Raw genomic sequence first — 72,089 nt, 5'->3', positions numbered from 1 at the left:
AGTACACCAGCTCCCCACTTTTCTCTGCAGGGACAAAGGGGCTCAGGTCCTGCAAGCACCTTTGTCAGACTATAACACACAGGGCAAAAGGCAGCTCAGGGCAGGGCAGGGCCTGTGGCAGGAGGGAGTAGTCCGAGTGAGGATGACCTCTGGAAGCAGAAGGAAATGCGGTGTTTTTACCAGTTGGACTCTGTAAATTCAGATGCCTCTCATCTAGGCATTGATTCTGAGTTCAAGAGCGAGAGCCTACCTCAGTGAATAAGGTGGAGAGGGATCAAGAAAGACGTGGAACATCAACTTCAGGTTGTCTCCATGCACACGCATGTGCTCCAGCACACACACATGCTTATGCACACACACTCTTGCATACGTATGCAAACGCACGTGCAAGTACATAACCCAAACACAAGACAGCCTGAAAATGGGGGCAGCAGGGACAGCCGTCCACACAGATGCAATGTTCACAAGGGCACAGCCCAGTCACATCTGCAAACCTGGGAAGCAGATTCATCACTCTGGTACAGCCACAATGATGGGAGGAGACAGTCCTCTCTCTCTCTCTCTCTCTCTCTCTCTCTCTCACACACACACACACACACACACACACACACACACACACACACACACACACACACAGTGTTCTGAGAGCCCACGTAGTGCCTTTTAAGGGCACAATTGTGTATTGTCAACTGATAGAAGGAAGACTTAAGCTTCACACAATAAACCGAAATGTCCATCTGCCTGTCCCCTCAGCCCCACAGTCCCCTATACCCTAGCAGCCACCGCGCCACTCCCTGCTTATGTGTGTTTGATGATCTCATATGCCTCCCTGGATAGAATCTGCCCATCTCACTTCTGAGGGTTTGTGGGAAAGAGTGGAAAGTCAGGATCTAGAGGAGACGTTTATACTCCTGGTTGCATCGTAGCCTGGTCCACAGGAGCGATGGAGATAAAGTGCTCACCAAGAGTCAGTGTGGGGAGAAAGTGTACGGTGTACACGTGGGGTGCTATTTGTTGAAAAGGGGACTCACACCTGCTTGGGAACATGATGAGAGTTTTAGGGAGGCTGGGGTGGGGAAGGTAGATGTTCTGGTATAAAAACATTAGTCACATCCCAAGACACTTTGGTACCAGGGAGTCTGCTCAGACTTTAGATACCCAGAACCCTTAAGTACTAAGCAAGCTGGCTACCTGCCTATAATTCTAGGTCCTGGAAGGCTCAGAGGGCTTTGCCACAGCAAGCTGGCAGGTAAGGATAGACCAATCAGCAAGTTTTGGGGTCAACTGAGAGACCATACACAATAAATAAGTGGAGAAGGACCCAAAAAGACATTCAAAGACTTCAGTCCTGCAAACTCTCTCTCTCTCTCTCTCTCTCTCTCTCTCTCTCTCTCTCTCTCTCTCTCTCTCTCTCTCTCTCACACACACACACACACACACACACATATGTACATTAGTAAGTATATGTACGTGTAAGCCCATCACACAAAAATCCACCAAAAGGAGAACTGGTGCTCAGTGAATCAAAGCACTTGTGGCCAATCCTGACAACCTGAGTTTGATCCCTGAGACCCACATGATGATAGGAGAGAATCTACCCTGCAAATTGTCCTCTGTCCTCTATGTGCTGGCACACATACGCTCACACACATGTGCACACTCACACATACTCACGCACACAAACATATACACATATACATACACACTCACTCATACACACATAATCACATACACATACACACTCACACTCACACATATACACATAAAAATACACTCACACATACACACTCACACATATATACACACACGTACACACATACATACTCATATACACACTCATAGACATACATACATACTCACGCACACACACACACATAATGTGATTTTTTTTAACCCACCATACTTTTACCTAAGGGACACTAAATCCAGACTCACCAAGAAGAAAGGCATGAGACAGAGCTCAGATCTTCAGACGTCTACATTCTTTGGTCATCACACTGTGCTGGTGGCCTTGCTGTCCCTTTTCTTGTTCGTCTCACAACAGTGTCCCCAAAACAGTGACCTTTTATTCCCTTGTTAGAGACAAACCCTGCATGGATGGGTGGCAGCCAAGCCAGGATGGTTCCTGGTGTTCTGGTCAGGAGAGTCTTAGCTTCAGTTTGTTCCTTACTTCCATCCAAGGCTTTCTGGCTTCTTGGGAGCCCAGAGCGTATTGCCTGAGTCTACGGAAGAGATCCACCACGGAGAGGACAAGCTTGTGAGACGTGTTGGCACCTTCTAGCAAGGAGTCTTGTATGTACCCTGGCCTGGATCGATAATTTAGGCCTGGGCTCTGCCATCCAGCACAGGAAGACAGAAATGCCTCCCATGAAAACAGTGATCTTGAAGATCTCCAGCCAAAGAGAACTCTCCAAGTGCCCAACAACATGATGGCTCTGAAGCAGGCCATGACCCCAAGCCTCTGCTCCATGAAGACTTCCTAGGAACCTCTGGGCAAACAGATACACACCTCTGTGTACGGGCTGCTGGGAGTTTACAGAGAACACTACTTTAGTAGATCAAATTTTATTTTCTCTATACACTGATTCATTAAAGAAGACCTTCTATAAATCCTTTTTTAAAATCTCTCTCTCTCTCTCTCTCTCTCTCTCTCTCTGTGTGTGTGTGTGTGTGTGTGTGTGTGTGTGTGTGTATGTGTGTATCAATATTCCATTTCAGACATTCAACATATGGGATTCCTGTCTATCTTTGCGTGTGTTATTTAATTCATTAAAAGCTTTTTATTTTTCTTCTCTCCCGTTGTCTCTCCTGGGCTTTGTTCTGTTGTGTTGCTGGGCAAAGACACCTAACTCAGAGCTAAGACAAAGAACAGGTCTGAGTCTCTCCGATCTCTATCTGAGCAATCTTTACAGTTTCACTATCACCACCACCACCACCATGCTGCCTTGAGGCCCCCTCCAGCTGCTTGGGATAAATAGAGAATCTACCTGCCATTGGATCCAGACAGGGGAAGAGAGGCAGATAGGGGGTGCAGAGGGGCCTGGCTGGGAATTTGGGAAGCAGGTTTAGAGATTGGGTTCTGCAATCAATTATGTATCAGTGAACTCCGAGAACCAGCACTGTTTGTTTTCTGCTTGCCTGGAGGATAAGGACTTTGTCCCTAAGAACTAAATATTTAAAAACTGGCTAGAATTCCCTAGAAAATTCACAGCCCTTCCCTGGGCCATGTCTCTTACCGTACCACCCACACCTCTGAACTCTGCACAGAGATGGGTCATCTGTATCCCCAAGCCTTCTAGCCAGTACAGAGAGGCCAGCCAAGAAACCTCTGGAAAGATTATTTTTCATCTTTTATTAATGCTCCTTGGCCTTGTCCCCCAATAATTAGGACCAGGAAAATTTTTACAGCACACAGTTAATTACCATCTGGGCTGTTTAACAAGCCAAGGCTCTGGACGGGATCCGAGGGCCTCTGAGAATCGTGGGGATACATATGCGTCATGGTGTTGGCTGCCACATCCCCATGGGGAGATAGGATCCTTCATGGTGTGTGGGAGGTGCCAGCTCCCCATAAGCACCAGTCCTCCTGTGCCCAGGAGAGTGCTAAGTGTGCCTTCTCCCCTGGGAGGAAGGAAGGGCTCAGGTCCTGGCTGGAAGCCAGTTTCTCAGCATGCAGACACCCACGAGACACTAGGAACCTTCTCTAAAGCATGCAGATTTGGGACGCGATTCTAGCCCTTTGGTCTTAGCTAGGGTTCTCTTGGGCTTTGTTGAGAAGTGCTCAGAGAAGCTAAGATGGCAGGCTAGAGGGTCAGGGCGAGGCAGAGAACCCGGGTGAAGATGCTGCTGTAAGAGATGTCCAGGAGATGCTGAGCACAAGAGGGATCAAGGACCTGGTTCTATTGTCTCCTCAAGACCCTTGCTGTGTCCGTGCACCCACAGAAGGTATCAGGCCAGGTTATTTAGAGAATAGCCACCATGAGGAGGTTTGGGGGCGTTTGGTACACAACTTTGAGCAGCTTGGGGTGGTACCCAGCTATGAAGCCTCGGATGGGAGATAGTCATTGACATCCCTTCTGTCAAGCCTTGCTACCACTCCAAGACTCTATGAAGTACTTCCTTCCACCCTGGGCGGGGCAGGAGCATGTGCAGTCCAGACGATGTGATGGACACCTTTCAACTGTTTCCACGTGTATCACTGTACTTATCTCCATGGTATATGAGATATGCCCAGACATGATGCCATATGTGAACTGAGCGTAACCCAGGCTGGCTGCCGGGTTCACAAGGTGCCCTCCTCCAGCTGTTCTGCTGGCCTGGGATCCTGCCATCAGGCAAGCCCTCCTTTGGGTGGTACTCTTCTCAGGAATGGCCTCAGAAGAAAATGTGGGCTAACCTACTAGGTACCCTAATGACAGCTGTTATCATGCAGGGACTCAGGGTTTTCCCAGGGCTACAGGAAGGGCTTCTTCCTGTCCGTGTCATTTTCATGCCACTGTGACAGAGGCCTGAAGCAGTCTTGAGGGAGGAAGTGATGATTTGGGCTCCTGGTTTCAGAGCTTTGGGTACAAGGAGGGCTGGCCCCGTACCTATAGACCTGAGGGGAGGCAGAACATGATGATAGAAACGTGAGGCAGACAAAGCTGCTCACCTCGTGGAGTAAGAAAGAGGCCTCCTTTCTCCAGTAGAGTCTCACCTCCTACAGCTTCACCAATGGCACATTCATCTGGAGCCAAACAACTCTCACATGATCTGTAGGGATATTTCACATAAAAGCAGAGCTAGACCCGTCCATTTGTGGTCGGGCTGACCTGGAAGTGGCAAAGGTCTCAGGACTCAACCGTGGGGTGGTGTATGTATGTTTGCCTGTGCAATTGTATGTGTGCATCTACATGTAAGTTTGCATATATGTGTGTGTGGTTTGCATGTATATGTTTACATGTAGTTGTATGTATGTATGTATACATTTGTGCTGGCGTGTATGCATGCATCTGTTCATATATACAAAAATTTTATATGTACTTGTGTGAAGGTGAATTCTTTTGTACGTTGGTATGCATATATGCATGTGTGTACATGAATTGTGTGTCATGTGTATTTGTATGACTAATGCACATATATGTTTATGTATGTGCATCAATACATGTGTGTATACATGTTAACATGTCCTGTCATGTGCACAAATGCGTGCACATGTATAATTAATTTGTGCACATATGTGTCTGTGTACATGTGAATGCATGAATGGTGCTCATGTGTGTGCATTTGTTCATAGGTATATATACATATGTCTGTGTGCTTGTGTGCACATCTGTGAATGGCCAATCTGTGTGCTTGTGTGCACATCTGTGAATAGCCAAGTCCTCTCATTCTGCCCTCCCCCCACCCTGTTGCTGAATTGGGGAAGTGAACTCTGGCAAAGCCAGAACTGACCCAAGAAACTTCACCCTGGCAAAGAAGGAAGGGGTGCGGTCTGGGTCCTACCTTCCTACTGCATCCACAACCTTCATTTCCTCATATTGGTGGTCAAGAATAAGGGCACTTGAAAAAGGGGACAGTGAGCCCAAAATGACCAGGGAAGACTGCACAGGAGAAGCAGGGCACAAGAAGGGAAAAAGAAAGAGGGGCAACTAGGAAGGCCAGTGTGAGGACAGGCAGCCTGGCTGGGAGGGACTTTCTAGATTCACCATCAAAGTTAACACAGACCAGACGTCTGCTGTGTGCCAGGATGCCTCCCAGAGTGCAGTTATCAATCTCTTTAATCTACAACAATTCCACAGTGTAGGCACTAATACTGTTCCTCAGTCGTAGGAGACAACTCTGAGGCCCAGAGAGGTTAAATAAAAGGAAGAGGATCCCACAGCAAGGGTTTGAACGGGCGCTCTTGCTCTGGGCTCCTTGTTGGTCACCTTTAGTCCTTGTGGTTCAAGTCAGCACCCACTAAGAATGTCTATTATACTAAATACTGTTCTGAGCCTTTTATTCATGGATCTCAGTACTAACCACACTGAACAGCTAGATAACGAAACTGAGACAAAGAAAGAGCAAGGGCTATCACCTGGAGAGCCATGGCACCTGCCCCTGGCAGATGAGGGCCTTGGATGTTAGTTGCTGAGATGCTGTCCTTCAGGTCCTGGCACTCTCCATGGGCATCAGTGGCCTAGGACCCAGCAGAGTGGGGAGCTGCTTACATCTTGGTGTATTGCAGAGACTGCTCTGGATCAACCCAGGCTGGGACAGGGCAGGGGGGGCAGGGCTGCCTCCTGCAGGGCTCCTGTGGCCTAGTTTCTAGGAGACTGCTAGGTAGTGGGGCCTGGCAGGCAAGTTATAAATATCCCTCAGTGACAGCCAGGCCTTCGCCCTGACACTGATGTGGATTAGGCTGGATGCATTGCCTCAAGGCCACTGCTATGGCTGTGGCTTCCAGGGCTCCGGGGGGAGTCTAGAAGAGAAGGGAGCAGCGGAGGGCTGCTGGGGTCCCAATTCTAAAGTCCAGACCAGATCAGAGGGTAGCTTTTCCTCTTAGGGAGGCCAAGTGCAGGTTCCTGCCCTTGTCTTTCTGAGCCTTCTCTGTCTCCCACATCTGCCTTAGCAGATTTTCTCCACTGGTGTGGGTCCTGGGACCTCCAGGGCTGTATGTCTCTGGAAAGGGCAGTCCTTGGCCTGGCTTCTTTCTTTGTTGGCCCCACCTCATCTTTTTAATACTTGTCTCTGCCCTTTCTTCCTGAGTGACAGAGTTGGTCTGTGACTTTGGGTTGACTTAGTAAAGCTGTACCAAGTGCCCTTGAGATGCCCTCCTTTTTATGAAAAAACTCCATCTGTGTGTGTGTGTGTGTGTGTGTGTGTACATGCGCACACATGTGAATGTATGTGAGCATGCATTATGTCCATTTTGTGTACAAGACATTTTGAAACCTCAGCACTCAGTCTAAGAATGTATCTCAGTCCATTGACGCCGTGGATTCAATCCCAAGAACTGTGTAAACCAGGCATGAAGAGGCATAGTTTGTAAGTCTTGGGAGGTGGGTGGAGGCAGGAGGATCAGAAATTTAAGGTCATTCTTGGTTACATAACTAGTTCAAAGCCATGAGACCCTGTCTGAGACAAAGTTCTGTGGGATCACCCACAAGTCAGCTAAAGTCCAGCCTTTTCAAGGCAGCGGCATCCCAGGCAGACCCCCTCCAGGGACAGTCCTTTGTCTTCAGATCAGGTTCATGCCAAGGGATGCTGGGAACTCTGGGGAGCTGCCTTTGGGCTGGGAAGACCATAGCTGTGTGCGCTGGTTAAGGGGGCAATGCTCTCTTAGAGCAGGAGTCATTCCCCTACACTGACTGAAAGCAGATGGTCACGGGGCCCAGGAAGCCTGGCAGAGGCTGTGCCCTGCAACACTGCTTGCAGGCTCAGTGGGACTTGCCTTGGCTGGGAGAACTCAGGCCTGGCAGGACTGAGCTGGCTAGGACTGTGCCTTGCATTGTCTACCAACTGTAGGTATCTGCTTTCACACCTTCTGTGTACACATGTAGTCACAAGAGCTTGAAGGGAAAAATCAGCATTTCCCAGAGTCCCTTGCTACTTGAATTTCTGTGATTGCTAACCAGAGGCACTCCAGAGAGCATGGGAAGGTGATATGGAAGCTATCACTTTGTAAAAGAATTGCTTTGGCTCGTGGGGGGGAGGGGTGATTTCCAGCTACTGGTGTAGCCATGGCCTGCTGGTACATGGAAGCTAGGGGTGGTGGTACATGTAGAACTAGCAGGGATAGTGCTTGTCACTTAGCCTCAGGCTCAGCTGTGGAAATGTGACTGAAGCCCGAACCCAGCACCCGTTTGTTTGGTCCTCTGCTCACAGAGGAATACCCATTGCTCTGCAGCTCCTTCTGACTGAGATGCCACAGGACACACATCTGCTCTGTACACAGAAATTCCGATTGACACAGCAGGGACAGGTGGATGCCAGCCAGGACGCAGAAGTCAAGAGAGTTGCTGAGGCTGATGTGGTTTGAGTCAGGAGTGTCAAGTATGTGCAGTCAGAGAACACTGGTGGTCATGGATTAACAACCAGGCCTCAGTGACCCAACAGTGCATGCTGACATCACAGCAGGGATGGTGGCAGGCATTACAGCAAGTCCCTTCAGGGGTCACACACACTGGCCCTGCTCAGAAGCCTCGGGCTGAGGTCCTGTTGAAGGTGAAGGGACATACGAAACAGAAGCAGGGTCATCCCTGGGAACCCATTCAGAGAGGGCACGTGGAGAGGGCAGTGGGAACACATTGAGACTGCCAAGATGGGGAACTTTCAAAGAAAATTGCCTCTGGCTGCTTGGAATCCACAAGACCACCTCGACCACTCCATACCCGTCACCTTGGAAGGCCAGGAGCTGTGACCGCCCACCAACTCCAACCAAGAAGTCTCAGAGGAAATTGACCAAGCATAAACCTGGCTTATAGGCATACCAAGGTCTGGGTACAAGGTAAACAGCTGAGGCTGCCTGACCAGACACCCACAAGAGAACCCTACTCCCCTACAGAAGATAACAATGTTAGGGGATTTGGGAGATGGCTCAGTGGATAAGGTGCTTGCTGTGTAATCATGAGGACCTGAGTTCAAATCCCAGCACCTCCATAAAAGCAGGGTATAATAGAGCATCTGCCACCCTAGATTTGAGGGAAGTAGGGCAGATTCTCAGGGAACGCTGACTAGCCAGTCTGGAAGGTCCCGATTCAGTATGATCCTGTCTTTAAAGGAAAAACAAGATGATGTGGGATACAGGAAGACTCTTGGTGTTGAACTCCACTCAGGTGCACTAGGACACTCGTACAGATGTGCACATATGCACACACATGTATACAATATGCATACGCATGTGTACATGCATGCATACAGACATACTTGATTTATTTATCTATTTACCTGTCTGTTTGTTTGCCTGTTACATAAAACCCCATGGGGAAGGAGAAAGACTGTAGAATCCTGAAAGGAGGACATAGGAGAAACATAGCCCAGCCAGTCACCTAAGGAGAGACCACATGGGCTCACAGAGCCTGAAAAACATAATTAAAGGGAGGGAGGGAGGGAGGGAGGGAGAGAGAGAGAGAGAGAGAGAGAGAGAGAGAGAGAGAGAGAGAGAAAGAAAGGAATGATGGATGGAATGAAGAAAAGGAAGGAAGAAGGAGGGAAGGAAGGAAGAAGGGAGGAAGGAGAGAGGGAGGGAGGGGAGGAAGAAAGGAAGGAAGGAGGAAAGGAAGGAAGGAAGGAGGGAGGGAGAGAAGGGAGGAAGGAAGGAGGAAGAGGAGAGGGAGGGAGGGAACAAAGGGAGGAAGGAAGGAAGGAGGGAGGGAGGGAAGGAAGGAAGGAAGGAAGGAAGGAAGGAAGGAGGGAGGGAGGGAAGGAAGGAGGGAGGGAAGGAAGGAAGGAGGGAAGGAGGGAAGGAAGGAGGAAAGAAGGAGGGAAGGAAGGAAGGATGGAGGGAGGGAGAGAAGGGAGGAAGGAAGGAGGGAGGGAGGGAAGGAAGGAAGGAGGGAAGGAAAGAAGGAGGGAAGGAAGGAAGGATGGAGGGAGGGAGGGAGGGAGAGAAGGAAGGAAGGAGGAAGAGAGGGAGGGAGGGAGGGAGGGAAGGAAGGAAGGAAGGAAGGAGGGAGGGAGGGAGAGAAGGAAGGAAGGAGGAAGAGAGGGAGGGAGGGAGGGAAGGAAGGAAGGAAGGAAGGAAGGAAGGAAGGAAGGAAGGAAGGAAGGAAGGAAGGAAGCCACTGAGCTGGTTCAGAGCTGGAGATGGTATGAGATGTGCTGGCCTGGCCCTTGGCCACTGGCAGCAGCATCTGGTTGGCAGAGGTGTATATGGCCGGTGAGGGCTAGGGCACTACCCAGGTCAGACCCTCTCAAGGGTTATCATCACCCTAATGTCATATGGTGACTGTGTTACAGATGAAGATCTGAGCTCCCCCCTCTAAGAAGGGTTGGGAGGCAGCCTTGTCTCCCCAGGATGGAGTGGAATTGCTGGGACTTGAACCTCATCTGCATCTCTTGAAGCCAGGGGTATAAGCTTTTCTTCTGCTAGCCCAAACATGGTGCCTTCTGGGCCAGCCTAGAGCAAGTGCACCACTGGAGTTCTGCTTTGAGCTTGCTGCAGATCCTCAAGGCCCACCACCCTGCCCCAGTTCTGATGCAGGCAAGGCAGGTAAAGAGTTAAGGCAGAAAAGCACAGCGCAGCAGGTTCTGACTGTATTGCCTTTTTTTTTTTAAATCTTTTTTTCCCTCTTTGCTTTTAGTTTAAGCTGTAACTGTCAGGCTGCTCTGACACCATCCACTGACATTTAAGTCCTAATGCTTTCTAAACTCAGAAAGGAAATTGGCCACAGCTGGTGCTGTGGGGAGGCCAAGTAGTGGGTGCCATGCAGGCTCCCTGAGAGAAACAGATAAGATAGGGAAGGCCTGGAACTATGGGAAGGGGAGAAGAGGGTTAATGTCCCAAGCACACTCAACCCCTCGCCTGCCTGCCGTTCCTCTGTCTGAGAACCTTTGCCATTGTGATGACATTCAAGGTTCCATAACCACAGGTTATATTTGCCAGTAAGGGTTTTGACCTTGTGAATCTGTTCCCCATTCTTCCGGTCTTGTAGCAAGTGCAGTTCCCACACTATACCCTTGTGGATGCAAGCAGGTGATTCAGATCCCATCAGGCTGATAAGGGGATTTATTTGTGCATTCTTGTTTTTTTTATTTTCTATATTCTTTGTTTACATTCTTTCCCCTTTACCGGTTCCCCCCTCCCCATTGGTCTTATAAGCCCTCTTCCCAATCACCCCTCCCATTTCCCTGTCCTGGTATTCCCCTACAATGCTGGATCAACTCTTTTCAGAACCAGGGCCCTCTCTTTCCCTCTTCTTAGATATCATTTGATATGCTATTTGTGTCTTGAGAATTCAGAGCTTCTGGGCTAATCAATATCCACTTATCAGAGATTGCATTCCATGTGTATTCTTTTGTGATTGGGTTACCTCACTTAGGATGATATTTTCCAGTTCCAACCGTTTGCTTAAGAATTTCATGAATTCATTGTTTTTCATTGCTGAGTAGTATTCCATTGTGTAAATATACCACACTTTCGGTATCCATTCCTCCATCGAGGGATGTCTGGGTTCTTTCCAGCTTCTGGCTATTATAAATAAGGCTGCTATGAACATAGTGAAGCATATGTCCTTATTTCTTTAACAACCTCCAGTAACTCCTGGTGTCCTTGATTCTCAGTGCAGGCTTTTGTGGGCCGCTGTGAATAGGACCTGGGCCCGAGTAGGGCAGCAGAAGGAAAGTGAGTTCCAAGCGGAAAAAAGTGATAGCTTTTTTTTTTATTCGATAAATTTTTTATTTATATTTCAAATGATTTCCCCTTTTCTAGACCCCCACTCCCTGAAAGTCCCATCAGCCCCCTTCCCTCCCCCTGTTTTCCCACCCAACCCTTCCCACTTCCCTATTCTGGTTTTGCCCTATACTGCTCCACTGAGTCTTTCCAGAACAAGGGGCCACTCCTCCTTTCTTCTTGTACCTCATTTGATGTGTGGATTATGTTTTTGGTATTCCAGTTTTCTAGGTTAATATCCACTTATTAGTGAGTGCATACCATGATTCATCTTTTGAATCTGGGTTACCTCACTTAGTATGATGTTCTCCAGCTCCATCCACCATTTGCCTAAGAATTTCATGAATTCATTGTTTCTAATGGCTGAATAGTACTCCATTGTGTATATATGCCACATTTTTTGCATCCACTCTTCTGTTGAGGGATATCTGGGTTCCACTATGTTCATAGCAGCCCTATTTATAATTGCCAGAAGCTGGAAAGAACCCAAGTGATGGCTTTTGATGGCTGGCACCATTGCTCTGGGGTAGGCCTGTGTGAGATGTTATGGGCCAGGGGTTCAAGCCTTGGTGACACCATCTGACTTGACCTCCATCAGGGAAAACTACCCTAGTGAGGAGGGACAGCCTGCTCCTTTTCCTATTCTGGCTGGAGGGACAGCACTGCTTTCTCTGTCCCCCAAATAATGTGTTGGCCACCAGATGTGTAAGCTGTTTATCCCACACCAACCAACCTCCATTTCTCAGTGGGCAGCTCCTCATGTCTTACAACTTAGTTCTATGCCCAAAGCTAGCAGAAACCCTACAGGTTAAGGGCTTGGCATCCCAACACTAAATCCTTCACTGTGCTGCCAAGCAGCAGGCTAAGCATTGGAGTCCTTGAGTCTTCTCTTCAGGTTAAATTACTGCAACAGCTCTCAGAACTCAGGGTGCCAGCTTGCTTACTGTGTTAGGTCCTTTCCTCACAGATGCTTACCAAATGCCTGGAAAAAGCAACTTAACGAGGATAGGACTTATTTTTGAGGTCATAATCCACCATGGTGGGAAGGCATTGCAGTCAGAGCGTGAGATGTTACATTGAATTCTCAGCCGGGAAGAGAGGAGTGTGGTGGTTATTCTTGGTTGTCAACTTGACTACATTTAGAATGAACTAAAACTCTGAAATGGAAGGTCATACCTGTGAGGGATTTGTGCTTAATACACGGTGGGAAAAATCCGCTTCTAATCTGTGTCTTTGAGGTAAGAAAACCCACCTCTAATGTGGACCATGTCTTCTGCCTATTACATGATTCAGGTGATAGAGCAGCCTGCACCCGGTAAAGAGTCTTTTCCTGTTCCAGGTCCCACAGAAAGCTAGCAGATCTCTGATTTACCTGGTACATCAATAGAGTAACACACCCAAGTAAGAAATGCGCTATACCCACAATCCAAATAGGCCCACTAGACATTGTGCTTCATTCCTGTTGGTGGGAGAGGGGCAGGGATACAATAATTTGTCCTTCGCCTTCAAAATAATATCTTTGTATGCCCCACCCTGCTGAACTCCTAAGAATTTTACTGAGGTTGAAGGTCCTGGAATTTTGGTTGTATTTATTTCCCATCTTCTGATGCACATATGTTATCAATGAGTTCAAAGCGGTTGCTACCTCCTGCTCACTTGGTTGAATCAGCACACAATCAGTATAATGCACCAATGTGATATTTTGTGGAAGAGACAGACAATCAAGATCCTGTCTAACAAAGTTATGACACAGGACTGGAGAGTTAATATATCCTTTAAGGTAAAACTGTAAAGATATACTGCTGACCTTAATGAAAACAAATTGTATTTGATGGTCCTAATGGACAAGTACCAAGAAAAAGGCATTTACTAAATCAATAGCTACATACCATGTACCAAGAGACATGTTAATCTGCTCAAGTAAGGACTCACATCTGGTACAGCAGCTGCAATTGGAGTTATTACCTGATTTAGTTTTCGATAGTCAACTGTCGTTCTCCATGATCCATCTGTTGTCTGCCCTGACCACATAGGAGAGTTAAAGGGAGATGTGGTGGGAACCACCACCCCTGTATCTTTCAAGACCTTGATGGTGGCACTAATTTCTGCATTTCCTTCAGAGATTTGATTCTGTTTGTATTCACTATTTTCTTTGGCAGAGGCAACTCTAAGGGCTTCCATTTAGACTTTCCAACCATAACAGCCCCCACTCCACAGATTAGGGAATAAATGTGAGAATTCTACCAACATCTAAGTATATCTATCCCAATTATACATTTCAGGTCTTGGGAAATAACCATAGAGGGAATTCAGGGACCCCCTGGACCTATTATAGTAGGACTTCAGCCAAACTTCATAAGCCCCTACTCTAACTGGAAAGCCACAATGTTACTTGGAATCTCCCAAATTCAGTGTCAATTCAAAGCCAGTATCCAACAGACCCTGGAAAGTCTGATTATTCCTTTCCCCCAGTATACAGTTACCCTTGTAAAAGGCCAAAGGTTCCTCTGGGGGAAGGTCTGGAGAAAGATTAGCAGTGCAATTCGAGAACCTCGCCACCTCTTCATCCAAGGGATTCTGGGTCTGAAAACTGACTCAAGTCTGGAGATTAATCCACAAGTAGATATTGACTTTTGCCACCATCCACTGTAGCCTTTCTTTCACTTGTTCGAGAATTTTTCCACTTATACAAATCGTGCAAAAATCCAATCAGTTTCTTGTCTGTTTCAAGCCTGAAGACACCTTAATTGGTTGATTAGCCAGTACCAAAGGTCCATAGGAGTTTTGAAACCATGAAATGTGCTTTGCCTGTGCTGACCATTGCAGGTTAGGCCGTCAAGGACATTGCTTTGTCTGTGCTGCCCCATCAAGGTAACTATGATCGCCCTGTCTTCCATGATTCAGTGATGTTATCTGGCCCCCCGCTACCTCATGGCCCAATTAAACTCATTGCATTTAATTCATTCAACTGAGCAGCTGCATCTCCAACCCTAAGGTCTGCCACAAGGAAAGGGGGACAACAAAGCTCTTTAAGTGTGCTGCTGCCCCTCCCACCATTTTTCCTCTTGTAGGATTAGTGAGGAGCATGTTTTCTGGGCCTTCACATTGCAGAGGATTAGGATTTATACACAGGACCCACTCCAGCATTGCAATTTCTCTGAGCCTTAAACCTCCTTCATCAATGCTAAGTCAAGGCATCTCCAGCTCCTTTTCAGTAGGCCATCTTTTGACAAATGCCTCAGCCAACCATTCAAACATTTAATACCTTATTTAACTGTGCGGAGCTTCCATATTAAACCTAGAATCTCCACTCAGTAGGCCCATATCGGTAAACTCAGCTTGATCCAATTTTGTGTTTCTTCCACCATTTTTCCACACTCTTCAAATCCATTCCCACACGTATGCCCTCAGACTTCTGTTTGAATGGATTAGGAAACTCTTTACCCTCTTTGTTAGCATTTTGTCTAAGCTCCACCACACAGTTACCTGGCAACAGCCAGGTGTGCCTGACTCACTATAAAATGGAAGCTTGGCCCGTCTGCTCTCTTGCCTTCTTGCTCTTGCTCTGTCCTCTCATCCCTTCCCCCTCTCTTCCCATTCCTCTCCCTGCTCTCTCTCCATGTGCTCATGGTCAGTCTATCCTCTCTCTCTCTCTCTCTCTCTCTCTCTCTCTCTCTCTCTCTCTCTCTGCCTTTCTCTGTCTCTACTACCCTTTTAACGCCCCTCCTCATGACCTGAATAAACTCTATTCTATACTATACCATCGTGTGTCTGGTCTCTCAGCGGGAAGGGATGCCTCAGCAAGGGCCCACGGAAGCACCCCCTTCCCCCACACCTGACTACACATCCACCAAACATGTTTCTTCTTTCCTTATTTTTATAAACCCTACACTCTTTAGTAGTGTAGCTGACCTCCACACCTCCTTAAGAACTACACTTTCTGCTTCCTCTCTAGGAAGCCTCTTTGCCTCTCTCTAGGCACCTCCTCTTTAGGAGTCTAGTTATAGGTTTAGAAGCAAAAATTGATGGACTCTGGGGAACACCAGTATTGTCTTGTCTGACTGTTCCTTCAGAGAAAGTCACTTTATCAGACAATGGAATATTAATTGCCTCAGTCAAATCTGGAGAAGAATAGAACTTCAGGAGATGGTGCTGAGGGTAGAATCACTCCTTCAGATGAAAAACCCCTTGGGAATCTGAGGGCACAAGATTCTCAGTTTCAAGGGTGCCCGACCACCCATCCCCATACCAGCTTACAGGATCCCATTCGTGGTTGATTGAATATGCTTGACCCAGGGAATGGCACTATTTGGAGTTGCAGCCTTTTGGAGTGGGTGTGGCCACGTTGGAGGAAGCATGTCACCATGTGAGTGGTCTACTTTTTATTGGATATTTTTTTTATTTACATTTCAAATGTTATCCCCTTTCCTGATTTCTCTTCCACAAACACCCTATTTCCATCTCCCCTCCCTCTGCTCACCCACCTACCCACTCCAACTTCCCTGTCCTGGTATTCTAAACTGGGGTATCGAGCCTTCTCAGGATCAAGGGCCTCTCCTCCCTTTGATGACCAACAAGGCCATCCTCTGCTACATATGCAGCTGGAACCATGGGTTCCTCCACGTGTACTCTTTGGTTGGTAGTTTAGTCCCTGGGTGCTCTGGGGGTACTGGTTCGTTCATATTGTTGTTCCTCCTATGGGGCTGCAAGCTCCTTCAGCTCCTTGGATCCTTTCTCTAGCTCCTCCATTGGGGACCTGTGCTCAGTGCAATGATTGGCTGACAGCACCCACCTCTATATTTGTCAGGTACCGGCAGAGTCTCTCAGGAGACAGCTATATCAGGCTCCTGTTAGCAAGTGCCTGTTAGCATCCACAATAGTGTCTGAGTTTGGTGACTTTATAGGAGATAGAACCCCAGGTGGGACAGTCTCTGCATGGTCTGTCCTTCAGTCTCTTCTGCACACTTTGTCTCTGTATTTCCTCCCATGGGTATTTTGTTCCCCCTTCTAAGAAGGACCAAAGTATCCATACTTTGGTGTTCCTTCTTCTTGAACTTCTTTTGGTCTGTGAATTGTATCATGGGTATTCTAAGCTTCTGGGCTAATATGCACTTATCAGTGAGTGCATACCATGTGTGTTCTTTTGTGATTGGGTCACCTTTCTCAGGATGATATTTTCTAGTTCCATCCATTTGCCTAGGAGTTTCATGAATTCATTGTTTTTAATAGCTGAGTAGTATTCCATTTTGTAAATACACCATATTTTCTGTATCCATTCCTCTGTTGAGGGACATCTGAGTTCTTTCCAGCTTCTTGGTATTATAAATAAGGCTTCCATGAACATAGTGGAGCATGTGTCCATATTACATGTTGGAGCATCTTCTGGGTATATGCCCAGGAGTGGTATAGCTGAGTCCTCTGGTAATACTATGTCCAATTTTCTGATATACTGCCAAACTGATTTCCAGAGTAGTTGTACCAGCTTGTAATCCCACCAGCATTGGAGGAGTGTTCCTCTTTCTCTGCATCCTCGCCAGCATCTGCTGTTCCCTGAGTATTTGATCTTAGCTATTCTGACTGGTGTGAGGTGCAATCTCAAGGTTGTTTTGATTTGCATTTTCCTGATGACTAAGGATGTTGAACATTTCTTTAGGTGCTTCTCAGTTGAGAATTCTTTGTTTAGTTCTGTACCCCATTTTGAATACAGTTATTTGTTTCTCTGGAGTCTAACTTCTTGAGTTCTTTGTATATATTGGATATGAGCCCTCTATTGGATGTAGGATTGGTACATCTGTTAGGGGAGTGGTCTTTAAGATCCTCATCCAAGCTGCCTGGAAGCCAGTCTTATCCTGTTTGCTTTGAGAACAAGATGTAGAACTCTCAGCTCCTTCTCTAGCACCATGCCTGCCTGGATGCTGCCATGCTCCTGCCTTGGTGATAATGGTCTGAACCTCTGATCCTGTAAGCCAGCCCCAATTAAATGTTGTCCTTATAAAGGTTGCCTTGGTTATGGTTTCTGTTCACAGCAGTAAACCCTGAGACACCATTCTTAACCAATTAATGGCCTTATTTTAGCCACCAACACCCTCAAAGGCTGGAGCTTGGACTTTAGCTATAATTCAGCAAATAGTATAATGAGGACACTGATTTTATTTTCTACAACTTGAGCTCTGTGGCTGCTGGAGAGAAGATTCTCTTTCAGGGCACACTTACAAAACTTTCGACTGTTTTACAAAACTTACAAAACTCTTTCAACTCTGTGTCTTTCAGAGGCCCAGTGTAATGACCGCAGTGACTGAAACAGCCTTCCCAGGGATGGATTCTAGGGTGCCTTCATTTCCTCTATAGCCACAGTTAATGGTTTTTAACTAGAATTCTCTCTCCTGGTGCTGGAATGACTGTCTCTAAATGAGTCTGGTCCAGTTTCAGCCTGTCTCCACATTCAACCATCTTATGCTCTTTTTGTTGTGGTATTTCCAAGGTTTTGGTTGTAATTTTCACGACAGTCCCAGGCTGTAGCCAGAAGTCTATTTGTAAAGCCCTTTTCTTTCCTACGCCAGTCTCCATAATTTTGTCCAGTGCAGACTTCTGCCCAGGCAGAGCTAAGCCCTGTGAATGTTCTTCTTTCTTCACTTAGGCTGTGTTCCCCCAAATCTTTCAGGGCACTTGGATCCAGACGCTTGATGTAGACGCTGGGGCTCCAGCTGAGCTGCCTGCTCTTCCATTCAGTCAATCCAATCGTAACCTTCTCTGCATCATTTTCTCACCTAATTCCTTTATGGAAAAGTTGTCTCTGAGAGTCAAACACACAGTGACACTAAAAGCCGTTCTCTTCCCAACACTGCTTCTGGCCCATCTGGCAGGACCAGCGAAACTTCTGGGGCCCTTTGGACTTGATCCTGTTGGGAATGGGCTTGAGACTCAGAAAATCCATCTTACCCATGGTGACCCAGAGCACAGCTGGAGAACTGTTTAAAGTGTGGAGACTAAGGCCCACCCCTGCTCACAAAGCATTCTGAGTTCCTATTAACTCTCTTCTCTCCATCCCACCCTCTGGAAAACATTTCCTGGTAAACTACCAATAGCAACAAAGGAAACTGAGAATTTTGTTTCCACAGCCTGGTGAAGTGTAACCCGCCCTTAATCCTAGCACTCAGGAGGCAGAGAGAGGCAGGGGGATCTTTGAGTTTGAGACTAGCCTTCTCTACATAGTGAGTTCCAAGATAGCTGCAGCTACTAGAGAAACCCTGTCTCAGATTAAAAAAAAAACAGAAACAAACAAACAAACAAGCAAACAAAAAACTTGTAGGGCTATACTTAATCCAGGAGTTAATAGATTGCCCCTATACCTGTTTTCTGGATCTATGTAGGTGTGTAGCTAGAAGCCACGGCAGCCTGTTTAAGAGTTTGCACCTGGGAAGTGATCTTTCAGTGTCCCTGACAAATGTCAACCTTGGCCTTCAAGTCTAGTTCATCAGGGTTTTCCTCTGCTGATTTTGACATGGCCTTTGGCAAAGATCAGGGTATACCATCTACAAACTGTTTTTCACTAAAGAATTTGTTAAGCTCCTTGGGTGATCAGTATTGTCCATTCTTCTTGAGATACAGTTCCTCAGTCCCCCAATAAAGATCTGTGGATAGGTTTCATCAACTCGATACAAATAGGAGCCACAGGGAAAAGGAAGCATCAATTGAGGAAATGCCTGCATCCCATGGGCTCATGGGTGTATCAGCAGGGCGGTTCATGATTGATGTGGGAGGAGCCAATCGCAGGGCGGTTCATGATTGATTGATGTGGGAGGAGCCAATCGTGTAGTAGTGGGCTGCCTCCTTGTTCTTATTGTCCTGGGATCTACACATAAGCAAAGTGAGCAAGCATAGCTAAACAAGCCAGGGACACTGGGAATGTCTTTAACTTATAATGAGCTTGTGTACAACCTTTGAAAACCGCATCTTCATCTTGTCAGGTCACATTTCTTTGTGAGATCTGTAGAAGTTTATCTGACTATTTAGTCTTTCTGTGGAAAGGTGAGTGGCACTCCTGGACATTCACCCCATTCATAAGGACCCTTTACTCAAAAGGACCCAGGGAGCCCCCAAAGAGGGCTTTCTGTTTCTGAATGCTGTCCTAAAGGGCAGACCAGCACAGCTCATGTATTTTAGCTACTTTACTGGTTCCCCACATAATGTACCTGCAGAGCAGCTTCAGGGGTTTGTGTGAGCTTAAGGTTGGAGGTGTCAGTCGCAGCAAGAGAGGGCATGGGGACAGGGTGCTTTCGTTGCTCTCATAGCTGAGTAGCACAGAATGTAATGAATGCATCTCTACTCAGTAGATCTTCTAGTCTGGAGTTCTGGAGTGCAATCAGACAAAGCCCATCTTGCCAGTGACACCCTCAGGAGGCTGAAGGGGGATATCAGCGGAGGACTTCATGGTATACAGATGTATGTTCGGACTTTATTTAGAAGGAGGAATCTGTGGGTCCATGCTGCCAATAGCAGGCTGGTTCAGTGTGCTGTGGCCAGGAGACCTACCCCCAGGAGAGCTGAAGCCCCAAGCCCTCACAGGCATGGATGGGTAATCCTGAGTGCTGTATGGTCCCCTGAGTGAGATCATGCTCACATGTCCCAGAAGACCTTCCTGCATGCAGAAGCCTCCATCTGCACATGCAGTAGATTCCAGATCTTGGCTGCTAAGAAGATCTGCTTTTGAGTTCTAACTCAAAGTATTAAGTCTTCCTTTCCCCCTTTCTGACTCTCTTCTGTGGGTAGGTAACTGAAATCCCATTTCAAATAAGAGTGGGTGGGCATGCTTAAGTGTCTAGATAGAGCAGGCAGGAAGAGAATGTAAGGTTAATACCTCCTTCATAACCACCAGCTTTGATACCACCTCTACCTTCAACTTTCTGGATCACACTCCTAAGGGAGAAGCAACACAGTTTGTCACACTGGAATAAAATGCCACGTGACAGGGTCTCTGTTTACTTATGCATTTATTCTTTCGATGAAGATTGGAAGGGGAAAGTCTCCGTTATTGTCAGGTTGGGGTGTAGACACTCCCATATCCCAAAGAGGTTAACAGGATTGTGTGCAGATCTGGAGCACAGGAGCTCCTTTAGGGCTTCCATTGGTGTTATCATGACCTGTGATTCAAGTCAAGGAGGAAACTGCAGCCTAATCCAGGCAGGATAACAAAGGATACAGACCCATCGGAAATGAAGATATGGATCAGTCCTTTAGGAAAAGACTTAAGACCTACTGAGGTGACTGCCAAGGGTGGAGGAAATACAGAACAGGTAGCAGAGGAAGGTAGGTATAAATGCCAGCTAAGACCAAGTGACCAGTTGCAGAGATGGGGATTATAATTGACAGGAGTGTTTTTTAGGTAATTTGTTACTGTATTTGCACAGATATATGTGGGATTTTTCCCTTCCCTGGTGTTCAGCTTGCTTTCTTCTTTTTATTCAGCTTGGTACTCTAGACCATGAGATGCTGTGGCTTACATACAACACAGGTTTTCCATTCTCAGTACTCCCCAGAAATCCCTTTATGGACACACCTAGAGGTGTGTCTCCTAGGTGACTCAGAATTACATCAAGTAGACAATGGAGATAAACCAATACACTTATTTCTCTTGTTGCCAATTTACCACAAAAGGATGCAACTCTGGAGTCCCCAGATGGAAGAGATATATGTTGGGTAAAAGATGTGGTGGAGGGGAGTTCATGGCTTCCATGTCCTCCCATCCTGGGCACAAAACATTCCCAGGACCTGAATACGTTCACCAAACTTGGAAGCTCTCCAAAAATATCTATTTTTTTATATTTACCAAGGCCACTTGCAATAACAAGAGGAAAGTATAGAACAGCACTAGCCATCAAATGACAAGAATTCACTCCACTGTGTCTGATGAAGTCACTGGTCATTGGCGATAACTTTGGTCTCTATGCCATCTCTTCTCTGCAGAGAATGGGGTGCAGAGGGTGGGGTTTTATTCTTCTGAGCTCATGGTTGACTCCCTGGCAACTAAATCATATTTTGAGGCCATTCTAGAGCACCAGCCACCAGTTATTAACAGACAAAAGGGGATTCCTTCAGATACTCCAAGAGTTTTAAGAGCTAAATGTCAGGAAAGAAGGTATAAGAATAAAATATCTCTATGTCTGTATCCCCTGTCACAGCTGGTAAAACAAAGGCTTAGGGCCAAAGGATCTCTTGGCTTGAGTTCGCACTATGAACAAGTCTGCTGATGTGGCGTCCCACATAGCTCTGCAGTGGCACCTGCCATTTGTAGATTTGTGGAATGGGCCTTCCTTGTCAGAATCCTGGCTGGACTCAGAACTTCCTCTTGCCCACTCCCTGATTGACAGAATAGAGAAACTATAAGAATGCTTCTAACTCAAGCATGTAGAAGCTGGAGTCTCCCAACCATCATATCCTACCAAAAAACAAAAACAAACAAAAAAAACAAAACCAAAACCAAAAAACAAAAAACCCTTCCCAGAAACTCACCAAAGGCTAGTCTTCAGAGGCACTAACCCTCTAAGGGACAAGACTTCATCAGTACCTCAAGCATCTACGTCATGGGTGAATACTGGCTCACTTTCAGTGATGTCTGTGAGTGTGGTGGCTGCTCATCATCATCATCATCATCATCATCATCATCATCATCAAGTTGATGGAGCTCTGAGTCTCCTGGGAGACACGCTTCTGGGTGTGTCGGTCAGGAGGATGTTTCTGGGAGGATTAACAGAGAATGGAAGACCCTTCACTTCATGCGGTACAACTAACAAGTGCTAGGTCTCTCTCTCTCTCTCTCTCTCTCTCTCTCTCTCTCTCTCTCTCTCTCTCTCTCTCTGTCACACACACACACACACACACACACATAAAGGAAAACTTTTAATTAGGGGTGGCTTACAGTTTCAGAGGTTTAGTCCATCATTGTCATAACAAGAATCATGGCAGTGTGCAGGCAGACATGGTACTGGAGAAGGAGCTCAGAATTCTATATATTGATCCACAGGCAGCAGAAGTAGACTGTGTGTCACAGTGGGTGTAGCCTGAGCGTGTGAGAACTCAAAGTCCACTCTCACAGTGACAAACTTCCTTCAGCAAGGCCACACCTCTCAATAGTGCCATTCCCTATGTGCCTATGGTGGCCAATTACATTCAATTACCACTGCGCGTGTGTGTGTATGCCTAGGTATAAGTGTCTGCAGAGGCCAAAAGTTGACATTAGAATGTATTTTTGAGACAGGGTCTCTCACGTAACTCAAAGCTAACCAATGCTAGGGTTATAGGTGCGTGTACTGCCATGCCAGGCTTCTTCTCAGGGAGTCTAGATTCAGGTTCTTATTCTTGTATGTTACCCACAGAGCCATTTCCCCAGCCTAGAACCAGGCTTCTGAGTCACATATTATATGGCAGCTAGGACCTGTAGCCCACAGAAACATGGAAGCTGCTATGACCACGTAGATAGCCCTGCCCTCTGCTTGCCATGGCCCAGGAAGGAGGTTCTCAGGGGCTGTGGGTAAAACATGGACTCATCTGATCATGAGAGCCACCCAGCTAATGGGCAGTGGAGGTGAGGTTGCTCTGTTATGAAACGTTGTCTTTTCCTTTACCTGGGCTTGACTGGGCCTGATGGGAGGGAGCTGTGGGAGGAGCCACACAGAAGGTGGCACAGCCATTCTCAGTCCCACTCTCATTACTCCACTGATGGAGTGCTGGGCCCACTGACCCCAGGCTGTGGCAGGAGCTTTGTCGTCAGTGTCTGGAGCAACATATGGCTTGCCTCTGACAGATGTGTTGGAGCCTCTCAATCCTAGGAGTGATTCTGTCTTATGGATGAGAGCCCAAGACATCTGTACCTGTCGGGTGACAAATCCAGACACACTCCCTGTCTGGTTAGAGAGGCATGCGGCCTGATTAGGTCTACAAACCTGCCTCCTGCTCATCAGTGCTTCAGAGAAAAAAAAAACCCAACTGATAAATAGTCACTCATGCTGGGAAGGGATGTGTGCACAAAGCTCTCAGAAAGGCTGGGCTGTGGTGAGGGACAGGGCATCTCCTATGTTACGCTGGGGTAAAATACCTGGTCAAACACCATCACCCCAATCTCTTTGCTCTTAGCACCATCCTGCCATGTCTCTGAAGACGACTCGTGAACGGGGCTGGGGGTGACTCAGTAAAGTAATGGTCTCCTGAGCATAGAGACCTGAGTTTGGATCTCCAGGATCCTTGGAAAGCTGAATGCAGCCTGTCTTAAAACAAGGTAGTGGGGCCACACCCTTTGTCACACACTGGGGGGGGGGGGAGGAGAGAGAAGAGAGAACAGAGTAGACAGAAGAGAGAGAAGGAAAGAGAAGGAAGAGAGGGAAGGAGAAAGAAGAGAGAAGAGAGAAAGAAGGAGAGAGAAGGAAAGGAGAGGAGAGGAGAGGAGAGAGAGAGAGAGAGAGAGAGAGAGAGAGAGAGAGAGAGAGAGAGAGAGAGAGAGAGAGAGAGACTCTGACTTTCTGGCAGATGAGAGAGCTCCCTGGCAGAAGGCAGGTTCCAGGTGGAAACAGACCGGCCCACAGATCTTTCCTGCTTCATCATGGCCCTCTACTGGGCTGGGTTTGACCCGTCTCCTCCCTAGAGAGCACCCATTGCACTTCCGGCCTCTCAAGGCTCTGAACACTTTATCCCGTTAGGAATGGCCACTCTAAGTTCTGCCTCTTGGATGACTGGCAGAGGTTTTGCCTCAGAACAGCAGCACCTATGTGAGCTTGAAATTAAAAGCATGAGAGTCAGCGCTACCCCATATCTGCCTCCTGGCAAGAGCAAGGACAGAGGCATTTGGCTTCACAGGTAGCAGAGGGGGTCAGGACCCTTTAGCTGTCAGGAATGGGAAGTAGACTCCAAGCCACGGCAACATGTGCCTCCTCTGGGAGTCTGGTCCTGGTTGATTCATCCTTGTTCCTAGCTGTGTAGTAACTTGCTAAAATCTGGCTTCTCCAGCCATTTCAGACCTTTAGTTTCTGTTTAAACTAACCAGAGCGCCGCTGGGAATCCCAACCGTGTGAGGCTCAAGTTACCCAAGATACAAGCCTGCCCAGAGTGAATTCCAGGCTAGCCTAGACAACCTTGCTGAGAACCTGACACAAAATAGCAAGTTTACAGTGAGAAGGTCTGAGGACATAGCTCATGGGCAGGGAGTATCCTGGCATGTACAAGACCTCAGGTTGACCACCGCCCTAGTACATAAAATTAAATAAAAGTGAAATAAAATCAACCTACTACAGACAATTTGAAAGCACTCTGAAGTGAGAAGAAGCTCTGTGGAAAGAATGGAAAAAGTGGGGCGTGGCAACGGGGAGTGGGGGCGGGGCGGGGCGGGGCGGCGCGGGTGGGGGGGAGGGGGAGGGGAGTAAAACTCCAAGCAAGGATTGGAGGTTGGAATTTGTGATAGCAATGCATCTTTGCCATAGCAGGAGGTTGAATGGCAGGACCTTACACACACACACACACACACACACACACACACCCTCAGCATGCTCCACAGGCTGCTGGGACCGCTGCCTTGGGTTGCAGGGTGAAGGTGGTGGGTGGGGGAGTCGGGGCAGGGAAGGAGACAGGGATGGCCACTGTGTCCTGCTCTAGAGGACCTTGCTCTCCAGGCTGGCCCTCCAGCTGGCAGTGCAGGGAGCACCTCGGAGATGTAAAGCCTGGGAATCTCAGATGTAGAGGCCAGGGCAGTTAGTAAACTTTTTCCCATTTTTTTTTCTTCCAAGACTTAGCTCAGTGAGGACTGTGGTGACTGCGCTGGCCTGTCTCCTCTACAGAACTGTCATCACTCTACTAAACTGACTCTCCCAGCTCAGAAACCCTTGATTCTGCCCCTACCAGGCTGTTAATTTTTTTCTCTCATTTTGTTTCTCTCTCCCACCTCCTCTGCAGTTGTCTTAAATCTACTCTCTCCTGCACTTGATACTCACCTCTGACTTCTAACCAAGAGCCCCTGCCCAGCCAACCCTGGTCCGGCTGCTTCTGGCTAACACCACCGCTCATCAGCACCACATGCAGTCTTCAGAGAAGCCAGTACTAACAGAGGACAGGAGGAACCCCATAGTCACAGCCTGCTTTGGTCTCCATCTCAGGGCTTTTCACCCAACCCTCTTAATCTCTGCTCTTCTAGCTCTGAGCTGAGAAGGGGGAGGGGACGACTTGCCAGTGTTGACAGTGGCTGCTGTGTGGGGAACATTATCTTAATTGAGTCTCAGCTTGTTCCAAGCCACTTGGCTGTCATAAATAATAGATATTCAGTGGGTCTGTAAGCCAGAGGGTCAAATAATGCCACAAGGTGGTGGGTGCCACCAGACCGTGGGGGCAGCTCCACCTCTCAATGTGTGGCTCAGCCCCCACCCCTAACCGCAGGCCACTACTGAGGATTTCAGTCAGAATCCCGCTATGCCTTGCAAAGGGAAAGGACTAAGATGCAGCCATCCTCCGAGCCTTTCAGGATCGGGCCGGGGAGCCACACGGAAGGGTCAAGGCCAGGCTCCAGCAGACTGCTCCACTGAGCATGAAATCGACCACATCCCCTCTTCTACACATACCAGCAGATGTTCTTTAGTTTGTGGCTTTATTCCTAGGGCAAAAATCGTGTGGCCACCTGTTCCTCTGGTCCCTGGTGTCTTCAGTGTTTCCGTGGATAGGAAACGCTGTCGTTCAGAGAACAGGAAAATGTTTCGGCAATGATGCTGTTTTAAGAGCTCCTGTTTCCAAAGGCACCCGTTATCTGCAGAACCTCCCTCTTTGCAGAGCCCAGGGTCATCTATTGAGGAGAGATTATATATAGACTGCAATAATGCGAGGAAATTCTGCCTCCCAGGTTCCCATAGCCTCATCCCCATCCTTATACCCTATTCTGACTGTTCTGCCTATCCCAATGTCTTCCATACCATAGTTTCCACCATCCTTGTCATAGATGTTCCTACCCATTGCTGTCTTACATCCTGGCTGTGCCTTGAAATCTCTGATAAGGAGTTCTGAAAGTGAGCCTGGGCCCCAGAGACTTCTGGGATGGTGTGTGGAGATGCAGCACACCACTCATTTTGATTCGGGGAATCTTGCTCATATAGCTGTAAGGGAACATAAAATGTTGGCAAAGTCATCTTTTTCTTAGGGCACACTCTTGCTGGTTTTAAATTGAATGTCTGCGGTGGATGACTGAAGCTGGAGTCATTGTTGGTTTATTTAACTGTAATAGCCCCGCTGATGAATCTGACGTCTACTCAGCCTCTTTTGCTGCTGGCACCCAAGGCTTCAGGTGATACATACCCAGGTCACCTGCTTATGTCACTAGCAGGACAGGTTCCAAGCTCTCAAGACACTAGACTATCTCCCCCTCAGCAGAGGTGGGTTATCCAGGGACTAGAGTCGCATGTTGAGGTTTTGCTTTTTGTTTATTGTAATGTTAAGTGCTGGGCTCCAAGATTTGTACTTAGCCTGAGGGACCCTGCCCTCAGTTAATACTGATTGGTAAATAATGAGACGTAGGTGGGGCCAGAGACCACAAAGAAAGAGAGAGAAAAGGGAGCCGAGATAGGATATTAAAAAGGTGCAAGAGAGATGGCCAACAAACTACCAAGGGCTAAAGAAGCAAGGAGAGCCATCATGGACTACGGGCCCAGAGAGCCGCCTAACGGGAGCTAAGAGCAGCCCTGACAGGACATAGTGATGGCATGGCTAGGAGGTAGATTCTAACAACATGGAGGGCACACAGCTGTCCAGCTACTGTGCTGCTTAAGACATATTAAACTATAAAGGCTGTGCATGTTTCATCCAGAGACATAAATGGTCAAAGGCAGGAAGGAGCCCCACACCTGGATTTCTTAAATATCAATTACCACAGGCATATGCAATCCCTGTTGTCAACGGGAAACTATAAACCATCCTATGAGCAGAGAAAAAAGACATTGGTGGGGGGGGCAGGGTCATAGAATATATGTGATACAGAAGTCGGAAAACACTGGGGATGCCAAGGTACAAGCAAAGTGTGGGGAGAAGGTTGGAGGAGAGGACTGAGACCGTCAACCCAAATCAAGTATGTGTGAAAACCAGTTATTTTTTATGATAACTTAAAAATTTAAGAATGGAATTCATAGGGAACAATGGGGGACTGCTTTGGGAAGTAGAATGCTTGTCTGATGCGCTGGAGACTCCAGGTTCTCCCCTCAGACTGGACCAGCAGGTAGGGTGGAAAGCCCGCTTTGACCACGCTATTGTTGGGCTGTTTCTCTGATAAAATGGTCTTCTCCCAGCTTCCTCTCAGTGCCCGTAGGTTCTCTTTGCTCTGTGCAGATGTGGACAGAACAGTTCATGAGTTACTTAAGAACAAGCCGGTGACAGACACTGTCACAAAAATGGTCACATGAAAGTTAGGAAAGCAGAAAGAAACCTTCAGAGATGTTGGGTAGGTGACGTCTCCCTGGGAACATCTCATGTCTGTGGACTCCAGATTCTGTGCACTAGACCTTGATGCTGGCAGTCCCCAGCCAGGGTTGAAAGAGAACGAGACCTTCGGAAGGTGTTTCTGTGGACACCTGAAGTTATTTGCAAATTAATGCATGTGGAACATGTGTGTAGAACCTGTGGGGAACAGGCTCTGTGCCTTTCTGAGGTACAGCAATGGGGTGCAGATTCTGGGATCCACACACCCAGCCCCCGGAGACCAGTCCCTCTAATGGCCACCCATTCATTCAGCAAACGTCTTCTGAACACCAAGTACCATCTTGGAGTTTACTGAGCATCAAGCACCATCGTAGGGGAAAAGGAGCTTTCTAGAAATGTGAAGCCCCACAGAGGCTGAGGTCAGTCAGACACTTTCCTATCCTCAACACCAGGGCCCAGCTTTCCTTCTCCCACCCACAGCCCCACACTACTAATGGAGGGGAGGTATTAAGCTGTAAGGGGGAGACCGGAGGGGCTGGAGGATTGGGAACTCAGCCCAGTAAGTGTGGCTGCTGGGTTTGTAGGGGATGAAGTGAGGAGGTTTGCCCAGCCACTGCCCCCTTGAAACTTGGGCCTCCCTGCAATACTTCTTATGATGGGTTCATTCTTTCTCTTCCTTAACAAAATTTCCCCTCTGATAGCAGCTTCAGCTAAAGCCCCTCCACTTCTCCTTGAGAAAACTTTCCATCTCATTTTAGCCCTTCCGGTCTCTACACTACACCTGCTGAGAATGAAGACCCAGACGGGCTGAGGTCAGCCAGACCCTCTCCTATCCCCCCACACCAGGGCCCAGCTTCCCTCCTCCTCCCACCCACAGCCTGACACTCTAGAAATATCCAGCAGTCTGGTCCATTTCCCCTTCATAGCTGAGCATGGAACCAAAATTGGCTGTTGTAATGGCCAACTAAACGATGGCCTAATACCCAGATCAATCTTCCTGTGAAATAACTCATCATTCAAGCTGATCACAGGGCATGGAAGGAATGGAGTAAGCCAGCCAGGGCAGGAGCTGCTGTACCAGGTAGCATGCAAAGATATCTGGGGTGGCTACAGTGAGGGGAACAGAGAGAGGGGCTAAGCCCACAGGATGGGGGGAGGGTGTCACACCAAGAGCCCTCCTTTCCTTGGTCAGCATGGAGGAGAGCCAAGGCATCACCTTTGTAGCAAAGCACAGACGAGCCTTCCCAGCTCTAAGACAGCAGGGCATACCATCATGTCTGTGTTTTGAAATATGGGCTCCTGGGTTCTAACTCAAGTTCCCACGCGTGCATGGCAAACGTAGAAATAATTATTAATAAATCCAGGCAGTGAGGTTCCGTTACCCTCCCCAATGGTTTAGGCTCCTGAATGAAAGCTACACACACAGGCTTTAGATTTTAATATGCCTTAAAACAGCACACCAGCTGGTCCACTGCCTGACCTCCATGCAGTTAAGCCAGAGTTACTACTTACTGATCTTGGCTACTCAGGACCCAGTTGGGCGGTGCTCTCCTGGCCCCTTTATATGAGGGCCATGCCTCTCTGTCCAGTACTACTCTCCACATGGCATCTCTCTTCTCTTCCATGCTCTCCCAGCATGGTGGATAACCTCCTTTTCCTCCTCCTGGTCCCAACTTCTGGAATCCTAAAATCCCACCTCTGTCTGTCCTCCCCAGCTATTGGCTGTTGGCATCTTTATTTACCAGTCAGAACCAACTAGGGGTGGGTTCCCCAAGCTACCTGAAGACACTCTCATACAAAGGGTTTTCTGGGGAACATATGAAGTCATTTCTCCAGGCTATGCGGATTCTCTTTAATGTTGTTAAATCTTTTTAAAAGCAATTATAGCGACTTTGTCCACACTTGCTTTGCCAATGGCTGTAAGCACATTCATGTGTTTCAAAGCCTTTTGCTTCACATTTTACTTCAATTCTCACTGTAAATCTGACTAAAAGCAACCTACAGAAACCAAGCTACGGTTTTGAGGCTTTACTCTGAAATTTTCCTCCATAAATAAATACTTCTTCATTGAGCCTCACTCAAAGTTTTGGTCAAGATGTAGACAGATGCTTTTCTAGAACATGACATGAGCAGCCTCTGTTAATTGCCAACAGAGTCTTTATTCTCTTCCCAAAACCTTATGAACACAGCCTTACTGCCCACATTCTATTGGTCCCACCAGAGGTATCCATTAATCTCTGTCTATACTCTAGCACAGCCAACTCCTCCCAATCCACAGATTTTCTACATTCCATCTGCAAATCAGTTCCAAGGGCTAGGTGGTTATATTTATCACAGCAATGACCCCACTCTTGGTACCAATCACATCATAGAGACATGATGCAAACAACTTAAGGGGAGACAGCTTTAGTTTGGGCCACAGTTTCAGTCCATCACGGTGGGGAAGGCATGGAAGAGTTTACATTGTTAGGAGTAGATAGTGGAGGCTCCTCGTATCACATCAGGCTGACAGTAGCTGGGCAAAAGGCCTCCTAAAACCTTTATACTTTTTTCCTAAAATAGTGCCACAAGTTAAGGGACAGGTATTTAACATGAACTGATAGAGGCATTTCCAGTTGAAACCATCACAGAGTAGAGGAAAGGGAGGTTCTTTCCAATCATGCTGCAGGGCAGTGTTCCTGGAAAGACCCCTTCCTTCCCTGCATGTGCTTTGTGTAATACATGGAGTTTGAGGCTTTGTAAATATATGCACCCCAAAGCAAAAAAAAAAAAAAAAGGCAAAGGAACAAACCTTCCTTAAGGGAAGTTTGTGTTCTCTACATGGTATCATCCTGTGGAAAGACTAGAGAGGGTTTAGGTTTATCTCATGGCAGCTGAGGTCCAATGTCAGGAAAGACAGAGTCCTGCAGATACATGGTAACCTTTCTTGACTTTAACTGTGCTGTAGTCCAGACAATGGAAACAGCATTGGAGGCCTATTTCAGGAAACTGGGGTTCTCAAACAGCATTCAGAGTAAAGTTCAAAGTTCTAGGCTCATCTAAGATGTGTTTGGTGGTATCAGGTCAAAACTCTAAGAAACATGCCCTCCCCACTCCTACTCCAGGCCGTTCTAGCCTCTGGACAAGAGATGCTTCTTCTGTGATATGGATCCTGCGGCTGGCTCCTCCAGAGGGTCGATGGGGGGGGGGGGGACAGGTTCCCAGCTGAGGGGTAAGGAAGCCAGAGGACAAGAAGCATGCCTGGGACAGCATGTGGTGTCAGGGAAAGGGAGCCCAGCAAAAGAGCTCTGCCTTTGCTGTGTCAGTGCTCTGCCTTTGTGACACAGAAGAAGATGCCCCGCCCCCCAACACCCTGATGGCAGGCCCAGACATTCTTAGAAGCAGAGAAAAGTCCTGGAGGCTGACAGCAAGCCCCCTTCTCAATGGAAAGGGAATATTAAATGGGAGGCTGAGGCTTGGGAGGCAAAACAAAGCTATTCCACCAAATAAATGTTCTGCATTAAAGCAGCAGCAGAGTGATGAATTAAACATCAGGCCCGAGTAAAGAAAAAATGCTGTGATTTATAATTGCTAGAAGCAGGAGACAGCCTAGAAGAGAGGCTGGGGCTCTGTCAGGGCCCTGGTGTCCCCACAGAGCTGCAGAAATACACACAGAGGAGGGCAAAGAGAATGGGGTGGAACCTTCTAGACAAGGGAGTACAAAGGGAGAAAAGGGGGCACCTGCACTGTGTGACCTTGGTTAAGTTGCTTGGAGTCTCTGGGCTCCTGTATCTGGTGGGGATAGTAGACATTAGTTGTCGCTCCTGATTCTTGGGAAGATCAAGGAAGGTGAGGAACGATCAGGCGTTTGTCTACATGGTGGGCTGCTGTTCGGGCTTGGACTCCCATCTCCACTGTCAAGGGCTCCTGGCTGTGTAAGTGCTGGAGAAGGGAGTGAGAGCAGAAAGCACAGCAGGTCAGCAGGGTGCAGTTGGCAGAGTCTGTGGAGACGCCTGTTAGAACATCTCTGCCCAGGCCAGGGCATTTTCTCACAGGCACTGAAAAGTTATTTTTCCGCCAGTGAAATGAACCAAGTCACGCCAGATTGGATGATTTAAACTCAGGTGTATTGGGGAGTGGCTCTCAGGTGAGTTCACTGGCCACAGGAGGGAGCCCAAGGAAGTGGCTGTGGGAAGAGAGAGTAGAGGGGGAAGAGAAAGAGAGAGAGAAAGCGAGAAAGAAAGTGTGCTTGCATGAGGTGTGTGCACAGAGAGGAGGGGGGAGAAGGAGGAGGAAGAGGGGGGGAGGCAGAAGGGGATTGGAGGGGAGGGGAGAGAGAGGGGAGGGGGATGTCTGGATTATATAGGGCAGCACCTCACCTCTGGGGATAGGACAGCCCAGCCCCCGGTGGAAAGTTCAAGGTTGAGGGTATGCTAGGTAGAGACTGTGGGATGCTAGGAGAACCTGGTCTGCTTTGGTGTGTAAAATGTGTATCTCGGGCCCTAGTCCTGGGATCTGAAACCAGAGGCATCATAGGCTGGCTGTCAGATCCTGAGTGGAGAGGGGAGGTTGGGGGGGGGGGGGTGAGGTGGCTCAGCCCTCAAAGTGCTTGTTGTGCAAACACTTTAAGGCAAAAACTCTAATGGGTGGGCTCACCCCTCAGAATCCATGGAAGAAGAGCTGGGGGGGGGGTGCTGGGGGCGTTCAAACTTGCAATCTCAGCACTGGGGAGGCACACTAGGGGATCCCCCCCCCCCAGCTTGCTGGTCAGCCAGTCTAGGTTAAATCAGCAAGTTCCAGGTCTATGAGGGAAACTGTCTCAAAAACAAAAGTAAATATGGAAACAAAAACAAGAGACCAAAAACATGCAAACACCCTTGTACCCCCAAACACTCTAGCACACACAGACACACCTAGGTTTGCTTCCTTGAGGGTTATCATATGATCTCTGGCCAGTCCAGTAACTCCTGCATCTGTCACTTCATCTTTGAAACCACCAGGATAACAGGTTCGTCCCCTCCCCTCCCACAGGGAGGACCAGTTAAGTGAAAACAAGTTAAGCTCTCTTCCCAGTGTTGCCTGGCACCTGTGACTGCTAGCTTTCTTAGGTCTCTAATAGCACACAAACCAACAGAGCCTCTAGTACAGAAGCCAGGGGCTGGCTTTAGAGGAACTCCCAAAGGAGCTTGTTAAAATGCAGATTCTCAATCCTAGCGCTGTGGGCCCAGAATCCTGTGTTTTTCCATCAGGCCTCTGAGGATGCTGGGGCTGTGGTCCTGGACCACATGTTGCCTGGGGAAAGGTCAAGGGATGGTGATGTTTGAATCCCTGTATGGCATCTGCCACCCCCAGCCCAGATGCTCAACTATTTCTGGAGACTCTTGGGTCAGCAGGTTCCCTGCCGCCGTCCCCTCCCCCATCCACCCCCACAGAGCTGCTGCTAAGGACCAGAGCCTCCTTCCTGGAAAAGAGAACATGCGGATATGAGAGGGATGAGCCTTGATTTTCAACTGACAGAACTTTATCAGCTCACAGGAAAAACAGCAGAAAGGCTCCAGTGATGTGTCTTGCTGGGATTTCCCTGATGTATTAGAAATGATACGGAAATCCATCCCTTAAAGTTCCGGAGGCTGAGGGTAGAGAGAACGCTGCTGGGAGGGAAAGAGCAGGAGTGTGTGGGCGGGCATGGACCTGGGTAGCTGTGCCGGGCACCCCAGCTCCCAGCAGTCCCCGGGGGGTCAAGGGACCTGGGGCAGCATGCTTTGCAGATCCTGGTTTCCAGGGCAGCCTGTGGGATAGCCAGTACTCACCATGTGGATCGGGCGAACATCAAAGGCTGTTCCTGACCGAGTGCCAAGTGAGGGAAGCAAATCCCAGAAAAGCCTAATTCCGTCTTTTAAAAGGTACAATCGTCTATATTTGCAAACTCCTGGGAAGGTTAAAAAAATCTCTGTCACATTGTTACCAACAGTTATCTCAGGGAGAAGGAGATAGGATGAGATATTCTCCCTGGCCCTTTTGGTGTTGTAAATTTTTCTATTGTTTGAGTTTGAAAATAATGAGCATGTATTACCCTGGTAATGGAAAAAATGCCATTTTTAGAAAGTCTCTGTTTGAAGGTGGCAAGTGCCGGCCTGACAGATCGCAGTAGGTTGCTGGGAGCTTCAGCGCAGTCTTTCTTCTCACACCGACCCAGGCCATAGGACCCAAGGTCTGAAGGCAAGGGCGTCAGCTCAGATTTCTACTTACTGTGCTGGGACCCCGGCATCCATGGATGCCCCTGACACAGATGGGGCTGGGAAGATGGCTCCGTGGATAGATCATTCACCGTGCAAACATGAGGACCTGAATTTGAGCCCCAGTGCCTGTGTAAAAGCCAGATGTGGCAGCACATGCTTGTGATCCCAGCAAAAGGGGGCAGAGACAGGATCCCTGGGGTTTGCTCCTTAGCTGCTCTAGCTGAATGGGTGAGCTGTAGGTTTGGTGAGCAGCCCTGTCTCAAAAAGTAGGGTGGAGAGAGATTAAGGAAGACACTCTTGTCCACCTCTGGCTTCTACCATGCATATGAAAACATACATGGACATATGTACAGATACACCCACATACATGTACACATGCTCATAGAAACACAGAACTTCAGGAAGGATGCTCTCTGTAGTGTTAATGACCTGAATGATGGAGGACATCCCGGTACAGCAGTAGAATCCAGCGAGTGACAGCTGAGGGTAGGCTAAGGGATGCTCCAGACTCCTACCAGCCTTCCTCAGACTGACAAAAGAGAGGCACAGAGCCTGGAGCCCTGACAAGGACCACTCTGAGGAGCTCCGGTCACTCCCTGCGAAGTCTGATCTGAAAGCCGCCTTCCTCCAAGTCTTCAGACCTCTGCCCACTTGCAGCTCACTCTCCAGGAACTTTCTAGAACACACTGAGACCCCCTACTGAATGCACAGCAGGTGCCCAGGAGAGGGGAATGGATAGGATGGCACCCAGAGGCCCCACTCCCGTCTCAATCCCAGTCAACACCTGCAACGTATTCTATGTAGAAGTTGGGTCCGGAGCTTCCTCCAGTCCCATGCTCCCCAAAATAAGTCTCAAAATATATTTACAAATACGTTGGCCGTATAGCTAGGCTTTTCTCTTACCAGATCATAACTATAAATAGCCCATTGATTTTAACCTACATTCTGCCACATGGTTGGTTACCTATGCTCAGGTACCACGGGTCCATTTCAGCACATCTTTCTGGGGTACCCTCCAGCGCTTGGTTCTATCCCAGAATTCTTTCTGCCTCCCGAATGTCCCACCTTCTATTCTATCCTTTCCTATAGGCCATAGGTTTCTAATGGACGGTTCTATCACAGTTTATAGTTCTATGTTTGTTTGATTCAGGGACATGTGTGACTCAGGTTGATTTCCAATTTTCTTATGTTGCTGAAAATTACTTTGAACTTCTGAGCTTCCTGCCTCTTCCTCTGGAGTGCTGGGATTGCAGCTGTGGTCCACTCCTTCAGGCTTAGGCAGTGCAGGGACAGGACCCAGGCCCTGTGCATGCTAGGCAAGCCCTTTACCAGTGTAGCTATGTGCACAGCCTCCTGGGCATGTATTTTCATCTACCCTTTGGCTAGTGACCCTGTGAAGCCTGCAGCGATTTCCCCACTTGACTCCTTTCCATCTACATTAAAGAAGGGTGGCAGTGAGGTCTTAGCGCCCTCTAGTGACCAGGGGCAGGGTGACATCAGTATCCCAGGGAGGCACAGGAACATCCCAGGAACAAGCCTGAGTGTTTGGGCTGGGAAAGGGGACAAGATATCAGCTGTAAATGAACTTCCCTGTGGATGTGTGGGAACTGAAGGAAACCCTGAAGCCATGTCCTCTGAGGGTAGGCCCAGCTCTTTGGGCTGTGGCCTGTAGTGGGAGCCTTCTTGGGCTGGAGGAGGGATGCAGAATTCCCAGAGTGCAGGGTCATTAGTGGAGTCGTGTAGGAGTCTGATTGCTTACACTGTGTAAGAGGCAGAGGTCCAGAGAGGGTAGGGACGTTCAGTCCAGGCAGGTGCATGAGGACTGAAACTCAGAAAGCCTTCCCACAAAACCTCACATGGGGCGACTCACTTCAGCGTCCCTGTACCTCGATGCTACCTCCTCCCATCTCTCCCCTCCGAATAGCAGGAAGTCTGCGTGCCTCCATTTCCCTCCCAGCTCAGGAGACAGGAAGCTTGTGTCTCTCCTTCTTCCTTGCACCTATTGGCCTGGACCCCACCATGGCCCTGGCCCATGAACCCTAGACTTTCCCTCTCCCTCTGGTGGTCAGATATGGGAAATGAGCCCTGGAAACTCTCTTGTGAAGGAAGGCATGCATTGGATTGGGCTAGCTCCCTGACCCTCCATGGCCTTTCCAGTCCTTCCTCTGTGCTAGAACTTTCTCTCACATGTGATGCTTCCTGAGGGATCAAGACATCGACACCAGATTCCAAAGCCTGACTCTTTGCGCATGAGTGCTGATGACGGAACCTTCAGACCACAGAAGTCACCCAGGCTTACTTTTATTTAACAAACAAACAAACAAACAAACAAACAAACAAACAAACCTGTGAAGGGGATGGAGACATCAGAGCGTGTACTCTTATTTTAAAAGAACTGAGCTTAGCTCCCAGCATCCATATTGGGCAGCTCTTAGGGGATCACGTATCCCTAAACCCCCTTCTCTCTCTCTCTCACTCTCTCTGTCTCTCTGTCTCTCTCTCTCTCTGTCTCTCTCTCTCTCTCTCTCTCTGTCTCTCTCTCTCTCTCTCACACACACACACACACACAGACACACAGACACACACACACACACACACACACACACACACACACACACTATCTTTTTTTCAATTAAACAGAACTTTACCGCACAGGCAGACCTGGCTACCCTCTCCTGCCTCATCTGGCTGATGATCCTGCCTCATCTGGCTGATGGTGCCCCTTTCCCTTTGCACTATTTCCAAGGCTACACCTTCTCTAGTTGTCTAGCGCCTGGCCTCTGATAGGACTACAGAAGGTCCAGACCTCCAGTGAAACCCCGTTCAACCACAGTTTACTCCCTACAGTCTAACTTCATGTTTTCTTGCTGCAATGTAAACCCATGTCCCCTAGTTCTATCCCTGCATCAAACTAGAGAACTGTGAGTATTCTCTCATCTCCTTCCGCCCACTCGACTCCCACATCCCCTGGGCTTTTCCTATACTTTTAAATTTTTTTTTTTTAAAAAAAAACCTTTCATCATTTTTCTTATAGGCTCTGGCTCCCCTCCAGAACCTCCAAATCCTTCTTAAATGTGACATCTAAAATTAGCTTCCTGGAGAAGGCCAAGTGCTTGTAGGATGCTGGAACCCTGCCTTGCATGCCTGGTTTTCTCCTTTCTGGGTCCCATCCCAGCACGGAACAGGCTGGCCCTTCTCTCATTCTTCCGAGTCCCCCGTGGGTCTTCTCTCTTCTTCCTGGATGTGAGAGGCATGGGCTTAACTTGCAGAAGTTTTGCCTTGTGTTCTGAACAATGGTTGTTTTTTCCTTATGATGCCCAGGACAACCCGACTAAGATGCTCTGAACTGGTTTCAGGTTTCCCACCCAACTTCTTGTTCCCTCATCCACAGGGGGAGGGTGGGGATGGGGGTGGATGAGTGTCAGGGGACAAGAGTCATTTGCTTCCCTTCCTCCCTTACAGCAGCTGGACTGCCACCATTAAGGCAGCCATGGTTTTTCCATTAAGGTCACAATCCCAAGCAGGAAAGTGGACACCAGGGGCAGGCTGCCAAGGGACCTGTGGGAGAACAAGAGCCTGATGGTTCCTGGGAGAAATACTTGTAGCCCATAGCAACTGTGCTTCAACAGCATCTGGGGGTGGGGGTGGGGTCAGTTAATAGTGTGTGTGCCTTGCATACATAATGCCTTAAGCTTTCATTTCTAGCTCTGCATAAACCAGATGTGGCGATGCATGCCTATACTCAATCCCAGCACCCTGAAGGCAGAGACAGAAGGTCACAAGTTCAAGGTCAACTTCAGCTACCTAGCCTAGATAATGAATTTGAGGCCAGCTTGGGCTATATGAGACCACCTATTTTTTGAAAGCATGGCTTCATCTAGATTCAAGTAGAAATGACAGTTTCATCCCAGCTGTCCTTTGTGCCCTCCCCACGGCCCGTCAGGACAAGCTTTCCCAGCAGCCCTCTGAGGTTTGTTCTGAGGCAGATGGCCAAACAGGTAGAGCTGAAACCGCAGAAGAGGGTCCCTCGGGAGCACAGGCCTTTGAACCTCATCCACTCCCAGCCCTGAGACAGGGAAACGCATGGGAGAGGCTTTGGTGCAGACGGTCTCTGCAGTACCCCACAAATCACCCAGGAAGGCAAGGCTTCTCAGCTAGCATGACAGGAGCCCTCTGCCATCCATCCAAGCCAGGCTACCGGCTCTGAATTGGCTCACTCAGGGCATCCTCTGCCACACAAGCAGACAAGGCATTCGCTGCATGCAGAAGAACAGTTCTGCTGAGGGAGAAATAAATAAAGTCAGAAACCATAAATAAACCTGCTGGCCTCACACTGGGTGAACAAGCGGCCCCTGGGGAGCTGGGCTCTACTTCTAAGGAGGTGATTAAATTCCACACCAACCCAACCACTTCCCCTGCAGAGGCAAGGCCCAGACACCGGGGCTTCAGGACTGAGTCTGCTTGCAGAGGATCACAAGTGTAGATATGCAAAGCACCCCACCCTGGCTGAACATGAGGACCGTGTGAGGTAGTGTTTTAAATAACAGACTAACAAGTCAGCCTACAAACCATTGACAGAAGGCTAGGCAAGGTGCCCTTCCTGGGGAAGTGTCCTTCTGTCCTTTCTCCTGGTTACTGGCTTCTTGCTGTTGAAAGGGCAATTTCATGAAACCCGGAAAGCGGTGCCAGTCCTGGCTGGACGTTGCTCCGGACACAAAGCTGTCATCGAGAAGAACATTGACGATGGCACCTCGGACCGTCCTTACAATCATGCCCTGGTGGCAGGAATTGACCGATATCCCCGAAAAGTGACAGCTGCCATGGGTAAGAAGAAAATCCCCAAGCGATCTAGGATCAAACTTTGTGAAAGTTTATAACTCCAACCACCTCATGCCCACAAGGTCCTCTGTAGATATCCCCTTGGACAAGACTGTTGTCAACAAGGATGTGTTGGAAACAACAAGGAAAAAAAAAGGATGTGTTCAGGGACCCAGCTTTGAAACGCAAGGCCAGGCGGGAGGACAAGGCCAAGTTTGAGAACCGATACAAGACAAGAAAGAACAAATGGTTTTTCTAGAAGCTTTGTTTTTAGGTATATTTTTGATTTTGTCATTAAAAAATTAAAAACAACAGCAACAAACAAACAAAGATGTCCTTTCTGGATGAGTCCAGAGCCCAGGTCTCAGTTTATCAGCTCCATGCTCAGCTGCTTAGGAACAAAGGAGTACGTGTGTGTGTGTGTGTGTGTGAGAGTGTGTGTGCACATTTGAATGCCATGGTGAATATGTGGAGGTCAGAGGACAACTGGGAGGAGTCTGTTTTCTCCTTACACCATGCAGGTTCCAGATATTGAATTCAGGGTGCCTGCTTCGGTGGCATTATTCACTGAGCCATCTTACTGGCCCAAACTTGGGGGAATCTGACGGTGGGAATGAGATTGTTACTTTCTGAACTCAAATAGAATGGTACCATTCCTGCCAAAGCACCAAAGAAATCAATAATTAATACAATGTTCTGCCTTTGAAGTCCCTTCCCCAAAGAGAACTTGGCTCTGATGACTTATCTGTCTGTCTCTGTCTCTGTCTCTGTCTCTCTCTGTCTCTGTCTCTGTCTCTCTCTCTGATAACTTTACACACTTGAACCTTTTTAAAACAATTCAGTAAAAATTTAATCAAGCACATTTCTAAGCTACCAATTCCCTTGTCCTTGGGACTAGGCCAATGGGAGGCCTTCTTTTCCACCATAAATAAACAGTTTAGACAAGCAAGGACCGTCTCTCTCATCTCTCTCATGTCATATGGAACCACATCTAAGTCTCCCACAGAAGCCTCCCGCCCTCACTCCTGGCACTCACTCTGAGCTAAGCCAGATCCATACCCAGCCCTCATCTCAGGCCTGCCCAGTTTCCAGAAACATCTGGGTGCACAGGAGATTGAGAACCACAGAGTCTGTCCCAGCCCGCACTGCTTCTCACCTGGAGAATCATGGGCTGAGACCCCTATCTTTCGACTCCTCTGAGTGGTGTGTGCATCCCGATGGGGAGAAAGGAGCACAGCCTCTTGCCTCCATGTTTTGCCCCTCTGACTGGGGTTCTGACACCCAACGGTGAAGAAGAGACACAGAACCACAATCCCTGACAATACGGGAGTGGGAAGAATTGCAAAGTGAACCAGTGAAAAAGCTCGCTGTGTAGACAAATTTGTAGGTAAGCCTGATGACCTCAGTGTGATGCCCAGGACTCACATAGTAGAAGAACCAACAACCCCCATAGCCCAGGCATACCTTGGCACATGCAACCTGTAAAAGTACACACACACACAAACACACACCCTCACATTTATGCATGTGTGTGTACACACAAATAAATAAATAAAATGCCTTAAATAACTGAAAAGTCAGGTCTGTCTCCAAGGAGCACAGTCCTCATCCTGTACATGTTTTATAGAGTGAATCTTTCCCATATAAATTTGCACATTGAACTAAGTCCCAAGAGCACACAGGTTGTAAGTTGTTGAACAGGGAGAGTGATCAGAGAGTTGATTGAAACCCCAAAGCTGTGCTCACGGATCTGGAGAATCAAAGCCTCTGCACCCTTAGTTACTTTGTCCTTCTCCCTAGCAACCAAGAAGGCATGGCTGAAGCAGATCTACCCAAGGGAGGATGCCCACAGGCTCTGAGCTTGTCCCTGCGGTCAACCAAATGATATAAGCTAGGATGTTGAGGTTGAAGAACGGGAGACATCTTAGCCTTTCTCCTGCAGGCCTGACCTTTGTTTAAGAAAAGTGTCCCTGAAAATGGTTCTTCTAATCCTCAGGGGGATACAGCCAAGTGCTTGCCATCCATAATGAATGAGCCCATTTCCTCTGCAAATCAGACGGGAATTGGGACGGATTTGCCCTGGCAATGGTGTCAAAGCTGAGCTCATTTGTTTGTAAGACTGAAGGCAAGTCAGGGTCGCTGGGTGCAGCTCTGTCTGTTGAGAGAAGAGCCGAGGGTGGCAGGAGGGAGTCTCCAGGGTGAGGGTATGCACTATACGGTGTACGCCTGGGGGCATTTATACATGCGCATGTGCAGACATTTGGGGAAGAGAGATGGGAATATAGATGCCTTGGTCCAAAATGGAAGACCCCCCACTTGCTTCAGTCATACCTGGGAACTTGCAGGGTGTGAGGAGATGGCTCTGTCAGCAACATGCTCACTTAGCAAGTGTGAAGACCTGAGTATAATCCACGACACCCATGTAAAAGTAACTGAGTACAATGATTGGTGCCTGTGACCTCAGGGCTTGGAGGGCAATGGGTGGGGGCATTAGGATCCCTGGAGCGTATTGGCCAGTAAGTCTAGCCAATCAGAGAGCTGCAGGCCAGTGAAAACTTCTGTCTCAAAAAATGTTGACCCATGGGCACCAGGTGCATGCAGACCCACAAGCACATGCAGCCACTCCCATGCAAGAATACATGCAGCCACTCCCATGCAAGAATACATGCAGCCACTCCCATGCAAGAATACATGCAGCCACTCCCATGCATGAATGCATGCAGCCACAAAAAGAGTTATCTATCCCTAGCCCACCTGGGACCCAGTTCTGGCTCTGACCCATTCTCACCCCCATTTCCCCCACCCAATGAGTCACCAGTTGCAACTTGTGGAACTTTATTAATATAAACTAGTAGTTTTTTTCCTTCACAGGTCACTAGTTGCTGGACCTTACATTCTTGCATGTTAAGGCCTCAAGAGAGTCATTGTCCACTTAGTCACTCACTCGCACCTTCCAGAGGAGCCCTCTTGGGAAGGGGAAGGACACCAACAGAAAAGCATAGCAAGGCCTGGCTCTTTCACCTCTGTCCCCAAGGCCACCTGCCCCACCATCCCCTACCCATTGCAGCTGCCACCATTCACTCGGCTGGCTCCAGGAACGCTGCTACTCTGCAAAGAAAATAAAAATCCCAATAAAGTTATGTTGGGCAGGTTGGAGCAGTTTTAAAACAGCTCTGATGGAAAGAAAAGATGAAAATGAACAGTGCTCACTTCTTTCCCATTCCCCTCTGGAAACCCTGCCACCACCACCCACCTGCCATCCCACCACCCTGCCATCCCACCCACCTGCCATCCCACCACCCTGCCATCCCACCACCCTGCCATCCCACCATCCTGCCACCCCAACACCCCTCTAACCCCTCTACCTCTTCATCCCATCCTACTCAGTCCTCTCTTGCTGGTTCCCTAGGGTGCTTTATCCTTCCCAAAGCCCAGGCCCCTGTTTGGAAAACTGCCCCCTTGTGGTTCAATCCAGTAGGACTAAGATCACAGATGCCTGCTGCTTCTGGCTGTCTAGGGAACTGCAGTCAACATTTAGAACACAAGGGCAGTGTCATTCATTCATTCATTCATTCATTCATTCGTTTGTTTGTTTGTTCATTTACTTGTTTGTTTTAGGGACAGGATCTCATGCAGCCCAGGCTGCCCTCAAACTCCCTACATAGATGAGGACACACTTGGACTTCTGACCTTCAAGCCCCTGGTTCCCCAGTACCAGGAAGATAAGCAGGTATACAAACAACCAGGCTCAGTGTATGTGGTGTTGGAGATGGAACACAGGGCTTCTAGCATGTTAGACAATCACTCTCCCAAGGGAGCTGTGTCTCCAAGTGCTTTCATCCCTTCCTCATGAAGAGGAAGCCCTACCAGGCATCAATGCCTGCAAACATAATACAGGAAGCTTAAATTAGCTTCAGAAATAAATATAAAGAGAAATGGTGTCTCCCATCCTGGAGATGTGCCGACCCCCTGCTTGGTCTCCAGATGGCCACGCTCCTATGTCAATCACACACCCACCTCACTTTGGACTCAGGCCCAGAGGTGAACTCTGGCCCTGCTTCCCCTCACTCCTTCCAACCTCCTCTCTACACAGACAGCTCCCATCCCTCAGCCTGGTTTTCCCAGTCTCCCTCTCCTGTAGAAACAAATCATATCCTATGTTCAGAGGACACTGCACAGAAGGTTCCAGAAATACTTGCAAGAATGTGTTACCACTAAAGGGCTAAACTCACATTAAGCCCATCTGGGCCTTGCGGGTTGATGTACAAGGCTCCAGCCACTGACGGGAAGCCAGACTCCAAGGAGTGGGATCTGGGTGCTCAGCTTCCTACTGCTCCAATCCTGGGAGGGCCGAGAGCCTAGGAACAGTGTATCACTCTCACTGAGGATGCCACCCTAGATAAAGCCAAACTGCTCAGCCTGACCCACAGGTCCCTCATTGCCACGACTACCCCATGCTTCTGAGCTGCACCCATGCACTCTCTGCCTGGTGTACCTTGACTCAACTCTGATACCCAGCTTCAGTGCTGCTCCCCTGGGAACACTTTGAGTACCCAGGCAGAGTCCCCCCCTAAACCTTCTGACACTCACTGATCAATCTTTCTCTGTCCCAAGAGACTTCTCACACCTGGCTAAATATCTGTCTTGGAGTTGAGATCCAGCTGTGAACCACAAGGTGCTGGCTGAGCAGAAGCTTAGAGATAGCTTTGCTTCTCCAAGTGCACACACATGGGGAACACACCGGACACGAAATGGCAGAGGTACTGGGTGTGACTCTGCTGAACCCTGGTTAGGAAAACTTGTGGGCCTGAGGAGGTTGTGGGTCACTGGAGGGGGGCACAGCACCTTACTGTGGCAGCACCCACTTTAGCACTGGAATGTGTGTGTGTGTGTGAGTCTGTCTGTCTGTCTGTCTGTCTGTGATGCCATTGATTAGGAATGTGTGTGTGTGTGTGTGTGTGTGTCTGTCTGTCTGTCTGTCTGTCTGTGATGCCATTGATTAGGAATGTGTGTGTGTGTGTGTGTGTGTGTGTGTGTGTGTGTGTGTGTGTGTGATACCATTCATTTGGAATGTGATGCCCAATGGATGCGGGTTTTTTTGTTTTTGTTTTTGTTTTTGTTTTTGTTTTTGTGGCAGATTCTCCCTCACTAGCCTGGATCGCACCCAACAGGGCTAGGCTGTCTGTCTAGTGAACATACTGACTCTGCCTCCCCAGCAGTGAGATGACAGCCATCTGCTGCCACATCTGCCTTTCCCCCTGTGTTCTGCTTATTGGATCGGTCCTTGTGCTTGTGAGGCAAGTGCTTTACCAGATGAGCCATCTCTCCAGCCTCAGAATCAGCTGCCCCCCCCCATTTCTCCTTTTTCTTAATTCACTTTATGTCCCGCTCACAACCCCCTCCCTCTTCTCCTCCCAGTTCTACTCCTTCTACCTCCCCTATGGTCCCCTCCCCTTCTTCTTAGAGATGGGGAGTCGCCTTGGGTACCACCCTACCCTGGGGCATCTAAGTAGGGGCAGGGGATGCAATGGCCAGGAGCAGAGACTGAGACAGCCCCTGACCCTCTTGTTATGCGACCCACGTGAACACCAAGCTGCAAATTTGCTACAGATGTGTAGAGGGTCTAGGTCCAGCTCCTGTGTGTCCTCTGGCTGGTGACCCAGGCTCTGTGAGCCCCCATGGTCCCAGGTTAGTTGACTCTGTGGGTCTTGTGGTATCCTTGACTGCTCCAACCTGCCCGCTTTTGTCCCCCACTTTCCCATAAGATTCCCCTCTACACCCATTTCTTCCCCCACATGATAAAACAGAAACTTTCAGGATGTAGACATCCTCATTCTGCATAGCTTTTCTGAGGGGATCCCAGGCCCCTGCTGCCATCCGCTGCTTCCTTTGAACGAGGCCCAGTTGAATTGTACAACTAGGTAGAGGCATTGCATAAAGATCTCTCTCGTGTCCAGACAGTTCATACTCTCAGATCTCTGAGGATCAGGTACCATTTTGGAGAATAGTCTCAGAGACTCGAGACCATCACCAGCATAGCAGAAGGGCCCACTGGCTGGGCTGGACGTGAGAGCCGTATTCACAGTACGTATTCCATCCTCTCCACTCTTCTCAGACAGGTCTCCTACTGGCTGGGTGTCTGCTTGTGGTCATCTCTCCAGTCACCAAGGGATCCGCAGTGACCCACCTCCACTTCCTATGCCCACCCCTGAAACTTGCCAATGCAGGCATCATGCAGGCGGATGCAGGAGTCTCTGGGGTACATTTCAGATCCACACTCGGAAGAGCAGCATTTGTTGTAATCTCTCCCTGTGTTTACAGTACTCTGAGTCAGATTTCTATCCCTGATCCTGTGACAGGCCTGACAAATGGACCCTCCAGAGGGGTCTGAAAGACAGGCCTTCAGGTCTTCCCTTCTTCCTCTGGCTACTCGTGACCTAGGCCTGTTCTTTGCACTGCTAGTTTTCATGCTTGCAGAGTCAAGGTGCACCCAGCCTGTGTGTGTGCAGCTGAACGCGGACGGCAAGTGGACAGCCTGGCCCTTAACCTTGAGCTTTTGTAGCGTGGCTGAACAGTCCCTCAACTGCGGGACTCTGATTTATGCTTTCTTATGATTTATGTATTGACAAGAGAGTGGATAGAAACTCTATAGTCATCTATTTAACATGGCCTCTGCTAATGCAAAAGAGAAACCGTGCTGAATTCTTTAGTCAGCTGAACTTCAGCAGCGTGCCCAGATACCCGACAGCTGGCTGTCCAGGGGAGCTTGCTGACTGCAGGCTTGGCACCATCTGGGTGATGCCCTTCTTAGGTGGTCTCTAGACATCAGTGCTGTGTCCCAGGCGGTTCTGTGAGAGTTTGGGTGCGTGGATACATGGATAGGTGTCAGTGCATGCGTGCATGGCGCATGCGTGGGGGATGAAGGAGAGCTTCAGACGTCTGTTCCATGCCTCTTTTCACCTTATTTGAGACGGTGTCTTTCAGCAGCCGTGAACTTTACCTAACAGGCCAGGCTAGCTGGTTCACACGCATCTGGGACTCCTGCCATCCAGTCCTCCATCTCACCATCTCTGGGACTGCAAACATGCATCACTGCGCTCAACTTTCTAAATGGGTGCTGGAGGTGCAAGCTCAGATCCTCAGGCGTGTGAGTCAAGAACTTTGCTGACTGAGCCCTCTGCAACCAGTTTTCACCAGGGGAGGGGTGGTGATGAGAGGACACCTCAGAAATACTCTGCAGCTAAAGCCCACACAGGACTGAGCAAGGAGGGAAGGGGGTCTCTCCATTTTCCAGTCTAAACATCCTGAGGGGCCATTCAACTAGTAGCCTGGGGTACCTCTCTCAGTAAGGGACCCGGTGCACAGGCTGTGGCAAATGCATCCTCAAACTCAAGTCCTTACCCCACTCTGTTCCCGCCCTTTACCCTGTAACCTTGCTCCGTGTTCACAGCCGGATGAGGCGGGTGATCTTTCGTTCAGCTCTGCCTTTGACCAATGAGATATTTGTGAGCGAGACGGGACTTACCTCTTAGCCGACCCCAGCTTCCACCTTCTCTTTCATCTTTGCTCCTGCATTTCCAGGAATCTCTTTTCCTCTTCAGGTCCTGAGGCTGCCTTGTACTTCTGGTAAGAAAGCAAGTACTTGAGGAAAAGTGATTCAAGTAAATGCTGTGAACATTTGCCTCCCAAGGTATGGGAACCAGTATCGGACTTGGAGCAAATGTTCCTCCAAGTACCTAGGATGGCAGAAAACACAGAAACAGGCACCGAGAGCCAGAAATGAGCCAAATAAGGCAGCCAGTCCTTGCAGATTCATGGTTCACGTTAAGCCCATGTTTAGAGGAACTAGAGCAGCCTGACAGAAGCAAACACACATTAAACCAGATCCATGGGAGACATAGGTGACAGAGAGCAAGCTCTCGATTATAATTCTCAGACCCACGAGGAGAGAAGACACCAGGGATAAGTATTATAAGAAATCACAAACCTTAAAAAACACTGAATCATCAAATTGTTTGGCTGATATTCCCAGGTCACAGTTTGTCACTGAGGGAAATTAGGACAGGAACTGAAGCAGAAGCCAGAGAGAGTGCTGCTTAGTAGCTCGCTCTCAGGCCTACCTACCTACCTAGGAACAGAGCCGCCCACAGTGGGCTGGGTCCTCCCACATTAATCATCAATCAAGTAATCACAGACAAGGCCATGGGTAATTTGATCAAGGTAATTTTTCAACTGAGGTCCCTCTTCCTAGGTGTCTCTAGGTTGTGTTAAGTTGATAATAAAAATTTACCAAGACCCTCACTATTGCATATGAGTTCATTCTAAACAGGCCTGTCACCTGGATAGGAAACTTCCCTCAGGAAAGCCATTTAATCTAGAGACTTTAAGGAATTACATAGAGCCTACTTAAAGGTATAGGTTGACACCATGGTCTCCCTGTGTTAAGATTCTCCAGAAGACAGAACCAATAGAATTAATATATATGAAAGTGGGATTTGTTAGATTGGCTTACATCATGCTGTGTAGATAGTCTGACAACAGCTATCTCAGACCAGCGAGGACCAGAGCCCAGTAGTTGCTCAGTCAGTGAAGTTGGATGGCTCAGCAGTACCAACCTGGTGCTGAAGGCATGGAGGATTCTTAGCAGGCGGCTGGTCTTCAGCCCGCAGTGGAATCCCAAAGCTGGGTGCTGTTGTCAGCCAGTAACACCGCAGTGTCAGAAATCTGAAAATTAACAATGCAGCAAGGGTGAAGTCAAGGAAGCAGAGAGCCAAGCTCCCTTCTTGGCTATCACTGGATGCTGCCCACATTTAAGGTGGATCTTCCCACTTTAGATGACCTGCTCAAGTAGCCCCTCTCTTAGGACCATAGAAGCATGCCTTTCAGTAGATTCAGCTGTCACACTCGTCTCTGCCTGTTCACACCTCAGGAGCGGTTCCTCCACAATGAACGGAGGCACCCCTCTTGCAAGTGCCAACTTCACCTAGTAATAAACTCTGCCAACCTGCCTTCTACACAATGTCTGTGGTGTCTACTTTGAATTCTTTAATGGTGATCACAAGGAGCAGGGGACTGAGGGGAGGCCACAGTAAGATCCCAGGGGCAGGTGGGTGGCGCTCAGCCCACTCATGGTCTGAGAGTCGTTCTATTTTCTATATCAGGAAGGGCAGGAATCCTGAGAACAGAGATGTTGGAGAAGATCTGACCTGGCACACAGAGCCCAGTCATAAAACAAGCTACACTTGCAAAGGGAACCCAGAATAACAAAACATCTTCAAAGGAACACATTACGGGTGTTTGCTTGAGTATCTGACACGACGTAATAAGCCATCCAAGAACTTTGGGGCTTGAAACTCTAGTGATTTATTTTGATCAAAACTCTGCATCTTAAGGCTGGAGAGGTGGTCAGGCTGTTACAAAAGCACACTGGTCCTGGAGAGAAAACACTAGAACCTGTGTCCATGGCCTGTAACTTCATCTCCAGGAGATCCAACACCTTTTTGATGTCCATGGGCACCTGCACTCACACACAGAAACTCACAGAGAGGCGCGCACACACAGACATATACATAATTAAAATTAAAAATATTTTGTAGGGGCTGTGGAGATGGCTCAGTGGGTAAGAGCACCGACTGCTCTTCCAAAGGTTATGAGTTCAGGTCCCAGCACCCACATGGTGACTCACAACCATCCTTAAAGAGATCTGACGCCCTCTTCTAGTGTGTCTGAGGACAGCTACAGTGTACTTACATAAAATGAATAAATCTTTAAATATATATATATTTTGTAATTGAGGGTGATGGCTTGCTTTACCTCTGCTTGGCACCAGTGAGAGACTCCCCTTGGTGCTTTTCCGGTGAGGTACATTTCAAAGTGGCTTAGCATTTCAAAGTGGCTTAGCAACAGGCCAGGAGCCTCTTAGCTAGATGTGGGTCTTGTTTGGGCTTCTTTGGTAACTTAAGTTTCTGAAAGTAATGGTATAAGTGCCAGAGACTTTACTTATCTCACTTAAGAAGTAGAACTTCAACTGTATTCTGTTGGCACAGACAGTTACAAAATCTCTCTAGAGCCCAGGAATGGAGGATGAGAAGGTTCTACTAACATCATTGTGCCATCTGTGAAGAGACCATCTGCCCCATAGGTGAGGCAAATCTAGAATCAGGGTTCCACCTCTCCTCTCAGGGTGTCTGGTTGCTGCCATTATAGGACTGGGAGAGGACTGGGAGAGGTCTGGAATAGGTGGGGTCAGCTTCTTCCCCCAGAGCTGCTGTTTGCCAGGCTGGGAGGGGTTAAGGGGAGACCTGACAAATGGGGTCCGCAGAACTGCAGACTGTCTGGGAATGACACAGTAGTGTTACAGCTATGTATAAAAGCGTAAAGGGGTTTGGGCAGCCAGCAGCCAGCACAGGGTCATGTAGCTGTGTCCGAGGCTACAGTGGCAATGTTGGCCCAGTGGTCTAATGCAAGCCTCTGTGAGCTACAGGAACATGGCCAGCCAGGCAGATCCAAAGATCCAAAGATGAGTGCATGGGGGAGAGGGTCTTCCCCCAAGCTCAGTGAAAACAGCCACTCTCTGACAACCACAAGGACTGCGTGAACCCTGGAGAGTGGGATGGGATGTTGGGGGTGAATGCCTTCTTATTGGCTGAGGCTAAGATGCTCGAGATGCTCTATTTTCATGGGGGAAGAATTCCAGATACGGGGCTCCATGACTGACTTCTTGTGATAGGTTGATGGTCACTGCTGGCCGGGTTAGGTGCCCCATGACAGGGATGGCAAAATCCCACTCCTGCCTGGTTCAGGATGAAATTCAAGTTTCAAAGGTTGAGATTTCTGGGGTTTGACCATGGTTCGCCTCTCCAGTTTGATGTCAGTTCCTCTGGTGTCACTGTCCACGTGCTCCACACAGAGGCCTGCATGTGAGGCCAGTCTACAGTCAGGTGACAGACAGGAAGCCTACAGGTGATCAAATGTGACATTGTCGACGAAGATTCTGGAACCCACTGCCTGCATTTGGAGCCGTGGCTTCAAGGACTAGTCTTTTATAAGATCCCCCTTTATAAAGTCCTTTTTAAGACCCCCCTGGAGCTGAAATCAGCAGTTAAGAGCACTTGTTACTCTTGCAAAGGACCTGAATTTTTTCCCCAGAACCCATGTGAATGCTCCCAACTTCTTGTAATTTCACTTCCAGGGACCTCACCCATCTTCTGAACATCTCAGCTGCTGTCGCTTGTACATATACCACCACCAGCAACCCCCGACATACACACACACACACACACACACACACACACACACACACATTCACACAGATAAAACTAAGTCTTAAAAAAAACTCCTTTCTTTGTCTCAGCTGTCTCATCTATAACAATAACAATAGTCCCTGAAGGGAGGGTGTGAGGATTCCACAGGCGGGAAACAAGCACAGTGCCTGTCTCATATCACTGGGAGACGAGAAGCTAATACTCTGTTAGGTGGTTCTCAGGAAAAGACCAGAGACCTAATAAGAACCACATTGTCCAATGGTGTTTGTCAGTGTCCAGGAGTGAGGCCACCTTCCCATAATGAATACTGAGGCAAACCATCTATCTCCCCTCTCCAAACCTATCTCTGTCCTGTCAGTGTGGGTCCAGGCACCAGCAGCCCTCAGGCAAGCAGAGAACTGTCTGGAGTGGGAGCTCAGGAGGTGAGGGGACCCGGTCTGGTCTGGTAGGTCTCCTTGGTAAACACAAGGCAGTGTGGGGCGGGGCTAACGGCCTTTCCGTCTGGCCTGCAGGTCCTGCTGTGCTCAGAAAGCACTGGTAAGTAGTCCAACCCCCATTAAATCTCCTGCCTTGGAGTTCCAGCAGTAAAACAGAGAGGAGTCTGAGGCCACTTAGAAATAGCAACTGTTTTCCCTTCACGAAGCCTCTCTACACAGCATTTAATTAAAACTGCAGGAGCAACCGGGAATGCGAACAGGAGGGCAGAGTGTTGTGCTGTGCTGGGAAGCCGGGGCATGTGCCTGGGGGCGCCTGGGCTTTCATCCCAGCCCCAGTCCGGCCCTGCGCCCTCCTCCAACCTAGCTCCTCTCAGGAGCTCCAGGTGCTCCAGGTGCCCGCCTCCAGGTGCTCCAGGTGCCCGCCTCCAGGTGCTCCAGGTGCCCGCCTCCAGGTCTCCACAAAAGCTCCTTTACCCTCACTGAGAGAGAGTCAAATTCAGTTTGCTTCAATTACCTGAGGGTGGCATTGAGAAAAATGACCATGGTTCTCTGAGCCTCAGTTTCCCCATCTGAGGGTGAGAATGCAGGTGTTGTGAAGATAAATGCGTTCCCTCCGAGATTTCCTGACACTTGGCACTCATCCGCCCTGACCCAGGGCATCTCTGCCCAGCCTGGCTGAGACTGTCCTTCAGTGTTTTGGGGTCTGCAGGCATTTCTGTTCCATTTAAACACGTGCTTCCAAGGTCAGAGCCTCAGAGATGATATTCCACCCTTGCTGCTGTGAAGAACCCTCTTTTGTCAAACTCAATATTTTCCAAAATTTCTTATAGTGCAAACCTGGTTTCATGTGTACTTTCCTACTCTCCCTCTGTCCTGACCCTGCTCTTTCTGTCTGTCTGTCCGTCTGTCTCTGTGTGCGAGAGTGTGTGTGTGTGCGTGCGTGCGTGCATGTGTGCAAATACACGTATATGAATGCATATGGTGACCAGAGGTCAACCCTGGATGTTTTTCCTCAGACGGTGTCTACTTTATGGCTTGGGACAGGGTTTCTCACTGGCCTGGGGCTTGTTGATGTCTGGTCATTGATTCCTAGTTCTGCCGGTCTCTCCAGCGCATCCCCAACACTGCAGAGGATTCTGAGTGCACACTGCACGCAACTTCCATGGGCATTTTCCTTTGTTACGCTCTGGAAACCCTGTGGTGGGCAAATCACGTGTGCAGAACTGTTAGCTTCTGTGCCATCTGAGAAGCGGGGGTCACGAACACCCACGCTCTGGGTTCGGAGCACTGAGAGCAATGCATGGGAACCCCTCACCCCAGCCCGGCTCAGCCCGGCTCCTAGTGAGAGGCTGAGACACAGCAGACACTGTGGTTTAGGTGGGGGACTCAGCTGCTGGCAATGGCCCCAGAGTTGAAAACTGATACAGGACTTGAAAAAGGACCACTGTAAAGACTGGGGAATCCCTAAGTGTGACACCCACAATTTAAGTCTCCTAGGAGTTTGAAGATTAGTCTGAATATTGGAGGGCAAGGCTGGGTTTGTAGGAGAGGCATATATGAATTTACAAGGGCTGAGACTTCCGGGTTGGAACAGTAGAAGGATCATTCATTGATTCCTCCATTTGACAACTGTTTATTGAGCACCTACTATGTGCTAGGCATGCTGGGAGAATACACCAGTGAATAGAATGAAGTCCCTCTTCTCATAAAGTTTCCATTATTTAAACACACACACACACACACACACACCTGATGTTCCAAGGCCCCGGGGGGGGGGGGGAACAGCTCAGAGAGTCAAAGCACCAGTTCAGCAAGCATGAGGACCTGTGTTTGAATTCCCAGAACCCATGTAATCACATGCATGCCTGTAACCCAGTGCTGCAGAGGATTGATGGGGTTTTCTGACTGACAGCCTAGCTCCAGGCTCAGAGAGAAGCCTTGTATTAAGGGAATGAGTCCCAGAATGACAGAGCAGGACACCTGATGTCTTCCTGTGGCCTCTGTACCTGCATGCATGGGCATACTATATGAGAGAGAGAGAGAGAGAGACAGAGAGAGAGAGACAGAGAGACAGAGACAGAGAGACAGAGAGAGACAGAGACAGAGAGACAGAGACAGAGACACACAGAGAGAGGCATAGAGAAAGACACACACACACACACACACACACACACACACACAGGTCCAGGACCAGCATCAACAGCATCAAGTGGAATAGTGGCTCTAACCCTGACGCAGAGGGCGTGGGGGGCTCATCCTGACACTAAACCCAAACCCATTTCTTAAAGTGACTGGGCCACCAATGACTGTCTGCAGTCACAGGCAGGAACTTTCTGTGTCTGCGCTGTAAACTGGAGTGTGGGGTTGAGGTTCTTAGCTGGGAAAAGCTGGTGAAGGAGGGGGACCAGGGCCACCTGCATTGAATCCATCGGCAATGGAACTGGTCCACATGACCGACATCAGACAGCTTCAGTGGCGACCTGCCCTCACCGTGGCCACAGCCATGGCCACGTTTATCAGGTGAGATCCCAAAAAATGCCAGGAGCTTGGATGGCGCCGCACAGCTGCCAGTTCAGTGAGGTCAAACCTGAGGATCCATCTGTAGTAGTAAATGATTATTTATCATGCAACTTAAAGACGTGTGTGTGTGTGTGTGTGTGTGTGTGTGTGTGTGTGTTTGAATACCTGCAGGTCTGTTAGTGCATGATGTACATGCAGTGCCCACAGAAGTCAGAAGAGGGTGTCAGATTCCCTAGAGCTGGAGTAACAGAAGGTTGTGAGGCACTGCACGTGGGTGCTGGGAACCAAACCCTGGTCCTCTGTAAAATTAGCCAGTGCTGTCAGCTGCTGAGCAAGGGCTCCCCACCCCAACTGCCTCCTTCTTTCTCTCCCTTATTTATCTCTCACAAATAAACAAACAAATACAGAAATATGTCTTTTAAATCTTAATACATTTTAGAATAAAATAGAAAATAAATTTCTGAAGCTAAAATCCCCCCATATTACAATTCTAAAAGATTGAAATCTTTTTTTTTAAAGATTTGTTTTTATTTATATGAGTACACTGTAGCTGTCTTCAGACACACCAGAAGAGGGCATCAGATCCAATTACAGATGGTTGTGAGCCACCACGTGGTTGCTGGGAATTGAACTCAGGACCTCTGGAAGAGCAGTCAGTGCTCTTAACCTCTGAGCCATCGTTCCAGCCCAAAAGATTAAAATCTTAAACATTGAAATCCTGACAACCTCAAATCCCTAAAATCACAATTTCTGTTGCAAAAACTATCAGCCCAACAGAAAAGCTACCCCAGAGAGGAGTAGGAAGTGGGATTTGGAGCAGAAACTACCATGTGTCAGCCAGACATTTGAGGGAGAGGGACATCATGGTAGTTATATCAAAATATCTAAAAATCCAGCAGAGGATTATTATGGGGGGGAGGGGGCAGGAGCAGGCTGTTTTGTAAAGACAATGACTAGCAGGGGGTGAGGAGCCACCTCCTTGGAAGAACATGAGACTGACCCATTATGGGCCACATTCTCCAATGAGAGCCATGTCCTTCAACCATTGTGTTCACCACAACTCAAGCCTCAGAGCCGAGGTTACTGCCAGCCAGCCAGCTCCTAAAGGCCCACACAGGCAACTAGGCAACTTTCACGCATATCCAATTTACCTTTTAGTTTGAACTTTCTTTCTTTCTCGAGTTTTCTTTATTTGTAGTCTTTCTTTACACTATTTTAAACCCCCAAAATTGCATTTTACCATCTCATCTGTTACAGATATCATTCTTGGGACACTTCTAATGTTTCTAATAAATTATAGAGAGATTTCTAGAGTCCTGATTCATTTTATGCATTTTTTTCAAGCAGGATTTTGCAAACGTGCATCATCAGGTTGACTCTGTGAATGAATGTAACACATTGACACTTTCCTTGACAAATTGCGGCTACTTCATGACTTTTTTCAAAAAGACATAAATAAATGTCTAATCATCACAGACAGTAAACTGATGACAGACCAAACAAATGATCTGCCCAAGTCTACTTGGTGCATCAATAACTTGTCGGGGTTACGTACAGGAGTGTGAGTGACTGCAGCTGAGTCCACTGCAGCCTGAGTGACACTCCTTGAAAGCTGCATCCCTGGACCTTCCCTCCCAACTCGTAGGCAGGTCCACCGAAGAGTCTCCTCTCCCCAACAACTATTTTCTATTTCTATATCCTTAGGGAGGGACCTTCTGAATCTTCCAACGTTTGGAATTTCCTGAACCTTGTAAGTTGTATGAGCTTCTAGAGTCTTCTGTGTCCCTCTCCTAATCAAGAGAGGTATTTCTTTTTCCATACATTTTACGAGTCATGAAATTTCTCATGATCTCAGTTCTTGGGGTCACTGTACATGGAAGTGGTATCTGACTATGGTCAGAAGTGTTCATATGGCACCCCAGGTAACCACAGCTAAAGCTGTGTGCCTAGTTCTGAGCCTTAACCATTTACTTTTGTACTTGTTTGTTTCTTTCTTTCTTTTTTCTTTATTTCTTCCTTTCTCATATTCTCTGTTTCTTTCTACTGTTCTCTTTGTTTGTTTGTTTCTTCCTTCCTTCCTTTGTGAACTTCATATATGTATACAATTTATTTTGAAAACAATGACCACCACACCCTCCGAATCCTCCCAAAACCCTCCACCATTTTCTCTTCCCAACCTCATGTCTTCTTCTCATCATCTGCGAATCAATGTTGCTTGCTATTTCTCGTTGGGATAAAACATTGACCAAAACCGACTTGGGGAGGAAAGAGTTTATTCTGTCTTACATGTTCAAGTCCCCCATTAAGGGAAAACAAGGTGGGAACTCTAGGCAGAAACCTCGAGAGGCAGGAACTGAGGTGGAGACAGCAGCTGACCACAGCAAACTGGCTTGTAACTCCACCTGCCTGGGGATGTTACTGCCCACGGTGGGCTGAGCCCCCCTTCATCAATTGGCAATCAAGGAAATGTTCCGCAGATATGACCACAGCCAATCCAACAAAGGCAGTTCTTCACCTGAGGTCCCGTCTTCCCAAGTGTGTGAACAACAAGATTAACCAGCATAGGAGCAAGGGGTAATCTTTGGGGCCACTTCCAAGAAAAACAAAGTCTCTTCGGCTTTATTTTCCAAGAACATAACATGCCTGCTCTCCACTGTGACTCCATCGTGACTATTATTCGTGAATGCAAGGATGGTGACATTTGTTCATGTCATTCTGAGGAATGGCCCAGAAAGTGTTCAATCACATCAACACGCTTCCTGCTAAAATCCTATTTTAAAAAATCAATAATTATCTTCCAAAGAATTTTTAGCCTTTGGGGATTTACATTTTAATGCATTATATTATATTCTTTTATTTTATAATATATTTGACCCTGCATGATTTCAGACTTTGCGAGTTTCTCCCGAGTGCTCCATTACCACTTTCTGGGACTATAGAATCCTCTCCTGTCCTCCTCAGTGTAGTCCGCTGCAGTAACAACACGTGACTTCTCATCACTTCAAATGCAGCTGGTGTGTGACCAGGGGACTGAGGTTTTCATTACAGCTAATTATAATCAATGTTAATATAAAATGCCACATGTGGCCACCATATTGGACACTGCCACGCTCTAAAGCAAATTACCCTGTGGGACTGTTTATGCTTTGATCTAGGCTCCATAAACATGGGCTCCACACTTTCCTCCCTTTCTTTTCCTAGCCTCTATTCTCCACCTCTTTTCCCTCAAGGCTCCGAGCTTGCCCATTCTACTTTCTCTTCTTGAGCATCCATCCCTCCTCTGCCCCTCCTTCTGCAGTCTCGTCCCTCAATGTCCATTGGCACCCACACAGCCTCGTCTGCCAAATTAGCTGTCCTGTAAATCAGCCCCGATAATTTGCCATCTGGTCCCAGCCCTCGTGGAGTGCCAGGGCAGCCAGGTGAATTCTGGCTGGAGGTGCTTCTGATAACCAGGCACATTGGGCAAACAGGGATACTCCATCATGTCTAAGGTTGGCATGGCTTGCATGTGCTGCCCAGTGCCAGGAATTGGTGCCAGGTCTGCACTGGCAGCCAATCAGAGAGGAACTGGGGGCTGTGAAGGTGAGGAGCAGCTAGAGCCCAGCTGCAGGTGCCTGGGCAGGCAGCAGATGGATTGGGTGCAGGCACCAGCCGGCATGAGGCCGCTGGGCAGCCTCCCAGGAGAGCCGTGTTCATTTGGTACCTAGGGCTGTGCACCACCATCACTGCAGCTGCGAGGCCTCAGCAGCGGGAGAAAGGGCATCTCTGAGACACGGTGTTAGAGAGTGACATTTCATCGATGCCCAGTCATCTAGAGCAACCCTACAGTAACAGCAAGCAGCACATCTTCTCAGCACAAGGGGCCTGAATATGTGTGGCCAGGCCAGGCCACAACAGGTCCCCATATTGGATTATAGTCAGAAGACATCAGGGTCTTGAGCTCAGAGAGGACATTCAAGTCAAGTTTAGTAAAGAATGAATTAGTCAGGCTAGTGAGATGGCTCCTCGGTTAAGAACACTGGCTGTTCTTCCGAAGGTCCTGAGTTCTCATCCCAGCAGCCACATGGTGGCTCCCAACCATCCGTAATGCGATCTGACACCCTCTACTAGTGTGTCTGAAGACAGCTACAGTGTACTTACATTGAATGAATGAATGAATGAATGAATGAATGAATGAATCTTTTTAAAAAGGAATGAATTAGTCTTTGTCCCCCAATTATTTTTTTTGAACAATCAAATGTAACAGCTCAGATACCCAAGTTCAAGGCCACCTCAGTTTCTCCTGGATGTTGTTGTTTAAGTGGCTGGTCTCCTTCACCTGGAAGATGATAAGATAAGGAGGCTGGGAGGGAGAGGTGGCTTCCCCTGAGGAGCATCTAGAAATGTCATGGTAGGGGGACTTTTAGTTATATTGTGACAGGAGGTGAGAGGACTGTTGAGTGGATGATGCCAGAATGCCAGTTTCCTGAAGAGATTCTTAACCTCTTCCTTCTCCTCCTCCACATTCTTCTCAGGGAGATTGTCCAGTAGTGTCTCAGAAGATAGACCTTTCTCCTTGTTGCAGAAGAGCCATCTAATATCACTGGCGATCACTGTTAGCTCACTGTCCATTGGCCAACACCTGCCCAAGCTGGTCAGATCTTTCTCAAGCAGCTGTCCTGGTTGTCACATGGCTAATACTTCAAAATTAACAGCATGTAAGATTAAGTGGCCTTATCGCTGCCACTAAGGCACTGAGATATGTTCTGTGTGTCTCTCAGAGGTCTCCAGTGAGTCTGGGCCTTGGATACTTACCTGGGAAGTGATCTTGGCTAGAAGCTCCCTCCAATGCCCTCATCTCCTTTGCTTATTCAAGTCTTTGGTGCAGGGTCAACTTTTCCGGGAGTGCAGAGAAAACAATGAGCCTGAAACTTCCACCTACTCTCCACCAGGTTGGACCTAACCTAAACCCTAGTTGGAGAGGCCAAGTCTCCATGCATTCAGACAATGGCTGCAGCTTCCCAGTTGACAGGGCAGTTGTAGATACTCTGCCTATTTCCTGTCTCTCTCCTAGGTCTCATGTATCCTAGGCTGGCCTAGAACTCACTGCTCTTAGACTTCTGACCCCTCCCTTCTGACCCCCCCCCCCCACCTCTGCCTTCCCAAGCACTGAGATTACAGACATGCAGATCCAGTGTTCCGTTTCATGAGGTGCTGGGGATTGAAGCCAGGACTTGATTTATGCTAGACATGAACTTTACCAACTTGGGCTACATCCAGAGGCCTGCTTCTCTATCACTAGTCTGCCCCAGTGCTATGGAGAGCAACTCACAAGCTGGAAGAGCAAAGCAAAGGCATGCCTGCCCCAGGCTTTGGACTTGGTTACCCATGAAGCCCAACTCAGTCCTTGTGTTTGCTTTTACAGGACGACCTATAATGGAGGGGAATTGGGAACCCCATGGCTGTCTTATACACCTGGCCTCCACAGAAGAGCCTAATCCTTTCCCTCAATGGACATACAGACTATATCGTCCCAGGACCAGCCAGAAGCCGGAAATAAGAAGGAAGTATGAGGTGGGAACCTAGAGGAAGCAAGCTTGCTGAATCCTATCCCAGTCTAACTCCAACCACGTGGCTTCTGGCTGGGCTATGACTGTGCCTTAGGACATCTTTGGCTGCTCTGATAAAGCCATTGCCTTGTCCCACTCCACTTGCTTTTCCTTGCTGGGACTAAGATGATTGTTGGAGCTGCAGCGACCATCCTGTTCTCAGAGTGGGGAAAGACTAAAGAAGTCTCAGAATTAGGAGCTGAAGTTGAACAGCATCAGTGGCCTGGAGGGAAAGCAAAGCCTTCTTCAGAAACACTACACTTAGCCATTCTGATGGCTGCTGGCAAATTTCCTCTCAAGTGGCCATTTCTGCTGAATTGGTTACACGTGGTACCCTCTGTGTGATGGCTGTTCCCAGGTGTCAAATTGACTATCTGGAATGAACTACAATTCAGAAATGAAGGAAAGACCTATGATCCAGATCTTGAGGCATAGTCACCATGAAATGCTAGGCCCAGGCAAAGTGGTTCACACCTTTACTCCCAGGAGACAGAGGCAAGCAGATCTCTGAGTTTGAGGCTAGCCTGGGACAAGTTCCAAGAACAACTTAGGTCCAGGCGAGGTGGTACACATCTTTAGTCTGGGCTATACCTCCTTCTGGAGTCCTACATAATGACAATGGATGAAAGAAAGCTTCCTTCTTTTCTGCCTGCTTGCACTTACTTGCCAGCACATCTTTTGAAACCTACTTCTTCAGGATTCCAGCTTATATAGAAGACCAGTCAAAACACCCATCCTGCTGGGCCTGAGCGACTACTAGATTCTTGGACTTCCCATACACAGCTGCCCATGGTTGGGGTAGGTGGACTGCAGACTGTAAGTCATTCCAATAATTTTACTTAATATATAGAACTTCCATAAGTTCTGTGGCTCTGAAGAACACTAAGACACTCTGCAGTCACAGTCCCTCCCCAGAGGCCACCTACAGGAAGCTACTCACAACCACACAGCATGGCCACATCCCAGGAGTACAGGGGCTCCAAACAGTGCCCTACTTCCCCCAAGATGGGCACTCCCATAGTACTCAGAGGGCCACCACATAAGCACAGGGGAACCTTGGTCTCCCACTGCAGTGGGGAGCTTGGCAAAGCACCCTGGCTATTTCTGTTCCCCACCAAAACACAATACCCACATCTCAACCTCACTTGAGACTTTGCTATGGAAGTTCTGGGTGATCCAGGGGAGGATTCTCCTCGAACCACGTGTTGTCTGAAATGCTCTCTCTCTCTCTCCCTTTCTCTCTCTCTCTCTCTCTCTCTCTCTCTCTCTCTCTCTCTCTCTCTCTCTCTCTCTCCTTCCACCCATTCCTCTCTTTCTGCGCATCCCTGAGCCCTGTCTCTCCCTCCCCAGGTGAACATGTCAGTCCCAACTAAATGTTGCTGCTTGAGGGAGTGCGGGTGTTGTGTCTGCTACTCTCAGATCCCAGCGAGCAAAGGGAGACAACCCCAAGCCTCACATACAGTGTCTGGAGGAGGGCAGAGCAAGGGTTCATTATAAAGGGAGAGCAAGGGAGAGGGAAGGCAGAGCCTTCAGGTTGGAAGGCAAATGGCATGAAGAGAAAGGAGAAAGAGTCACTGAACATATTAATTAAGAATGCAAGAAGATGGAGTGGCGGCCGGGGCCGGGGTCCAGTACACAGCCAGTGCTAATTAGCTGTGCTGACCTTGGTTACAGGTCACTGAAAACAGAAAAATGCCCGGTCCTGCCAGGACATCACTGAGGGATTTGGTTCAGGGAAGGAGGAAGTATGGACGGATAGTGGATGGAAGCCTGGGGTTGGCATCCCCTGAAAGCCACCCCCCCCAGCCCCTAGGCCCTGCTCATCCTCTGAAAGCCCCCCAGCCCCTAGGCCCTGGCCACACAGCCTACTCAGAAGGAACTGGGCAGGGCTTCTACAACCTGCCTGTGCCAGGCTCTGAAATGCACAGCTCTGGATCTCACACAGTTCCAGTGTGGAACAGGATTCTAGAAAGGGCCAGCAGGAGACAAAGCAAGCAGGAGCTATGGGAGAGGTTTCAGGTTTTCTTTGTTCTGGGTGTCGTGATGTGAGATTACAAATGGGGTGTCTGGGTAAGAGGGAGTGAGCTTAATAGGGGGACCCTTTGTACAAAGGACAAGAGGCCAGAAAGAGTGGGGGTTGGAGGCTGTGCCATGCAGGGGTCCCCACCCAGTCTTAGCAGGAGGCTTCATGGTAGTGAACAGATCTATGCAAGGGTGGGCCCCAGGGGAGACAGAAGCATCCCTAGAAACTATCTCTCCTTTTGGCCTCGCTCAGCAGACAGCGCCAACCAACCAGGCTTCCAGAAGACCGTGTGTTCAGGAGGCTTTACCATCTGCACACTGCCCCTCACAGATCCGGCACTGGAGGAGTGCCGCCCCTGCTCTGCTTTTCCCCCTCGGGATATCCGGGCACCATTATACACCCGGCTGGACGAGAAGGAATGAAGCTTTGCCAAGCTGGTGCGTTAGACAGGATCTCAGTCGGTGTGAGTGTGGGAGAAACGGCCTTCTTTTCAGTGAACCAGCTCTCTCTTTAGGGGGCGAGGGTGGGGTGGGCAAAGGCTATATAAACCTTGGGGAGTGGGTAGGGGTTTTCCGGGTGAGTGTACATTATTGGCTGGGGCATTCTGGGAATGCTTCATTTGCATGAAGAGGAGTTCCAGAAGCTTGTTGGACATGTCCTTATAAGGAGCGAGCGAGGAAGTTTAACCTGTAATCTGGCCTCCAGGCTAAGGCTACAAGACTGCCACAAGGGTGGCAGAGGTGGGGGTTGTAACCTTGCTTGCACCGGGATATACAGGCCCAGAGCAAGGAGGAAGTCATCCTACTTGAGGGATCAGGAGGAGATTTTTGGAGGTTGGACATGTCTTGATCTCACTCTTGCTCTGGACCGGCTTCCCCAGTCAACCAGCCTTCCAGCGCCACAATTACAGGAGGCGGGGTGGGGGTGGGGTGCAGCTGACCCGTAATCTAGAAACCTAGGTCCGTGGCCTGGGTTTGCCACTGCAGCAGTTAGTTCGGGGTCTCAGCCTTTCTGTGCCTCTGTGGTCTCACCTGGAAACTGGGAGTGGCATGGCCGGCCCGCGGGCACATTGCCCTCACCCTGGTAGAAGCCCTTGCTTCCAACACAGGGTGGGGTGAGAGGTTGCTGTATCCAGTATGCCGCTTGATATACACGGTAGAAAGTGTCCCACTTGACCTCCCTCCCTGTTGTTAGTATTCTGTCTAAGCTCCACCCCACACTTACCTGGCAACAGCCAGGTATGCCCCGCCCCATAGACCTGGCCCACTATAAAAGGGGCTACTTGCCCCTCCTCTCTCTCTCTCTCTCTCTCTCTCTCTCTGCTCTCTCCCATCCTACTCTCACCTCTCCGCCCCTTGGGCTCCCCTCCCTTCCCCCCTCTCTCCACGTGGTCATGGCCGGCCTCCACTACTCTCTACTCTCTGTCTCTGTCTCTCTGTCTCTGTCTCTGTCTCTCTCTCTCTCTCTCTCTCTCTCTCTCTCTCTCTCTCTCTCCCCCTCTCTAACTCCCAACCTCTACCCTGAATAAACTCTATTCTGTACCATGTCTGTGGGCGTGTGTGGTCCCTCAGGGGGAAGAGGTGCTTGGGCAAGGGCATGCCTGGGCACCCCTTCCCCCACACCGCCGTGCCACACTCCCTCAAACTCCCCCCCCCCATTCTCTCTTCTTAAGCCCCCTTTCATTGACGCATTGGCCTTTCACCTCTGCTATTGGTCTGGGAAACCCCGGGAGAAAAGACCTGTTGTCTTCATCCACATCTGCCATTGCTGAGAGCAGAAATCCCACTTGCATCCTGCAGGGGGCGTGCTGAGACGGGGGCTGTTTCCTGAGTCAACCAAGCTCTGCATCACAGCCTGGGACCCTCCTCCTGCTGTCTGCCAGCCGGCCTCAGCTCACTCCCGGATCTCTGCCTCCCACTGACTGTATGAATGGAATCAGGAGCTGTCTGTCAGCTCCCCTCCTCCCTCTGCCTGTGTGTGCCTCGCAGCCTGCTGGCTACAAGCTTATTCTTTGATGTTGAAGAGACTTGGCCCTGGAGACAGAGGAATCCTGCCTACAGAATAGAAACCACTTTTTCCAAGACGCAGATGGGGGCGCTCTGTGCCATTTCCAAGGGCAGTGGGGTGAGTAGAGGCAGCTGACTCGGGCTTCCAAAGAGCCAGTGAGGACATGAGCTCTTGAGTATCTATCTGCCTGGCCCCAAAGCTCTCCGAGTCACCCTAGCAACCTGGGAGAATATCCTCTACAAAAGAGGTAAAATTCCTCTGCAGGTCAAGGATATTGGTAGCTAAGAATGTTACTCAACAAGGTTTTATCTATCGGTGGAAAGAGGGGACCTCAGATCACAGTGGGGAGAGCTCCCACACCCACAGTGGGCAACAGCCTTCTCAAGCACTTCTGCAGCCCAGCTTTGCCTGCCTGCAGCGTAAGCAAAGCACTCCAGGGCCTTCCTACCTCGGCATAGCAAGAACCATCTAGGACTCAGAGATGGATTCTAGTGGCTTTCCAGGACTTTATCATCATCATCATCACTACCATCACCATCATCACCATCATCATCATCACTACTATCGCCACCACCACCACCAACAATCATCATCATCATCATCATCATCATCATTTTACAGTACTAGAAATTGGACCCAGGACCTCATGTATGCTATGGAAGCACTATAACCATTAACCACATCCTAGTTCTGTGTGAAGGAGACAAGACCCCACTCCCATACAGCTTTTAGTCCAGTAAAGGAGACAGTCCTAACTAAATAATTGTACAAAACACTAGTCAGGCCAGGCGTGGTATCACAGGTCTGAGGTCCCAGAACTTGGAAAAAAAGTAGAGAATTATCTAGTCTGGAGGGTCCCACAGAGGTCTGACCCTCCCGTAGGGCTGGAGACACCGCCACCATGTGTTGGACAGCAGTGGTGGGGAAAGCTGAAGGAGGGACCTCAGGGCCTCTCTGCTCCCTCAGCCCACAGTGTCCCCAAGCATGGGGCCCATTTCTTTCCTTGACAGCCAGAGCTTCCGGAGGCCTTCCAGAGAGATCATTTCAGCGCAATGATTTCTTTTTACATATGTCTATTGACTTTCCCCCCGCATTCCATTGGGATTTCCCGATATGTAAGTAACACAGCGGCTAGTTACACAGACTCTAAGCAGCGAGGACTTATGTGGGCGGGGGCCGTTGGCTCTTCCTTCTCCTGCCCATAGACCTCCTGAGTAAAGAGGATCTACAGGGACATAAACAAGGCTGGGCAGATAGATGGCTCAGTGGTTCTGAGTGTGGACCTGAGTTCCTCTCCTGGTACCCATGCTGGACATCTCACAGTCTCTAACTCCAGCTCCAGGAGTCAAATGTCTTCTCCTGGCATCCATGGCCCCTGCACTCCTGTGCAAATGTCCACACACAGATGCACACAAGTATACATGATTTTGAGTGGGGCAAGGAGGTGACTCTCCACTCGCAGCTGTTGGCTGTGTTATCCAAGAATGGTAGATGCAGCCAAGGAAGGAGGGGTGGTCTCTCGCCTCACCCGTGAGCGTCTGTCACCCATGACTGACAGTGATCATGTATTTTGGGATGCGGGGAAAGGGCATGGTGACACAGAAGCTGGTCTGCCTGCTGGAAGCAGTGCAAAGCAGAGGCATTGTTGGCTGTTCCGGATCTGTATCTGCTCAGCACTGTTATAGTTCAGAGGTAGAAGTGGGGATATCTATTGTTTCATCTCATCAAGGAGGTCAGGGCAGCAAGAGGGCACAGCCCACGTATGGCTTCCCCTCCTGATGCATGCCACATGCCGCAAGAATTCCAAATGGCCGCTACTGCTTCTCTTTCCCCCTTTGTCCCTTCTCTCGGACTTATACTACCCTCTAAAGCATCCCCTGCCTGTCCCTTGCAGACTGGAAGGGCGGGGAACTGAGTGACCCAAGAGCAGCTCCCAAGCCAGAATTGAGAGAAGCAGGCCTGTAGACAACCAGGCTTCCTGACCTCCAGGGGGCACAAGCCCAAGATACAGCTACGTGCTGGCAAGCAGTGGGAAGGCGCTCTAGCTGACAGCCTGCTCTTGCTGATCCCATTCCCCAAGCACCTCCCCTCCACAACTTGGAAGATGAAGGCAGGAAGTGCAGAAGTTCAAGGTCATCCTTAGCTACACAGAAAGTTTGAGGCTAGCCTGTGCTATATGACAGCCTATTATATATATAATTAATATTAATTAATATAATATTAATATATATATAATCCCAGTCCAGTTGGGATGGGCCTGGCAAGTCTTTGGGTCTCTTTTGTGGAGGCAATGCTGCAGAAGACAAAGCAGAAGAAGTTATTAGCCAACTTGCTGACCTTGAATAAGCTGCCTCTCTGTCTCCCTGTCTTTTTGTCTCCTTCTCTGTCTCTGTCTCCCTCCCTCTCCCTCCCCCTCTCTCTCTCCCTCACCCCCTGCCTTATTATCCTTACAAGGCTAGTGCCTTAATCTCTTTCCTGTCTGCAAACCCAGAGAAAGCTCACGGAAGACAGCAGCAGTAGTCAGACATCACTGAGAGTCTCAGGATTTTCACCCAGCGTTCAATTCTGCTTGATGACCCTGTCATGCAGTGAAGACCTCTTGCTGCAGAGGTAAAGGGAGTGAGGCCAGGAGAAGGGGTGCTACTCTCCTGATGCCCAAACGTGGCCAGTGATCATAGTGGACCCAGCTGCCTCCTACTGCGATAGGCCCTCTTCCCTACTTGCCTTAGCTAAAGGGAGAGAATCTTGTTTTTGTTTGTTTATTTGTTTGTTTGTTTTTCAAGACAAGGTATCTCTGTGTAGCCCTGTCTGTCCTGGAACTCTATTTGTAGACCAGGCTGGCCCGGAACTCAGAGTTCAACCTGCCTCTGCCTCCCAACTGTTGTGATTAAAGGCATGCATCACCATATCCACCTGGGAATAGAATCTTTATTTTCTCATGTGTATGTGCACATGAATAACCATATTTACAGGGTTGTGCATGCATGTGTGTGTGCGTGTGCATGTGTAATTGCATGCACTCATGTGACCATGTGTCTCTGTATTTGTGAACATGAACGTGTATGTTTGTATGTGTGCTTGTCTCAATATGCAGGCTACATACATGTAGTATAGATGTATGCCTAGGTCCCCAGAATACCTGGGATAACAGGTACCCAGTTTCCTGCCCCCCTCTTACTGTTCTTTCCTTCCCTTCTTCTCTTCACATCCCTAGGAAGAGCAATCCTGAATTGGTTTTCTTTTGGAAGGAAAACAAATCTTGCCCTTTCCAAACTCCAAATGCTTTTACCTACTGGAAAATCTATAACAATTAACCAGGTATGCCGGGAGAAAGCAAAACCCTGGGCCCGCTGGGATGCCTCCACCCAGGGCGGGATGCTCTTGGCGCCGGTTAAAAATTCAGAAGGCCCATCGGCATATGGGATGAGGTGCAGTTTTTTACTAAAGAGATTTAATGGCTCACAATTCAATTCAAACAGAAAAAAAATCCCCCCCAATGACTCCTTATAAAGCCTTGCCAAACCAGGAGTCAATATCCATGGAGCTGGTGAGGAGCAACTATTGATTAGCTGTCTCTATCCATGAGCGTCCCATGCCAAGGAGGGTGGAGGGAGTCATGCACCATTACACAGGTAGCACCCGATCGACTCAACCCAATGTCTGCAGTGTCAGCCAGACCAGGGCAAAGAATGATTAAGGCAGGGCCCGAGTGCTGGCCGAAGTTTTTGGTAGCCACAGATAATGCTGGAGTTATCTCCCCCAATACCATATGAAAGGAACCCCAAAATTATGTTCCCTATAATTTCTAGCCAGAAAGCCTCAAGGGCCTAAGAGAATGCCTAACCTTATAAGATTTGAACCTTATGAACTTCGGTCTATGAAAGGAACGAAAAGTTGCGGGACTTAGGACTATATACTTATGCTATCTATCTATCTATCTATCTATCTATCTATCTATCTATTATTTTCGTAAACCTGGAGATGAAATCCAGAGCTTTGCACATGCTAAGTACATTCTCTCCCCACTCCTCCCCCCTCTGTGTGTGTGTGTGTGTGTGTATGTGTGTGTTTCAGGCACCTGATCTTGTGGGAGTATAATCATGTGTACAACGGTATACATGAACATATATGTACATGTGCATAGAGATCAGAGTTGACAATAGGTGTCGTCCTTTGCAGTCCACATCATAAAAGCCCTAAGTCAAGTTTCCCATCATGTTGTGTGTGTGTGTGTGTGTGTGTGTATGCGTGTGACTTTAAGGCACATGACTCATCTAGGAGTGTACTCTGAGAATGTATTCATGTGTGTAAGGGCATGCATGCACATGTGTATAAATGTGTGTAGGGGTTAAGCTTTTGTTGTTTGTTTTGTTTTGAAGTCTCTTGCTGCGTGTGAAGCTCTCCATTTTGTCTAGGCTAGTGACTGGCCAGGGAGCTTCCAAGATCTTCCATCTCAGCCTGGTGACTGATGAGTTGTTCTCATAATCCTCTTGCTTTCACAGCTAGTTCTCATAACCGCTGAATCATCTCCCCAGCACCTCTTCCTCTTCCTAGAGGGATAATAGCTGTATCTGTTTAGCACTCATCCATGCTTCCTCTTAATCTAAACCACCTCCTTAAAGTCCAGCCCCTCTCCACATCCACTGTGAGAGTCCCCAAATTCTTCAGCGCAGCACACAGTACACCTGATGTTTCTGAACGCAGGAAGAACAACATTGATAACCTGGGTTCTGGCTTTCCTTTAAGAGAGTAGGAATTTAAGAGACATAGACTTTATGAAGCCTTCCCTTCAAAGTGACCGTTCGCCAAAATTGTATCTTTATAGGTGACTGAGAGAATCAATTATTGAGCAAAATATCATTCTTATGAAATAGTTCTCAGGAACTGTGTCGATGGCATCCTGTAAGAGCTGTCAAGAGATGCTACCCTCAGATTGGACCCTTTTTGGAGACAAGGATTAGCTCTGTAGTCCAGGCTAGCCTTCATGATCCTCCTCCCTCAGCCTGAATGCTGAGATTACAGATGCTTTTTACAAAGATTGAATTTATATTTTACATCTTGTGGATGTGCATATCTGTGTGTGGGTGTGCACTGCAGCTGTCTGTAGAGTCCAGAAGAGGTCACTGGATTCCCCTGGGGCAGTTGGTTTGTGAACTGCCCAGTGGAGGTGCTGGGAACTGAACCTGGATCCTCTGAAAGTACAGTAAACAGTCTTAACCATTGAGCACTGATCCAGCCCCAACAATCCTTTGAGATACAGTTCACAAAAGGGTGTTCTCCCAGGCGTAGGCAGAGCTGTAGCCACAGTCCACAGGGAAGACGGTGGGCAGGCCACTGAGAGTGGGAATGGCAGACAGGTCACTCTGGACTGAGACAGAGAACCCCACAGGGACTGCTTAATCCCTCTGAGGCAGAGCAGGGCAGAAATTTGAGAGGGCATGAGAAGCAGACAGAGAGGGGTTTCAAAAACCACTCAAATCCTGCATCTTGTGATTTTGGGGGGGACAAGAAGGTGAGGTAGCCTTACTCAGCTTCTTACTGGCTTGACCAGAAATTGTTGTCTGTAGCGAACTGAAAATGGCACTCCGTCTACCATCTCCGCTGTAACATCTGGCAGGATCTGAAATCTCAGTTCCCACTCTGGATGGAGGCAGCTCATGTCTGGGCCTTCAAGATGGAAGAAGCAGAAGCAAACATGAGGCGTTCTCCTCCCTCGGTACTCTTAGGGCCTCCTCGGGTACAACATCCAACAGTAAAGTCAGGAGTGGAAGGAACCATCCCTCGGCAACATCCGACAGGAAGTTAGACGTTCAGGGAGCATCCATCCTTGTATGCTAAATCTAACTCACAATCGGAGCCCTGGATTAGATACCAGGTTTCAACATGCGGAGGCAGAGAAAATCGGTGCACAGTTAGAAGAATAAATGCAAGAGGCTCAGGTGTCCAACATGCTTCAGTTGTCCCAGGATGCTCCAAGCGCTGCCATAAACCACGTGGCCATCCCTGGGTCTTGCGCAGGCGCTGAAAGTACTAGCTCCTGATTGCCTTCTACACCCCCAGCTGAGAGACGGTGCTTAGTAATTTCTCAGACCTCAACCTGCTGTGTGTGTGGTGATCAAACTCCTATCTGTCTGTATCTGTTTTAGATCCCCGGCCTGCTTCTAAGTCTTCAAAACGACAGGACTCATTTCACATGTAAGGTGTTTCCACGGAGCTGCAGCGCTGACAGAAACCAGGCGCCATCTCCACACCTGGCCCATTGATCCGCACCAAACCGCCCTAATTAGCACATTGCGCTATGATTAGACTTCCAGGGGAAGCAAGCCAAATGCCATTAATTATGGACGTGATCTTGAATTATTCACTTGGAATGTATTTTTTCCTTGATATGCCCCTTTCATTTCCAGCTAACTTTTTGTCACACCCAAGAAGAGATCTAATTAAGCCTGAAAAAAGCAGAGGTTTGTTATTTTAATGAAAAGGTAAACTGAAAATTAATCACCTATCCCCACCCCCAGTGATAATACTGCTGATGCTCAGGAGGCTGATAAAGGAAGAAAGGAGATGGATTCTCTCTCTCTCTCTCTCTCTCTCTCTCTCTCTCTCTCTCTCTCTCTCTGCTATGCTTTATTCATTTATAAGAATGCATTTATATGCATGGCTCCTGCACACCATATGCACATGTATGGTAATTGAGCACTGTGTGCACATGGACCACGATGCACAAGAGGAGATCAGAGGACAATTTGTAGGAGTTGAGTCTCCTTTCACTCTGTGGGCTCTGGAGATAGAAGACCTGTCAGGCATGACAGCAGGTGTCTGAACCCACTGGGCCATTGTGATGAGCCTTTCTTGTCTTTTCTCTTTGCAGATCTATAGTTCTGCCCTCCCCCCACAATGCTACCCAACAGGAGCCTGCATGGGGATTTCTTAGGCCAGTTCTGCAGGAGTTGATGCACTGATCATGTGCAAATGATGTATTTAGAAATCTGGGAGCCAATAAAAAAGCACCTCAACAAAGAAGGGAGTTTTAGGTAAGAGCTCTGGGAACCAGCTACACCTCAGCCTTTGGGAGACTTAGGATGGTTGCTTTCAGACATGGAGAGCTATCAGACCTGTCCCACCACTGGTGTCTGCTTAGCAAGTGTGGACCTAGCCATTCCAGGGCATGGTCTTGGGAAATGAAGTGGCCAGGCCTCAGAGCCCCACAGGGATAGAGAGGACCCGAAGGGATGCTCAGTAAGAGCCAGCAGCAGCAGCATCCACGGAATGGGAGAAATGTGGCAGGATTTCAGGCAGCAGAGGACAGAACAGCCCACGCTTCTTCAGGTCTCTAAAGATCAATGCCCTGTGGGAACCAGACGCTTTCTCTGCTCACTGCGAAGGCCCAGCCTAAGTCCTGAAGTGTGGCACAGACACAGGGAAATTCTGTTGGATTTCTGTACCAATATCAGAAATTAGTCCAAAGGGGCTATCAACGGGCAAAAGCTAATCATGAGGAAGCCCCAAGAAAACACAGAAACGTGTGGCTTAACTGCAATGGTTGGAAGAGCCCAGAAATCAGGAGAGGGTTTTCACAAAGAGAGAGTTGGAACATAAGCTGCGGTCAGGCTGGGCAAAGAAAAACGTAGGTGTTTCGGGCACCTGCACTGGGGTCTGGATAGCATGAAAGTCCTTCCCCATCAGCTCCCTCAGGAGCCTGTCTATAAGACCCGGGGTTCTCAGGACGCTTCCAGTTTAAGATGAAGACTGATGAGGCCCAGGAATGTGGTGTGGGATCGACTTGCTCAGAAGTGTAAATGTTGTGTGGGTACTCTGAAAGGGCCAGTGGCCAGGCTCAAACCTCCAAAGCTTGATCCTTAGGGTGTGTGTGTGTGTGTGTGTGTGTGTGTGTGGGCATGCACGCATATTGTTTTGCCTGCATGTATGTATGTACACAATTTATGTATCTTTTTGCACAAGGGGGTCAGGAGAGGGCTTCGACTCTCCTGGAACTGGACTGTGGATGGTTTGTCCCTGTGATAGATTCGTGGATAAAGGTAACTGCTGCCAAGCCTCATAACATGACCTCAGCATCCAGAACACATGAAGTGGGACGGAAGGTGATCCCTGAAGGTGTCCTCTGAATGCCACACATTCCCCTTGGTACAGGTATATCTGACCCCCCTCCCAACACACACACACACACCCCACAACATGCCATAAACACACATTACATACACACCACACATACATCCACACACCACAGACACACACAGATACATATACAGAAACACACACACTACAACTCACCATAAACACACATCACACACCACACACACATACCACAACACACCATAAACACACATCACATACACCACACACACATACACACACACACACATGCACACACGTACCACAGCACACCATAAACACACATCATATACACCACATGCATATGTACACACACACACACATATGCACACACCACAATACACCATAAACACACATCACATACATACCACACATACATGCATACACCACAGACATACACAGACACATATACAGAAACACACACACCACAACACACCATAAACACACATCACATACACACCACACATACATGTACTCACCACAGACACATACACATACGTGCACATACCACACACATGCAACACAATATAAACACACATCACACACATACCATACACATACCACACACACACATGCACATACACACATGCACACACACCACAACACACCATAAACACACATCACATACACCACACACACATACACACACACACATGCACACACAAACCACAACACACCATAAACACACATCACATACACCACATGCATATGCATGCACACACATACATATGCGCACACCACAATACACCATAAACACACATCACATACATACCACACATACATGCATACACCACAGACATACACAGACACATACACAGAAGCACACACACCACAACACACCATAAACACACATCACATACACACCACACATACATGTACTCACCACAGACACATACACATACATGCACATACCACACACATGCAACACAATATAAACACACATCACACACACACACCATACACATACCACACACACACATGCACATACACACATACACACACACCACAACACACCATAAACACACATCAAACATACCACACACACACACACACACTATAACACACACACACACACATGCATACAACACAGCATAAACACACATCACATACACACCACACATACATGCACATACACACATGCACACACACCACAACATACCATAAACACACATCACATACACACCATACACACATACATGCACACACCACACACACCACAACACACCATAAACACACATCACACACATACACACACACACAATATGTATATATCTAATGCAAGAGAATCTAATATATC

The 72,089-nt window shown here is 48.5% G+C and overlaps 1 pseudogene; it reads left to right on the top strand.

Moving 5' to 3' along the window:
• Nucleotides 1–38,514: 38,514 nt before the first annotated feature.
• On the top strand, nt 38,515–39,094 carry LOC127691946 (60S ribosomal protein L27-like; annotated as a pseudogene).
• The last annotated feature ends 32,995 nt before the right edge of the window (nt 39,095–72,089 follow it).

The sequence above is a fragment of the Apodemus sylvaticus genome, chromosome 9 (assembly GCF_947179515.1).
Source record: "Apodemus sylvaticus chromosome 9, mApoSyl1.1, whole genome shotgun sequence".
In the NCBI taxonomy this organism is placed as follows: Eukaryota; Metazoa; Chordata; class Mammalia; order Rodentia; family Muridae; genus Apodemus; species Apodemus sylvaticus.
This window is presented reverse-complemented; position numbering and strand designations above follow the sequence as displayed.